This window comes from Microtus pennsylvanicus, chromosome X (assembly GCF_037038515.1).
Source record: "Microtus pennsylvanicus isolate mMicPen1 chromosome X, mMicPen1.hap1, whole genome shotgun sequence".
NCBI classification, from domain to species: Eukaryota; Metazoa; Chordata; class Mammalia; order Rodentia; family Cricetidae; genus Microtus; species Microtus pennsylvanicus.
The window spans coordinates 54,721,310-54,793,398 of NC_134601.1; the positions used below are offsets into that span (position 1 = coordinate 54,721,310).

At 43.4% G+C, this 72,089-nt stretch overlaps 1 protein-coding gene and 1 pseudogene across 1 annotated transcript; one reads left to right on the forward strand and one right to left on the reverse strand.

Moving 5' to 3' along the window:
* Positions 1-11,777: 11,777 nt before the first annotated feature.
* Positions 11,778-24,840, reverse strand: LOC142841578 (SH2B adapter protein 1 pseudogene; annotated as a pseudogene).
* Positions 24,841-39,947: 15,107 nt separating this feature from the next.
* LOC142841738 (retinal homeobox protein Rx-A-like) lies at positions 39,948-43,829 on the forward strand. Its single transcript, XM_075958708.1, has 3 exons — positions 39,948-40,330; positions 42,173-42,218; positions 43,665-43,829. The coding sequence occupies exons 1-3, from the start codon at positions 39,948-39,950 to the stop codon at positions 43,827-43,829; spliced, it is 594 nt and encodes a 197-aa protein (XP_075814823.1).
* The last annotated feature ends 28,260 nt before the right edge of the window (positions 43,830-72,089 follow it).

Sequence of the window (72,089 nt, forward strand, 5' to 3'; positions counted from 1 at the left end):
TCAATAGAAGTGGGTTAAATTAATATGTAATTGTTAGCCAATGAGAAGTTAGAGCTAATGTGCCTAACAGTGATTTAATTAATGCAGTTTTTGTGTGGCTATTTCGGGCTAAGCTAGCTAAGCGGCCAGGAAGAACAAGCATCCCCCCTTACAACAATCGGGCTTGCCAGCAAGTATCTTTACCACGGAATCGTTGCAGAAAAACACCCCCATGGCTTTATTTTTATGTATAAGGAGTGAGGTACAGTCTGGATCCCATAACAGTATGCTTGATCAAAATCTTCAAACAACATTAAGAATACCTTTACCCAGATAAGATGGCACACACCTTTAATACCAGCACTTGAAAGTTAGAGTCAGGTGAATATCTGTGAGTTAAAGGCCAGCCTAGTCTGCAAGAACTAGATCCAGAGCAAGCTCCAACAACTACAGAGAAACCATGTCTCAAAAAACCAAAAACATAATTTTTTTTTGAATATTCAGGTTACTGAATATTGAGCCCGACATACACTATAGAGGTTCGTAAATTATAGCAGTTTCCCCCAAAAATTCTTGACCTAAGTATATCCCATAAAATTCCCCATAAACACCCTATCAGGAGAAAGGGTAGAATATCCACTCTGAAGACAATCCTATCCTTCCTGAAGTTGTATTACCCTTTTTAATATACTATGTGTTTTTAGAAAGATGAGTTCTTTTGTAGATTTGAACCATAAAAATAAAATGCAGAGTCTCTGAGTCTGTATCCTGCTAATGCCAGAAGCTGAGGTCTTCAAGGGTGATGCCTCACACAGAAAAGCCCCTAATATATGCATCGTGTGAGCATCAGGAGTACGGGACACACTCACCTTCCCTTTTCACTCACTGCTAGGAAATCCTTGGATTCTAACCTCTGAGAAGGAAGAGAGGGGAAAAGACAGAAGAATGGGCATAAAAGGAGTGGAAAGGGCAGGCTGCTGTGAAGCAAGGAAATGCTTGACAGTGGGAGGTGGCACATGGTGGCCAGCTCCAAAGCCTGAGCTTTGTGTCTTAGGACCCTAGACGACTGTCTGATTATCAGTTACACTGGCCTTCTGTATTGCAGCTTCACCTACTCCTTTTGCCTCTGGCAACATCTGACTCTCAGCTGCTGTTGTGAAACACACTTTTTCTAAGGAAACAACACACATTTACTACTGCAGAAAGGAATCCTGCCCCAGACAGAAGGAACAATACCAGAGTCCACCTGGAGAATAAATTGCATTTACCAGACTTCCTTACAGGAATATGGGTGAGGGGTTGCTTACAGGAGAGAAATGACGCCAAATCAGCTTTGTCACGAAAGCCTACCAAGGTAGGACTGATGGCTCGCCAAATCTGGAAACCTGAGCCACACTGTGCAGTCCACAGACAGGACAGCAGGCTGCAGTCTTTCCAGACAGATCAGCTCCTCTAAGCCTCTTCCAGGCAGCTCACCTGGTCTCTGCTCCTGCTGAACAGTTCTGCTGGTCCCTTCCAGACTGCTCTGCTGGTCTGAGAATGACTCCCAGCAGTCTCTACTATTTATCTACTCTTGGGAGTACAGAGACTACTGGATCCATTCAGTTTGGGGCTCTTCCTGAAGTTACTCACAATTGGTTAATCCTTCTTACAGAGCTTTTCTGCTGGACTGAATGCTTTAACCCTAGAGGACACTGCTAAGGAACTGCATAACAAGAGACAATGACAGAAATGTGTACTTGAGCCTGTCATGATCCTCATGACATTCTCCCCATGAAGTCACATGATGCTTGGAAATCCATATGGCCTTATACCTTTCATGTACCTGGGGACAGAGCAGAGCAGGCCACAAAGGAACTCCTGTCATCTTCGTTAAACATACATGTTTCTGGCACATTTTGGATATAAGAGAATTTGTTGTTGTTCCCGGGCAACTAATCAGGTCATATTTACAGAACAAGACAGTTGGGGTGCAGAAGAAGGCACAGGGGTAGGGATACACTTCCCCGGGTTCACAAAACGATCCCAGGTCACAGAACACCTAAACTTGTGGAGAGGCCAATGTTGGCCAATGATCCAGAATGTCCCAAGGACTTCATTTGAGGAATTTGCAGGCAGAATTGTTGTAGACATTGACTGCAATGCCACTGAGTCCATCTGAACTGGCACAGAGAGAACAGCTTTCTATATGATTCTAAAGCAGTGGTTCTCAACCTTCCTGATGGTTCAACCCTTTATACAGTTACCCATGTGGTGGTGACCTACAACCATAAAATTGTTTGTTGCTACTTCATGACTATAATTTGTTATTGTTATGAATTATAATGTAAATATCTGACATGCAGGATATCTGAGAAGGAACCCCAAGTGTGTCAAACTTGTTGAGAACCACTATTCTAAGCAAAGGTGTCTTTCATCTGAGTTGTATGTACCTGGTTTTCCTCAAGCGAACCTCAGGGAATTTGGGTGCATCTGGCACCTACGGCACCACAGTCCACTTCAAAGTTCCACATCCCTAATCAAATACATATTTGATGCTGCCTATTTGTGCTCATGGCAACATCACAACAAATTTTAGGAGCCAGAAGTACAATGGTTGTTTCAGAAAAAGCCAGTAGTTTTCTGGGTACTGCCAACAGTCTCCAGTTCAAATATTTTCTAATACCCACCTTGTTAACTACCTTTAAGTTCTCATTGCAAGACACAATGAAAATGTGTACTTGAGAAAAATATAGTTTCCATTCCTTGTTTCTGTGAGATGTCTGAATATTTAATTTATGTAAGGGCTTATTTATTTCTAACCAAATGTAAGTGGAAATGCTTTAAGAGAGTTGGCGCACTCAATAAGTACTCACAGCCACATTTAGGAACTATCTAGTATGTATTATGTATGTGCTACTAAACAAACATGTAACTGGAGAGACAGATTGTATAGTTGGCATTCTAAGTGTTAAATCATACATAAATACAGAAACAAAAGCCAATGCTTCACTAGCACTTCTTTACACACACACACACACACACACACACACACACACAATGAATATCTGTGGAAAACCCTATACAGATTTCCTTAGATGCTAATATGAAATTTTCTGTAGTCTATAGACTGTATATTAGATGAGTGGTATGGGAGATTGTCTGTATTCTGTCAATCATGTTATAAATAAACGCTGATTGGCCATGCAGAAAATATAGGCAGGAAAACCAGACAGAAAGTAGAAATTATGTAATGAGAACAAGAGAATTCTGGGAAGGAGGAAGTTGATTCCTACCACTCCTGCCCAGACCACAGAAGCAGCGGGATGTGATCTGCCCCACTGAAAAAAGGTACTGAGCCACATGGCTAACATAGAACAGAAAAATGGGTCAATCAAGATATGAGAGTTAGCCAGTGAGAAGCTAGAGCTAATGGGCCAATCAGCTTATAACTTACAGAGATCTTTGTGTGATTTTCTTTGGGGCAAACTATTGTGGGGACCCGTGAAGGACAGAAAACCCCAACAAACAGGCCCCTTTCATGTTACAGAATGGCACCCACGTGGATAACTGCACCCACAGAAAGCTTGGAAAAGACTAGAGTAAAGCATTTCTGTTTTCAGCCGTAGCTGGAAAAAAGCTGGCTGTTTTAAAATGCCAGCTTTCTGGGCCTTCCTGGCAGGAAAAACTCTGACTCTTTCAAGCAGTCAGTCCGGAAGGATACACTGTTACAGCTTGCTTCCTGGCAAGGACCTTAAAATGCCATAGAGTTGTGACAAAAAACTTGTCTACATTCCTTAGCAAATTAAAGACCCATGTGGTCACAAAAAGAGAGATATACAGTAAAGAGAGATTCAAAGTGTAAAAAAACCTCTAAATGGTTTACACTATGTTAAAAATATATACAGGCTAAAGATTAAAGTTATCAAAAAACGAAGAAAGAAGGAAAGAAAGAAAGAAGAAAGAAGGAAGGAAGGAAGGAAGGAAGGAAGGAAGGAAGGAAGGAAGGAAGCCTGGGAGGCAGAGACAGACGGATCTCTCTTAGTTCAAGGATAGCCTGGTTTACAGTGGGAATTCCAGAACAAAAATACACAGAGAACCTGTCTCAAAAAGCCAAAATTTAAAAGTAAAAATAAAAGAAATATAGATTAAAATAAAGCCACGTAAAGATGGAAAATACACAGAGAATCTTGATAGTGTATGTTATTATGGTCTCTTTGAATTGTTTAAATGCTGAGGAAGAAGAAACAGTTGCTGAAAGATATTTCCTTATAAACGCTGCATATATCCAAGATAGATATTTTGAAAATACCTTGGTCAAAAGGTATGTTACTTTGGAGAAGAGATTTTGCTTTTGTTTCCACAGAAAATGAGAGGCTGTGGATTTATTCAGAGTTAAGAAAAATCCAGTTTGATAAAGGAAGACCACCTGAGAAGTCTCCCACAGAAATAGATGGCCCAGATGTCTGAGTTCTTCATCCAGAACAGGTTCAAGACTGCTGACTGAGATGATCAAGACTCACAGGATACTTCAGTCAGGACTCGATCATAACTCTGAATTTTCTTTAGGTCCCCATAAGATTATCACCGTCCCCAACCAGCTGGAAGTAGCCTAAAATACTACTCCCACATTCCCAAAAAATGGACTATGAATATTTTCCTTTTTTTTGGTTTTTTTTTCGAGACAGGGTTTCTCTGTGGTTTTGGAGCCTGTCCTGGAACTAGCTCTTGTAGACCAGGCTGGTCTCGAACTCACAGAGATCCACCTGCCTCAACCTCCCGAGTGCTGGGATTAAAGGCGTGTGCCACCACCGCCCGGAGTATTTTCCTTTTTAAAAAAAAAGAGTGGGAAGTGGTACAGGAGAATTGTCTGTATTCTGTCAATCATGTTATAAATAAACGCTGATTGGCCAGGCAGAAAATATAGGCAGGAAAACCAGACAGAAAGTAGAAATGATGTATTGAGAACAAGAGAATTCTGGGAAGGAGGAAGTTGATTCCTACCACTCCTGCCCAGACCACAAAAGCAGCAGGATGTGACCTTCCCCACTGAAAATAGGAACTGAGCCACATGGCTAACCTAGATCAGAAAAGTGGGTTAATCAAGATATGAGAGTTAGCCAGTGAGAAGCTAGATCTAATGGGCCAATCAGCTTATAACTTACAGAGATTTTTGTGTGATTTTCTTTGGGGATAAACAATTGTGGGTTACTGGACAGGACAGAAAACAACAACAAAGAGGCCTGGCCACTGCTCATGTAACAGGTGAGGGATCAAGGCTGTATTTAAATGTCTTCTAAGCCCATCTGAGGGTATGAAATACTCTGTATTTGGACAGTGGGATTTCTTCCATTAGAGGTTCATGCTAGTGCTGTAGACAATATGAATCCCTTTAGAAAAAGAGGGCCTGCATGGCCAGTGACTGTAGACAGCACAGGATCTGATGTGGTAAGGAAATAGTATGGAAGGGTAGGGCATATGGAGAAGGGAAGGCTTTACAAGGAGCATTGACGGGGTCAAGAACGGAAAAGAAATGGATTGAGGATGACCAGCTGGGGAAAGGGGACAGAAACAGAGAACAGAACCTGGTATATCCAATGTGGCGACTTCTGTATCTCAATTTCTGCAATGAATGTTCAAGTTGCCTTCAACAAATCCTGCCAGAAAGTATGCCGTGCCAGTAGGGGCTCAAGAATAGGGTTCCATTTAGATGAGATCTCTCCTACAATGTCATAGAACAAAAATACCCCTTTGTCACCAAAAAGGCTTCCAAGAACAAGGAATCTGGTACTGGTGCCCACACAAGGTAAAGCTACAAGAGGAAAAAGTTTGCACCCAGGAGGAGTCTATCAAAAGAAGCTTAGCATTCTAACCCATCCTCGGAGAGCCAGCCTCCCAGGTGTCTTAAGACTCCAGAGTTAAGTCCACCCTGACCAGCTTCACAGAAGCTGCCTGAAGCAAGGTTTCTGGAATATGATTCATGATCGATGTCAAGTATATAGGTCAGGAGCGAAGGCTCATCGTGGAAGTATGAGTACCTGGGGTCCAGAGGAGAGGCCTAGGACCTCAGGGATGGTGAAGTTCCGACATCACAACTATGAAAGGAAAACATTGACTGAATTCTCCAGCTGTAGAAAGAGAGGCTTTTCCCGGGCGGGGCGGGGGAGGAGGGTCATCCAGACAGAAATAGGAAAAGGAGCTGTGAGCAGGTTCAGGGTGGGACAAAGTCAACACAGCTTGTAGCGAATTGTCCTCTTTGGCCTAAACACTGAGCAACCAGGGCTCTGACCCCAACTGTGGAAAAGAAAAAGAAGTTTAGCTTCTTCTTCTGTTATATCATGCATTTAGGGATATAACTGAGGTCACTGTAACTACAATGAAGCCTGGTTGGGACTAGAGAGATGACACAGTGCTTAACAGTACTTGGTGCTCTTGCAGAAGACCCAGGTTCAGTTACTGTTACCAACATGGTGGGCCACAGCTGTCTAGAGCCCCATTTCCAGGGTATCCACTAACTTCTTCTGAGCTCCACGGACATTAGAAAGGAACATAGTACACATACATACAGTTAGGCAAAACAGTCACACACATAAACTAACAGAAATAGATCTAAGAACAATGGCAACCTGGGAATGTGGGAATTCACAGTTTAAGAGAGGGTTAGAGTAGTGTCTGGAAACTCTATTCACAGAAATACGTTCAATAAGGAAGAATTCGGTTGACTAAAGATAATAAGACTTTGATGAAGTAAGGCCAGGCTGTGCAGACTTCTGCTGGGTGTGCACAAGGATGTGGATGCAGAGCAGACATCGGCAGTGCTAGGCTATGTGGGACGGCTCAACTGACTGACTGTGAGCTTTACTAAACCTGCTCCAGGTAGACACAAATCATAAGTTCAGAGTCCATGCCCAGTCTCAAAGAACTCAGGAGAGTCTGGATGTCAGGCTTCTTTCCTCAATGACCTCAAGATTGATAGCAGTGAGACAAAAGAACACTGGAGTGAAATTGGAGGAACATTCCAGTGAGTCTGAGGTGATAGACATGGCTGCATAAACAGGACTGTGAGGGAGAGCAAAGGGAGCAGGACACATCCTGAGAGAGAGAGAGGAAGTTGAGAATGTTCAGGAGTAGGGTGGAGAAAGGGCTGCACCCTCATGGAGTGAAGGGAGGTAAGGAATGTGTCAGGAGGCAGGGGGAGACAAATATCAAGACTCAGAAGTGTGATGTCAGAAGCATGAAATGAGCCAAGGAGTGGGAAATAAGGTCTGAGCCCAGCCCTTGCTCAGGCCATGAGCACGGTGTTTAACACACAAACATAAGGACTAGGAACATTAGGAATATTAGGGAAAAATTCTCCCAGCTCTGGAATCACAAGCAGAAAGCATCAAGTCCCAGGGCTTTTAGACTGACTCCAGGTTACCTGTGCTCCTGGCCACTTCCTCTTTCCATTATCTTCCACTGCTATAGCTACTATGGTAGGGCTCTCTGTTCCTGACAGGGTTTACACTCATGGTCTCTCCGGTCATCCACGAACAGTTCATCATACAGAAAATGAACACTTTGCCGGGCAGTGGTGGCACACGCATTTAATCCCAGCACTCAGGAGGCAGAGGCAGGCGGATCTCTGTGAGTTCTTGGCCAGTCTGTTCTACAAGACCTAGTTTTATTACAGGTACCAAAAGCTACATAGAAAGCCTGTCTCAAATATCCATAAAAAAGAAAAAAAGAAAGAAAATAAACACACACACACACATACAAACAAACTCAAACGCATAATGGCAGTGGGAGGTATTGAATCTTTGGGTCCCAGAGTGGGTGATGGGAAGCCAAAAGCTGCAGATTTAGAACAGGAAAAGAACACTGAGCTATCCCCAGAGAAATGTAGTATCTGGGAGTTAATTGGGATACTTGCCATCATCCTGGCTCTGACCACAAAGCACCTCCATGTCCTCATTCATGCTCAGATGGACATCCATGTGTCAGCTCTCACTTAACTGTGCAGACTCCATGGCCTGAATGTGGTGAACAAAGCATTTGCCTCCGCAAAGCATGTCCTTTGGTCCTCTGCCATTGTCATGAGGGTCGAGGGGTTTTGTCCTTAGTAGGAGCTGCCCCTCTAGACATGTCTGTTTCTGGTGTCAGCATCTCTGCTACAGGTCCCAAATATATTTACTATCCCTAGATGAAGGGACTGCCTTTCTGTGACGAGGAACTGATGCTTCCATGGGCGAGAAGAAAGCCTTCGTGAACTAACAATGCTGTTCATGAACACGGATGGGGGATCTGGTCTCTGGTCATTCCAACTGTATAAGGAATTTAAATGTAATTCTAATTTTCATATATATTCAGTGTTTCGGTTTCTCAGGAAATTCGGCTTCAACCTACCCCTGGACCCAGCAATACCACTCCTGGGAATATACCCAAGAGATGCCCTATCATATGACAATAGCATTTGTTCAACCATGTTCATAGCAGTATTATTTGTAATAGCCAGAACCTGGAAACAACCTAGATGCCCCTCAATACAAGAATGGATGAAGAAAGTGTGGAATATCTACACATTAGAGTACTACGCTGCGGTAAAAAACAAAGACTTCTCGAATTTTGCATACAAATGGATGGAAATAGAAAACACTATTCTGAGTGAGGTAACCCAGACCCAAAAAGATGAATATGGGATGTACTCACTCATAATTGGTTTCTAGCCATAAATAAGGGTCACGGAGTCTACAGTTGGTGATCCTAAAGAAGCTAAGTAAGAAGGTGAACCCAAGGAAAAACATATAGTTATCCTCTTGGCTATGGAAAGTAGACAACATTGCCGGGGAGAAAATTGGGATCTTGGGGGTGGGGTGGGATCGGTGTAAGGGGAGACAGGGAGAGAAAAGGGAGAAGGAGAGGATGGGAGGAACTAGGGGAAAAAGGATGATTGGGATAAAGGAAGGTTGGATAGGGGAGCACGGAAGCACAATTCTTAGTTAAGGGAGCCGCCTTAGGGTTGGCAAGAGACTTGAACCTAGAGTGGCTCCCAGGAGCCCAAGCCGAGGTCCCCAGTTAGTTCCTTGGGCAACTGAGGATAGGGAACCTGAAATGACCCTAGCCTATAGCAATACTGACAAATATCTTGCATATCATCATAGAACCTTCATCTAGTGATGGATGGAGATGGAGACAGAGGCCCACGCTGGAGCACTGGACTGAACTCCCAAGGTCCCAATGAGGAGTGGAAGGAGGGAGAACATGAGCAAAGGGGTCGGGACCACGAGGGGTGCACCCACCCACTGAGACAGTGGAGCTGATCTACTGGGAGCTCACCAAGGCCAGCTGGACTGTGACTGAAAAAGCATGGGTTAAAACTGGACTCTCTGAACATGGCGAACAATGAGGGCTGATTAGAGGCCAGGGACGATGGCACAGGGTTTTGATCCTATGCAATGTGCTGGCTTTGTGGGAGCCTAGCCGGTTTGGATGTTCACCTTCCTAGATATGGACGGAGGAGGGAGGGCCTGGGACTTGCCACGGGGCAGGGAACCCTAGCTGCTCTTTGGACTGGAGAGGGAGGGGGAGAGGAGTGGGAAGAGGGGGAGAAGGGTGGGAGGAGGGGAAGAAGGTTGGGAGGAGGGGGAGGGAAATGGGAGGCTGGGATGAGGTAGAAACTTGTTTTTTTTTTTCTTCCTTTTCTCAATAAAAAAATAAATAAACAAATTAAAAAAAATAATTTTCTTATATAAACTCAAGTATAATATTTTATACTTCTATTAGAAATAGTCAACAATGTTGGGCATGGTATCACATACCTATAATCCCAGCACTAAGAAAGCGAATGAAACAATACCACCACATATTTGAGGATCTCCTGTTCAATGTAGTAAATTCCAGGTCAGAAAGCAATCCATAATGAGATCTTTTCTCAAACAAAGAGACAGAATTTAAAAATCCTTGTGTAATATAAACGAATACAATACGGATAAACAACAGTCTTGACTGCTGTGTCTGCTAGTTTTATGTCAGCTTGACACAAGCTAAAGTCATTTTGGAAAAGGAAACTTGAACTGAGAGAGTACCCTCACCAGATTGGCCTATAGTACATTATCTTTCCTTTTTAACGAAATAAAATAAAATATGCTAAAATGGTTTATCACATCGAAGTTGGACAAGGCAAACTAACAGAAGGAAAAGAGCACAGGAATCAGAAACTCCTTGCCCTTTTAACTCTTTAATTGTCCCTGTCTTTCTATTTTGTGTCTGGAATGTCAGGGTTAAAAGTGCTACACTGCATAAAGAAAAAATGATCATAACTTGGGACGATCATATTAATAGTGACATCCCTTAATGTTAATTTTTCTGAGATTCTGTGTTGTGTCTAGTCAAACACATTGCCAAATAGTTATATTAGGGTTGAGAGGAGGCATGGAGTGATAGGTATGGAGGAACAACACTTACAACACAGAGATTGATATTGTGCAGGGCAGGATTCTGGAAATCTCGCTGAAGCAGAGATAGTATTCTTCATCCTGATGCTGGAGAACTTTGTGTAACATGAAAGAATATGCCGGTCAGAATTACCATGGGTGGAAGTCCCCACTGAAGTGTTTATACTGAGGGAAAAAGACAAAATCATGGCCCTGTTTGCAGAGGTTGACACACAGCCGGGGCTTGATTTTGAGAGCTGAGTAGTAATTTCCATGTTAGGTGCCTTAAAGTGATGTCTCTCCCTCGGCTCTGGGGGTGGAAGCCAATGCTAAAACAATCTTCTCTCCCTCTGATTTTAGGTGTGGTTCGCCAAACAGAGAGCGAAAGACAGGAAGGAAAAACGCGTACTGATAGAGACAACACCTCCTGTTGAAGACATCATCATGCTGTGGGACACTGAGGAAGATTCTTCCTAGAATGGCATCATCCTTCGTTCAGGAGCCAAATGGCCAATTGGTGACCCCTGTGTCCATTGCCGAGATTTACTAAAATTCAACACTCATGTTAACAATAAACACATAAGCTCCGCATGCTTTCTGGTATTTTGTAGGATAGGATGTACACTTTTCAGGAAATCCCATTTAAACAGAATGACAAAGTCTAGTTACATAGATTAGCATTTTAAGTCATGAGTGTTGCTTGCGTAGATGAATATTCCCAATACATGGTGATTGGGGGAAAGTTGGTCACATGAGCCTTCTTGATTCAGGCTTAGTAGATCCTCTGAGCAAGTGATTCAGAAGGAATCCTGCAAAAAAGATATCTAAGGAGAAGGTGGCAAAGACGATATTGATGGTGATGAAAACTTTTATTTAGGGGATTGTACCAATACTTTTTTTATTCTTAAAGAAATTAGATTTTTGTCATACCTGTTTATGGTTTTCCTTCCTCCCAGGTCCTCCCCACTTCCCCATCTGGATACATTCCCCTTTCTGCCCTTCTTTGAAAACAGCTCAGGTGGGTGGAAGCCGCCCATAGGCCTTCCTGAACCTGCTGTAGACATTCATGGGCAGGAGAAGGTCACTGTGATGAGCAAATGTGTGGTAGAGAAATTGGAGGGAACGTATCAGAATGATTCATGTGCTGTAGGAAGATGCAGAACAGAAGGAGTGAAGGGGATCAGGAGCAGGCTGCTATGGACGACCTGCTAACCACCCAGGGGTGAGGTGGTACCCAGACCCGGCCATTGTGCCATTGTGATATGGGGTACTGAGATGTTGCTGAGGGCCATGTCTGAGAGAGTGGCCAGGCTCTCTGTGTTGATGTCCATGGCTCTTGCTATCATGAAGGCCATGCATATGCCTGGCATCTGGGCTACCACCTGGGGCCATGTTGTTGTCCCTGGGTCATGCTCCTGCTGGAACCATGCCAATCTGAGTACCTGTGCTACCACCTAGGGTCTTGGTGTCTTCCATGAGTGCCTGCTGCCGAGGACCATTCTGGGTCCATGTCAGAACTGCAGCCAGGGTCTGTGTTGAAGTCCATGTCCTGTGTTGTCACCAAAGGCCACAGGGATGCTCAGGGCCTGTGCTGCAATCTGGAACCTTGTTGATGTGCAAGCTTCCAGAGCCATGCTGATCTGAGTAATCTGTGATCCCACCCAGGGCCTTGGTGTCATACACGTCCAAGTAGCTGCTTAGTGCCATGTGTGTGTCTGTGTCCCTATGGCAGGCAGGGTCTGAGTTGATATCCATGGCTCCTGTTACCACCAAGGGCCACGAAGTAGTCTGGGTTCTGGTCCTCCACCTGAGTCCATGATGGTTTCCCAGGGTGAAGCTGCTGCCAGCGACTGATCTGAGTGACCTGTGTCACCACCTGGGGCTCTGGTGATGTCCAGGCCTAAGCTGCAGCCTAGGGATATCTCTGGGTCCGTGGTCCTACAGCAGCCAGGGTCTGAGTCAATGCCCATGGCTTCTGTTGCCAACAAGGGTCGTGATGATGCCTAGGGTCGGTTAGCTACATCAAACCATGTTGGCATTTGAGAGCCATGCTGCTACTGGGACCATACTGATCTGGATGACCTGAGCTGCCACAGGTGCCATGGTGACATCTGAGCCAGAAGACGATGCAGAAGGCCATGTCTGGATCCATGGTTTTACCGCATCTGGGCTCTGTCATGATGTCTTTGGTTTATGTTACCATAGAAGGTCATGCATGATGAAAGCCAAGGGCCATGCTGAGCCAGGCCTGCCCTTCACTAGCCCTGGCAAACTTGACCCTGAAACTTGCTGTGGCAAGAGAGCTGACCCTGACACTCACAGGCGAGCTGGTCCCAGTGGTCCAGACATGGAGGGCTTGTCCCTATACTCAGGAGAGATGGCTCCACCCCTCACCACAGGCATGCAACAGCTGACCCTGATGGAATGGGTGTAGGAGAGCTGGTTCCCCTGATCACCTGAGGGGGCACCTCCAGGTTCCAGGACTAACCAGGTCGCCTACCACCCTGGACCAAATCAGGGCTTTGAGTTGCCCACCCTAGCATCTTGCCATCTAGGACCTGCTGGCACTTGGGAAGGGACTGGTTCTGCAGGATCTCCACGACATGGGGCAGCTGCGGGATATTGGAGAGGAGTTTCAGTGAGGGTCCAGATACCAGAGACCTTTAACCAGACCAATAACTAATCATAATGAACGTTTGGGGTGGTTCTGATTGGACAAAAAGGTTTCCTGCACGACACACCAGGGCTCCCAAGGCCACTAAAACAATTGGAGTGGCAGGAAAGACAGAGGAGTGATGTTGGGTTTTTTGTCTGTTTGTTTCGTTCATTGGTTGGTTTGGTATTTTTTTGATTTTATTTTCCGGTAGGACACCACACAGGTAAAGGGAGGATATAGAGGGACTGGGAAATGAGCAGAATTGGGATGCATGTCGTGAAATTCCCAAAGAATCAATAAAGTATTGCATATATTACATATTATATGTATAATGTATACAAACATGCAGGCATCTAAGGAGTAATAATAAAAGAAAATATAATGAATAAAATAGAAGCTACCATGTTAAAATTGAACAAAATGTTGTGGGTCTGGGATCACTCAGAGATTCACAGTGACCATGAATAAATTTTAATAAGAAGAGGGTTTATCAAATAAATACTAGTGCTGTATGCTCATGACCCCAGGACTACAACTGAGAGCCCTCCCTAGTTGTAGTCCCTGGATAGAGTATCCAAGGCTTATAGAGTCAAACAACAAGATTACAACGTATTCTACTGCATGTAGGCAGGGTCTAATTGTAACTGTATGTCTTGCAGTTGCTCAGTTTCTTTTTTTAAAGCTATCATTCAAAAACATGATAAAATCGACTTTTATAGAATACTCAATAATTCAAAAGTCACATCTTTTAGAGCACACACAAAGTTTCATCAAGATAGAATTTACACCAGTCTAAATAATCTCTCCACCTTGACTGAAATTCTAAATATGGTCTTACCATAAAATAATTAACTAAAATTAAAATAATAAGTACATGAAAATTCACAAATAGTTGAAAATTATGTGACTGAGCAAAGTTCAAACTGAAGAAATAAAAGTCTGAAGTACCATATATTATGTGAAATGCCAAATATGAACCTAGAAAGAAAGTTATAATGTTGACAGATTAATCAGAGTATGAGATCACTGAAAATTTGAAGTTATTCAATGCAGGAGTACAGCTTCTACACTCAGTGGAGTAATGTCATAACTAAAACAAACATCGAATATAATATACAAAATATTAAAGTAGAACTTTACAGTTGTTCAAACAATATACAATTTAGAAAGAATTTTTAAATAAAAATAACAACAGAAAAGATATTGTATAAAATATACTCAAAATACACAAATAAACTGATTGAATCTGTTAAAATATGATCCAAATATATACTATTGATAAAGAACTCACTCAAATATAATAATGTAAATAGGATAAGAACACACCATGGAAACTACTCAGCAACTAAGAAAAAAACAAATTAGTGACGGATATGACAACTTGGATGGATCTCAAGGACTCTTCAGTAAATTTTTTTTTATTGAAAAAAAATTTCCGACCCCTCCCAGCCTCCCATTTCCCTCCCCCTCCCCTCACCCTTCTCCCCCTCCCCCCACTCCTCTCCCCCTCCCTCTCCAGTACGAAGAGCAGTCAGGGTTCCCGGCCCTGTGGAAAGTCCAAGGTCCTCCCCTCTCCATCCAGGTCTAAGAAGGTGAGCATCCAAACTGGCTAGGCTCCCACAAAGCCCAAACATGAAGTAGGATCAAAACCCAGTGCCACTGTCCTTGGCTTCTCATCAGCCCTCATTGTCCACCATGTTCAGAGAGTCCGGTTTTATCCCATGCTTTTTCAGTCCCAGTCCAGCTGGCCTTGGTGAGCTCCCAATAGATCAGCCCCACTGTCTCAGTGGGTGGGTGCACCCCTCGCGGTCCTGACTTCCTTGCTCATGTTCTCCCTCCTTCTGCTCCTCATTTGGACCTTGGGAGCTCAGTCTGGTGCTCCAATGTGGGTCATCTGAGGAATACATCTTTCGTGATAGTTTTACATGGGAAGTTTTACTTTACTGACACAGACTAGCACACAGATATATGCTGTAGTGCTTAGGATGTAAAAGTTGATTGAATGAGTAAGTTGTGGTAGATTAAGCACATGGTTTTTAATGCTTTCAAGACATGTTATTATTGTTATTGTTTTGTTTTGTTTTGTTTTTGTTGAGGCAAGGCTTCTTTGTGTAGCTCTGCCTATACTGGGACTTACGCTGTAGAACAGGCTGGCTTTGAACTCAAAGATCTGCTCAAGGCATATTAGTAAATTTATTTCAAGGCCAATCAAGAAGGTGTTTTCAGAGATGGGTATTGCAATGGTTCATGGGCGGGCCAGCTGAGGACGCATGGAACCCTGGGCTCAAGAACCAGGTTTCTTTATAACAGCTCTCCATCCTGCCTGAGTGTGACTTTTATGCACACCACCTATTAATTGGTGAGTTCCCCATCTGTTCATCTTAACCATTTCTCCAAACGTGAGGAATTATCATTTAGCTTCCAGAAATATTCTAGTGTTTCTAGGAACAGGGGGACAGCCCCCAACCACGGTCTTTATGGCCACAGTTGAGCCCTTTGCTGACATTCATCTCTGGTTGCTTCCCTTAGCTAAATGGTGTTTTGATGACCTGGGACCAGTCCTCCTGCGACTGGAAGCCCGGGATCCCTCAGATTTTTCCCTTTCTTCCCCCACTGTAAAATGCTGCTCAGAGAGGCCTCTGAGCCAGCCAGGCTTTAGCACTCCACCTGTAGGCAGAGGATGGTCTGCTACAGGCCTTGCAGTGTTCGCCACCTAATTCACACCCTGCCTATAGAGGAGAGATGTCTTTGTATAGGCCTTGTGGTGTTGCTGTTTACATAGCTTCAGCTATGGGTAGCAAGCCATCCATTCTGTCAATCCAGCCTCCCCCTGGGATGGACGTCTTTTAGGGGCCCTTAAACCCCAGGCCTTAATGCCCTACTTGGTCAGCTCTGCCCTCATGCTGCTCGTGTCCTTAGGGCTCCATGTTTGTGGGAGCTTTCTAACTACTGTCAGTGTACAGGCCAATGGAAGGCGTTTCCTCAAACTCTCCTTGCCACTGCTTCTGCTGCCATCAAGATTGATCGGATTCACAAGGCGGCTATTTTAAATTCTAGCCTTTTGCTCTCTGCTATGGCTTGTGGTATGATGGCTCAGCGACAGGGCGGATCACACCTCTAGGTCTCTGTTATTATTAAACATAAAATCCCTGCAGCTCAAAAATCATGGCTTTTTCATACAACATGAGACTGCTGCCATTTTGACTGTGGTCAGGTGACCTTACCATTATTTTAACTGAGGTCAGGTGACTTCACAGCCATCTTAACTGAGTGACTTTTCCATACAACATGTGACCGCTGCCATTTTGACTGAGGTCAGGTGATCGTTCCACCATCTTAATTGAGGTCAGGTGACTTCATCACCATCTTAACTGAGAGCCAGGTCAGATGACTGTGGTATTCTCTGTTTGGTCCCCCAGTGCTGACTCTGTTTCATGTGTGTTTTGCACAGTAGCATGCCTTTGGTAGGGCCCACCAAGAGCATTCACTTCACCCAATTCCTGTTCACTCTGTATGTGCATGTTCATACACATAACTTAAATGCACCTATCTTTACTGTTAGATGTTATAATTGTCTGTGCATTGCATCTCATTTCAGACTACAAAATAATTAGACTCATGTTTTAAACTGGTATGTAGGTTTTTTTTAATTTACTTATTATTATTTATTAAGGATTTCTGCCTCCTCCCCGTCACTGCCTCCCATTTCCCTCCCCCTCCCCCATCAAGTCCCCCTCCCTCGTCAGCCCAAAGAGCAATCAGGGTTCCCTGACCTGTGGGAAGTCCAAGGACCACCTACCTCCATCCAGGTCTAGTAAGGTGAGCATGCAAACTGCCTAGGCTCCCACAAAGCCAGTATGTGCAGTAGGATCAAAACCCATTGCCATTGTTCTTGACTTCTCAGTAGTCCTCATTGTCTGCTATGTTCAGCAAGTCCGGTTTTATCCCATGCTTTTTCAGACCCAGGCCAGCTGGCCTTGGTGAGTTCCTGATAGAACATCCCCATTGTCTCAATGTATGGGTGTACCCCTCGCGGTCCTGAGTTCCTTGCTCATGCTCCCTCTCCTTCTGCTTCTGATTTGGACCTTGAGATTTCTGTCTGGTGCTCCAATGTGGGTCTCTGTCTTTGTCTCCTTTCATCACCTGATGAAGGTTAATATTCAGGAGGATGCCTATGGGTTTGTCTTTGGATTCACCCTCTTATTTAGCTTCTCTAGGATCACGAATTATAAGCTCAATGTCCTTTATTTATGGCTAGAAACCAAATATGAGTGAGTACATCCCATGTTCCTCTTTTTGGGTCTGGCTTACCTCACTCAGGATAGTGTTTTCTATTTCCATCCATTTGTATGCAAAATTTGAGAAGTCATTGTTTTTTACCACTGAGTAGTACTCTAATGTGTTTATATTCCACACTTTCTTCATCCATTCTTCCATTGAAGGGCATCTAGGTTGTTTCCAGGTTCTGGCTATTACAAACAATGCTGCTATGAACATAATAGAGCATATACTTTTGTTGTATGATAGGGCATCTCTTGGGTATATTCCCAAGAGTGGTATTGCTGGGTCCAGGGGTAGGTTGATCCCGAGTTTCCTGAGAAACCGCCATACTGCTTTCCAAAGTGGTTGCACCAGTTTGCATTCCCACCAGCAATGGATGAATGTACCCCTTTCTCCACAACCTCTCCAGCAAAGGCTATCATTGGTGTTTTTGATTTTAGCCATTCTGACAGGTGTAAGATGGTATCTTAAATTTGTCTTGATTTGCATTTCCCTGATCACTAAGGAAGTTGAGCATGACCTTAAGTGTCTTTTGGCCATTTGAAGTTCTTCTGTTGAGAATTCTCTGTTCAGCTCAGTGCCCCATTTTATAATTGGGTCTAGTTTCTTGAGTTCTTTATATATTTGGGAGATCAGACCTTTGTCAGTTGCGGGATTGGTGAAGATCTTCGGTATATACTTTTAAGTCTCTTACAAAAATATTTCATATTTAATCTAGCCTTCATTTAAAATATATTAATATGTTCTTTACTATTGTCAGTTCTGCCATTAACCTTCTATTGCAAGCAGCTTTTTACTCTTTCTCTCTTCCTATGAGTATAAATCAAGTAAAATTTTATCCTTCTCAAAGATCTCTGATGCACTTTGACAGCTGAGAGGTTTGTCAGTTTAAAAGCACAACCTCACCAAACAAATTTCAGTAAAATACAAATACAAGATCTGCAAGTTATAAAGGTGTGAGGACAAATACAAATTATCAAACTTCTCTCTCATGCTGCCTTCCATAGTCTTCAAAATACTTTTCGTTGTGCAAAAATATCTGTCATATGTTTTGACTCAAAACTAACATCAAACATATTAAAGATGGAAATTTTACTCATAATCCACAAGCTTTACCTATCTTCTAGAATATCATCATTTCTCCACATGTATAATTTTCGGGTGTTAATTCCTCAACCTTGTGTGCACTTTATGAAGTGAATCAATATATCTTAATATAATAAAAGCAATATACAGCAAGCTGACAGCTAACATCAAATCAAATGGAGAGAAACTCAAAGCAATTCCACTAAACCCCTCTCCAGTCTCTGTCCTTATTGTTCTTACATCATCTGGCACAATGGGAAAACGGGCAATGGAAAAGATAGGTGGTTGCTTTTAACTGTTAAATGAACTGTTGGAAATTCTTGGCCCCAAACTACATGTTTGCTGTGTGTTTAACTCCATCATGCTTGTGACTTTGCTCTGGATTTTGACATATTATCAAAAGTCCCCTTACTATCTCTCAATGTGATTAAAATAAGATTACACATAATTGAAAAAAATATCTGTCATAGTCTTTCTGACATAAATATGCTACTTCTTTATACAATGTATATGTCTAAAACTTCTGTTTACACAAACCCAAAAAATTCTTGTGAGTTCCAGGGAGCTGAACTGAAGGATCCACCTTAAACAGGTCAGATACACCCCCCTCAATTTCCTGGTCCTATTTTTTTTCTAAACTTAATTTTGTCCTCTGTTCTGCCAATATCTTAAACATGTGTAAGAGACACCAGACATTTCCACATCACAAACACTATCTATGCCAGGATGTGACCAGCACCCAACTTTCTTTGGTTCCCCACACACAAGATGACACCCACAAATAAGTAGGAAGCAGTCCTGAGAATCCACTGACCAGATTCCTTTAACCTGTTGTGCCTAAACTCCTGCCTTTTTACTATAAAAATCAGGTGGGAATGTAATGGTCTGTCCTGCACATTAAAGATAAAAGCCATGCCCGTTCCCTCTTTTGTCCACCGAGACAACCTAATCTTCAGCTTACAGCCTGAGTCCCTTCCTTTTCTGTCTCTTTCTCAAAGAGGCAAAGAGGCATATTCTGTCTCTCCCTTTTCCCCACTTCTTGCCTTCCCCCTTCTTTCTCCCTCTCTCCCTTCTTCCCTCCCTCTCTCTCTCTGCCTGTCTCTCTCTTCTTTCCCCCTTCTCCCCTTTCCCTTCCATAATCCACTAAATAAATATCCAACCTCACTTTGCATGGTGTGCCTATCTGTCTGACTCCCTGCCTAGGACCAGCCACCTTCAGAGACCTGCAGCGTGGTCTCATGGCGTGCCCATCTGTCTGTCTCTCCTCATGGGACTGGCTACCCCATCAAGGTCTCTCACCAACCACACAGCTCCATAGCTGGGATTCACAGCCCCTTATGCCCCACTGCAGCCACTTGGGGAACTGTACTCTCCCTGCCTGGAACTAGCTGCTCTAAGGACCCACAGCCCACTGCTTGAGGCCACTTTGGGGACCTGAAGCATGGTCTCCAGACCTGCTGACCACTGCAGCCACTCAGGGACCTGCTGCATTTTTACTTTTACCATAACAGGTATTATCAGAATTCCCATGAAATATGTCTATGTAGGGGGTCACTGGTAAAGTACTAGTTCCGGCATGACAGAGCAAAGTCAAGCAGTGTCACATCATTCTTCAAAGGTGACAGAGTACAGCAAGCAAGAATCAGAAAAAAAATGAATGACCCTTCCTGCTTTTTTAAAAAAAGTAATATTTAATCCTGAAAACCATTTGGGAAAGTTTAGCAAGAGGCATCCACGCTCTTCTTTGAGCATTTGAAGTTGGGAAGAAAGCTGTAGAAATGTCTCAACCAGCCTACCTCTACCATCCTGACACTCCCAGACCAGGGATGTTACTGCATCCCTGAGGATAGGAAAGGACTGACATGCCGTGAAAGTGATGAGGACGCCTTCTTGATTCTCCCCCAAAACACATGACAACAGTTTCAAGAGCATGTAACTAAACTCTTAAGTACTTCTTGACCAATATGGGTTTATTCTTATGATTTCACAGTGTTATTTTGAATATAATTGTTATGCTTAAAGTCCAGATCCCCAAAATACCACCATGATACCAAATCTGATGCAAAAACAAGAAGTCCTTACTATGAGTTAACCCAGGCTTCCCTGTCTTTCTAAAGCAGCAACAGCATCAGCAACAACAGTGCAGGAGAGACCTGGAGTTGCTCTAGGGTGGGGATTGGGGGAAGGCTGTTATTTAGCTCAGGCAGGAGGGAGGGGTCTTTGGGAATTCCAAACCTGTATAACTACAGACTTGGGGTTGGCTGGAGCCCTCCAAAATGGCATGGTTGCAGACTTGGGATTCATTCAAGCCGAATCTTGGGTATCTGGTATGAGTTGATTTGCTGCCTTGTATCTGGGGGAGCTGCTACATTGTTGTCTGAGCCAGAGGACACCTGGAGTTGCTTAATCTTTTCTGATTGGTCTCTCCCTGTGGACTGAGGTGTTGCCCATTCCTGGTTGGGCTCTCTCAGGAGGGTGATGTGCTGCCCACTTCTGATTGGCCATCCTGCATGGGTTAGGGTCAGGGGAAGGTCGGGGCAGTTATGTCACTCCTTGCCTGGCTGACTGGAAGAAGCTGCCTCTGCTAAGGACAGGGAAAGGTCAAGCCTCTAGACTAGACGGAGCAACTTCCCTGCTCAGGGATTGGTTGGTTTTGTGTTTCAGTTAGTCAGGGTAGAGATGGATCTGATTTTGGGGCCAAAGTCTGTTTCTTTCTCTAGTTCTTTTTTAAATGAGCTGCACAAACACAATACCTTAATCAAGAGCATATATATATATATAACAAAATTGACTTAAAATTCGTATCAATAGTCCAAGATTCATACCAATGCAAATTACTATAGCATATCTCTCTTTAAATGTAAATAAACATTTATTGAACAATCATTTAGGGAATTTGGGCATAGTTCTCTCCAAGCTGCTTCCTGCTTTTTGTTGGGGCAAGTAATTTTTGGGGTTGTTCACAGAGACCTTTCAGGGGTTGTTGGTCCTGTCTGATATGCCCTTGTCTGGTTGTGTTACCTATCAGTAAAATGATAGGGCTTTTTCTATATTTACTTTAGCATAATGAAAACCATGTATATAGAGTACCAGTATAATGGGGATAGAATTAGAAGTGACATGTGGTTTGCAGGTGATTGAAACCAGGAGATTCCTCTTCTGTTTCCCCATGGTTGTGTATGGTTGCTAGCTTACAGTAAGGCTTTAACAGTCTTGTTGGGGTCATGAGAGTACCTGTAAGGGAAAGCGCAGATGCAAATCCCTCAGGCCACAATTAACACAGACAGTGGTTTATATAAAACCATGAATTTTGATAAAAAATATTTCTTATGATCTTTTTCTCTAGGTGTGAAGGGGGGAAATTGAATGAGCAATTAAAAAAATTAATTATAAGTTACTTTGGCAAGTTGCTCCTGATCAGCCAATCTCACACACACCTCCTATTTTCCTTGTTTATTTGATTTTAAGACTGGGAAACTTAGTGTCTCATTGTGATGCATGGGGTTGGGTTACTCACCATGCTGGTTGAACATCTGCTTTATTGGAAGTGCGCCTGTAAGTCTGAGGAAGCTGCTGGAGTGGGAGCCTTGATCTCTCACTATGGTTGACCACTGGTATGACCCAAGCTGAGCCTATGGTTTTGAAGAGGGTAAAGCTAGGTGGGGATATTTGACAATCACCAGGCTGGCCTGGTACTCAGGCTTATGATCCCAGCTATGTCTGTGAGTCTACAGAAAGTGAAAGCAGATGTGGATCTTGGGGACTCATTAGGATGTGCTGATGGGAAAACTGCTCACCACTGCTAGGCCAGAAAGTTTCAGGATTATTAGAGAGAAGAGAGTATTGATCACTGATTGAGCTGGGCTAGTGCCCAGGATGCTTGACCACAAGTTCTGGGATTATTAGAATAGCTGAAGAAAGCCTGATCTTGATGGTTATCAGGCAGTTGGATCCCAGTATTTCTGGGACTGTGGGTGTCTCAATGGAGGGCAAAGATCTGGATCACTCACAGGACAGGCATATTCAGGATTTCTGATCAGAGATAGTGCAGGAAGTATACTAACAGTGGGAAGCTAGAGTGATTCTGGGTAGTTCATCAATGTGTCTGAAACTGTGGGATCACTACTTAGAGTCTCGGTCAATAAGCAGGCTTGGCTAGTTGGCAAGCTGCTTGATCCAAGCTATGCTTAGAATATGAGAATTTGCATCAGAGAGGGTATTGGGTTGTTTGGTATACATGTTGCTTCATCCAAGGACTGGGACTGTGTAGATGTCTTCAGAGGGCAAGAGTCCAGGTAACTCACCAGGATGGCATGGAGTACAGATCTCACATACCAAGCTGGGCCTGGGGGGTCTTATTACAACAGTGACAGAGGAAGATAGGCTGGCACCCAGGGTGTGCAAGCCAATCAGACACGGGAGTATTAACGTAATAATAGCAGGATAGGATATTGAGCTCTCACCAGCCTGGGATGGGGAGCTTCAGACTGACCCAGCTAAGCCAGGGAGAATGAGGATGGCCAGGGCTGACAGGTTCTTGGGAACTCACCATGCTGGGCTGGTGTGCAGCCTGCTTCACCAACGCCAGGCAGATACTCTGAGGATAATCACGGACAAGGACAACATTGCTGGGGCCTCCAGACTCCACAGGAATGGGATGCACTCAGAAGCACTCAAGCTTATCGAAAATGGACTAGAACCACAGATATTGGATCTGGCACTGACCCTCCTCATTCATTCATATTGTAACAAACACAGGTGCTTGGCCTTGCCCTGGGCGTTGAAAGTGAGGACATATTCATCACATCTTGTCTCACTGTGACATATTAGGAAGACACCAAGGGAGCCAGTGCCTCCTTCCAGCACCACTTGGGCAGCCTTGAGTCGAGAGAGCATGCCATGGAACCAAGGATATCCTGAGAGGGGCTGATCCCCCTCAGCACCTTCTGATTCCCCCTGGAACAGTAATGACCCTGTAGCTACTTCTGGAGTATCCAGGGGAGGGGAGGGGAGGGGATTGAGAGGGGATAAACTGTCCCTGCTGGGGTCTCCTTCTCAATGGGAATGTGAGGGGGCAATTTCGGAGGAAGCAGTTCCATTGAGTCAAAGTGGGAAGCAGCCATGGAGGCAGAACTGGGGGGGGGATGCTGATGACTGGTTGGAAAGGCCCCTATAAGCTCCCTGCTACAAGCGTTTGTTACTCTTGCTGGGTCCCAGCAGCAGATCCTAGCTGGGCAGACTCTCTGAATGATTCAGCCAGGCTGTCTGTGTTATCCTTTGTGAGGGAGGAGGTCCCAGGGACCACAGGAAGAGTCATAGAATGGGGTTGATAGCAAGGCAGAGTCCTGAGCTTAGGCACTCCTGGATGTCAGATACTCAGGCCTTTACATGAAGTACATCAGTTAGTTGTCTCCAGAATATACTCTGAAGGGCCTTCTACCTTAATCACAAGCATGTTCTCCCTGTTAGGCATCTCTATGGCAGTGGCTGTGCAGATATCAGTGACAGTAGAACAGGGAATGCTGAGTCATGGCTGGGATGCCTTGAGTGGTATAAAGAACTCCAAGCAACTTCTTCCTTCTTCATTTCCTTCACTTCTGAGCATTAGGTGACACTTCTGTCACTGAGGATGCCCTCTTCCCCCTGAGGTCAGCCCAGCCGCCTTTTCTCCATGACCCACGCTTGCTGGGTCAGGGGCAGCTTCTTCAGCCCCCATAAAACTGAGCAGCTCTTCTCTCTGTACTGTTCCTGCTCCATCTTTCAAGGCTCCCCCTCAATGACTCAGTCCATCTCTCCCAGAGGATGTGCCATCACTAGCCAGTCCCCAACTGTCCCAGCACGACCAAGGAGTGGGAGCTGCTGTTTTCACCTAGGACTGGAGGGCCTGATGTGGTCTCCAAGGCCTAATTGGGGAGGAAGAGTCAGTGACTCCTTGCAACTGCAGGGTGCTTGATACAGAACCTCTGACTGAGTGACCCACTGAATGGAGAGAAAAGCATTTCTTGAGCTTTGACTTTGAGGACATTGTAGAGGACGAAGAGACTGAGGAAGGAGGGGGACCAGCTAAGTCCTCAGAAGATAGAGATGGGCCCAACACAGCCAAGGACCCTCCTACCCTGCAGCTGTCAAGGGACAAGTCATGTGGTGCAATCGCCACACCAGGGCTCAATGGGGCCAAGACAGGTAGGGAGAGTGAGCCCGAGGCCCAGGCCACCTCAGCTTTGAACTGTAGGAATAGCTCAGCAAAATGGCCAGAAAAGGCAGCTTCTGCTCCAGGCTCTGCATATTGTGTGTGGGAGACCAGGTAGAGGCAAAAAGAGTAGGCAAGATCCAGGGCAGCAGCCCTCACATGGAACTCACAGATCTCTTACCAACTTGGGGGAGGGGGTGGTGGCAACACTGGTGGAGAAGGAAGACCCCATCCTCTGGGGACAGGCCACCAATCATGATGGACCCCAGGAGGAGCCTGTGAGGAGGGGCAGCAAAGAAGAAAATGACCAGAATACACAGGGTGAGCAGGAACAACTGCATCTCAGCCAAACTAGTGGAAGTAGCAGCCATCAATTCCAATCCCAGAACGTTCCAATCCCAGAAGGGAAAGGGGATTCAACCACAGTCGAACATCCAAAGCCTTTCCGTGAATTAAGAGACTGGCCACCGCCCTGATGGCTCTTAACTGGTGGTCACATAACCGGATGTTATGGGAGAGAAGTGGATAGAAAAGGTCCAAAAGTCCACACTCTGAAGAGCAGTCGGGACTCCCCATTAAAGCAAGAAAACCTTCAGATAATCCCAGAGAATGGCCCTGGGCAAAAGTCATCAGTTGCTCTCAGTCCTCGAGGGAGGGAGTCCGCATGAAGACAAGGACAAGGACAGATGGGAAGGGGAAAGTAGTGTTTGCAGACCCGACGGAGAGTGCTGCTTGTGATGAGGGACTTGTGTGATTTGTTAAGCCACAACCATACACTCACACAATGTCTCCAGGCAAAAGGACCAGTTGGAGGGTCCTTTATTGGTTCTACCTCCTGGGTGATCAGCACTTTTGTGGAGGTACCAGGATCAACCCTGTCACGATGGAGAGTTCCTAACCAGGAAGACAAACAGGGGAAAGCAAGGAAATGGAAAGCAAAAGAAGGGTTCAACTCACTGAAAACAGCCAAAGGGGGTAAACTCAAGACCCTGGCTGGTGGAGAGTCACTCTGGGAACGGCAGTGAGGGCAGCAAACAAGAAAGAAAATGCCCAAAAAGAGTATTAGGAGAACCCAAAAGGCAAGCAAAAGGAAAAGGTTCATCTACGCTGGGTGCCAGTTGTTGCTGCCGGTTGTGTGACCCCCAGTTCCTGTGGGGCAGGGGGGGTAAGGAGACACGGAGACAACAACACAGACTCTGGAGAATTAGCCAATAAGAGGCTACAGATATGGGCCAGATAGTGTTTAAAAGAATGGAGTTTCCGTGTAATTATTTCAGGAAAAGCTAGCCGAGTGGCGGGAAGCAGCCCCGCCGCTCCTACTACACTTCCCCCAAAATGAGTCTCCTCTAACTGTAGCGTGTCCCCCAAGAAACATGCAATCTGTTCCTTCAGCTCCTGTCCTAGCAGGATGACATAATCAGACACAATAAAGCACTAAATGTGAGGCTGAGGAAACATAAGAAACTCAGTAGTCAAGAATCTAGTCTGGAATTGGGGACCTTAAAAGCTGCCAGAAATACTGTCTCCGCAGAACACTTAAGAAGCCACTACCTAAATAGGAAATGGTAAGCCAATAGCTACTCAATGCGATCAATGTCCTTCAAAGGCAGATCATGAGACAAAGATGCCTGTATCCTAGCTTGCCCGATCCTGATGGTGATCTTATTTCTCAAGAGTCAGGGAGTTTACATATTGTTCAGCACACAGCAACAAAGCCTCCACAGAACTTCAAACTGCCAAGAGCAGCAGCAGAGGAAGAAATCTCCCTAGCCTCAGGGAAGACAGCAAAGAATTGAAATGACTAAGGTAATGAACACCTGCCTGTTCTGACTCTAGTTTGTCTACTTAGACAGTTTTTGGCCCTCTACTTCCTTTCCCACAATGGTCATATCTGTCTTGCCAACACATTTGAGATTTCCATGGCTTTAACCACAGTTCTGGTGTTATTAACCAAAATTGGCAAATTATGTCCAAAATAACTTATGCTCTGCTGGAATGAACATTTCAAGGCTACTCTAGCCTCAGTTAACTTTGATGTATATTATGATCTTTGTGGTTTCTGCCTTTTAAAATGCTGTATCCTGGGGCTGGAGAGATAGCTCAGTAGTTCAGAGCACTGGTTGCTCTTCCAGAGGTCCTGAGTTCAGTTCCCAACAACCACATGGTGGCTCACGACCATCGATAATGAGATCTTGTGCCCTCTTCTGGCATATAGACAGAACACTGCATACATAATAAATCTTTTCAAAAAATGCTGCATCCCTGAGCTTGGATAACAAGAGAATTTTCAGAGGTACAAGCCCATTCTTGGTCTGGCCATCAATAGCAAGGACTTAAAAAAAGTTTTTTTTTTTTTGTTTTGTTTTCTGAGACAGGGTTCCTCTGTGTAGCTTTGGAGCCTGTCCTGGAACTCACTCTGTAGACCAGGATGGCCTTGAACTCACAGAGATTTGTCTGCCTCTGCCTCCTGAGTGCTGGGATAAAAGGCGTGCACTGCCACCACCTGGCTCATATTATTATCACAACCAGTTTTTTAAGATTTAGTTTTATTTTGGACTTAAAACTTTTAACTGGCTTAGTCAGCATGGCCATCAATAACTGTCTCACATGTATCATTACAAGAATAAACTTTTAAAAACATATATTCGTAACAGTGATGTCCATGTTCACAGGTATCAGGCATGTTCCTAGCTGTCTTACCTTCTAAAGGAATTCACCTTAATGTCACATATTATTAAAAGCACACTTTATTAGACTATTTCTCAGTATTTGGGGGATGCCTATGCATCAATGTGATAGACTATTGACCCAAGTTCTGTTTTATTCTTTTTTAGTTTACTGAAACAGTGCCAACAGTTTGATGCTATCTGTATGCCCAAATTTTCACCTAATAGTTAAGTTCTCTCAGCAGGGGGTTTCATAGCAGATACCCTGATGGTTTCAAGCCAGGACTGTGTACATAACACAGAGACAGAAATGTTGGTGCAGACACTAACTTGTACCTGATCTGTACTTCATGTTGGCATACCCATCCTTGAAATGGAAGGTTTGTGAGGCGGAGTCAGAGAGAAGCCATGGCACCACTGCCAGAGTTCTGACTTTAGTACCTAAACTTTAGCCAGTAAGCCACAGCCTCGTGGCAATACACAGATTACTAGAAATGGGTTAAACTAAGATGTAAGAGTTAGCCAATAACAAGTTAGAGCTTATAGGCAAAACAGTTGAAAGACCCCCGAGGTGGGCAGCCTTTCAGACTGGGGAGACCCTCCCAAGGAACAGCGAGACCACTCTTCGGATGCAAACAGCAAGAGGCTTTATTCAGTACACAGGTACCTGGGGCGACTTAGTCTCTCGAAGGACTAGCGCGCCTTCAAGCAGGGGTAGTGGGTTTTTATAGGGTAGGGGAGCGAGAAGCACGGCTACAGAAGCGAGACGCATAGTTACAGGGGTTTAATTGGTCAGTTCATATAAGGCCAGGTTCATCGAGGACAATTTGAGGTTTTACCTAGTAATCAGATAAACTGTCTACTCTGGCTCCATCTAGGGCATGAGCTGCTTCCCCTTGCTTAGTTCCTCATTGCTCCGGGCCCGGTGGCTGACCGCAGACGTCCTGCCTAGCCCCTCCGCCCTTGTCTTCTAAGTTGAACTTCCCTGCCCTAGCTTTTGTGTATATTTTGCTCAAAAGTTCAAGCCTTGCAAGAATGGCGTTACTGCTGCTAGCTGCTGTTTATATTGAGTGGGGGTCTTTCACAGTGATTTAATTAATATAGTTTCTGTGTGATTATCTTGGGGCTGAACAGCCAGGAACCAACAAGCAGCTTCCTCCCAGCATTCAGCTTAGATTTCCACAGGCCCCAAGTTCTCAGAAGAAATAATAGTAGGATTGCATCACCTCCTGCTGATTACATCAATTTCACACACTTCCCACATACCTTTTAAAAACTCTTTTTCTCACTGGGCTGTGGTGGCACATGCCTTTAATCCTACCAGCACTAGGGAGGTGGCCTACAAGAGTTAGTTCCAGGACAGGCCCCAAAGTGACAGAGAAATCCTGTCTCAAGAAACCAAAATCCAAAACAAACAAAAACAAAACAAACAAAAAACTTTGCCATGCCAGCACCGCAACTGTAGTTCTTCTGAGCAAGGGACATTGGGATTAACACACAGCACTACTTCAGGTTCTGCAGACAAGCCTTTAATCCACTTTCTCACACAGTATATACAGCCCTCGGCAGGGGAGGCTGAGCCAGCAAAAACAGGAAGCTCATCACTGGAACTCACATAGCTTAGGGGTAAATATCCTTAGAAACATTGCTGAAAACAACAGATTGTTCCTGTTTTTGTTCCTGTTTTCAGAACAACCAACCACAAGAGTGCAAAACAAATCAAGTGGGGGTGCGAAGGCCTGTCCTCGAGGAACCCCCCAAAACCCCCAAAAGACAAAAAAAGCAATTCCTCCACAAACCCTCTTTTTCTCTTTGAGGTTGAATTGCAAAACTATTAAACCTTCTGTATCTCAAGGATGGGGATGCCAACATGAAGTCCAGATCAGGTACAAGTTTGTGACTACACTAACGTTTTTGTCTCAGAGCTGTGTGCTTTCTCATTCTATGTCCATGGATATTAGGAATGAGGAATCTTTTATTTACATGTAGATTTCTTTCTAAATTTTTAAAATAATAAACTGCTAAAAAGAATTATGGGTAGCATTACTATAAAAATAATTACTATAAAAAGGTTTCCAAAGGCTCAGTATTCAGGCAACCCACCCTCTAGCCAAGTTGACCCTTAACGAGGTGACTTCTACACCAGGTGGATGTCCTGACCCAATTTTCGGAGACAAGCACAGAATCCCCTTTCAACTAAAGCCCTCATCACTTTAATGGGGTTAACCAAAAGAAGCAACATCCTCATTTGACAGACTGCAGAATGTGGAGATATCTTGTTTGCACAAATAAAGCTTGCCTGAAGAACAGAAGGCAGAGCTAGCCTCTAGCTAACCATAGAGATCTAGAGCTCTGTACAGACAGACAGGACGTTATATGGCTGGTCTGAGAGAGGAAGTGATAACGTGGGAGGAAATGGGAACTCAGTTTCTTTCTGGCTGGGAAGTGGAATAGGTAAGGTGGCTGTGCTTTTCTCCTTAGTCTCTCTGATCTCAGCATTTTCCCTAATATCTGACTCCGGACTTTTATTATTAAGACCTATTAGAACTCATGTTACACCAGAGTGTCATCATATCCTGCCCTTCTGACCCCAGACCGAACAGAAATAATCTCAGAGATTAAAATTGGTCCTATCTAGGCAAAAAGAACCTCTTGATTTCTTATGTTCATACATAGATTACACTCTCAAAATCAGATCCTGCCAGGCAAGTGCATTCCAGTTCTGCCTGGCCCTTTCTGTTCTCCATATTCACTTGGTGCTGAGTGCCTTCAGCTATAGGGAAAGGTGGCAGAAGAGGCCCATAGGCCACATATGCAGGCTTCCTTGGCCTCACCCCAGCTAGTTCCAGAGGACAGGTCACCATCAGGTAGATGACCTCAGGACAAGCTGTGTTGCTTCTGTATTTTCAGTCATAACCACCACCATGTCTCTCTGCAAGACATATGAGGAACTAATTTAAAATTCAGACTTTTAACCAGTCTTAAATATACAACATTCTCCACAGCACACAACTGACCTCTCTGTGCCTCTTTGTGGGGTGATGGTAGTGCCTGTGTGTTTTCAGCTGTCTCAGTATTTCTCAGGGATGGGGCACAATTCTCCAAGTTAAATAAAGCAAAAGATAATACTGCTTTGTAGAAGCTTTAATAATACTGCTTTGATTCAGGAAATAACCAGTCTAGCTTAAAGATAAACAATTACATTTTTATTTATTATAAGGGGGAAAAGTCATGAAACCAGAACGAGAAGTCCAAGCTCATCTGTGTGGCGAGGGAACCACAGACAGAGCGCACCTGGGCCATGAACCTGTTTTTCTCCAGGTCCCAGAAAGCCACACCCTGACTTGGTCCCACCTCTTAAAGATAGTTGGTTAGCAAGGCTTCCCCATCACTGCGTCAGTGTGGCTGCTTCTATTTGACATCCTCCCTCCTAGAAAGACAGTTTAGTTTTATACTGGACTTCCCCAGTTATCTGAACAGATGCATAGGACAGCCTGTAAAACATGTACTGAAACTAAGAGAGTAGTGACCCTGCTCTGCAGACACGTAGACCACCCTTCCTCCAAGCCACACCGGCCACCCAGCTCCTGTCTTTCCTGATATGTCTTCAGAAGAACCTGGCCCCCATACCATACCCAAGCGGAAATGGAGGAGAGGGACTCCAATCTTCCTGCGGCTGCTATGGAACTGGTACACACTTGCGCTCCTCCCAATCCCTGCAGCTCCCTCTAGGTTCAGTAAATGCTTCTTTAGCACTTACAGGTCACTGAAACATACAAGTCCACATGCCTCAGCAGCAATTCTCATCACCCCAAGAATCTTCTCCAGGATTCCAGTCACTTCAGGAGTGCATTCACATGTATCTTTGTTACTCAGCGTGTATTAGAATCGTACCTGAGCATTGCAGGTTGTAGAACATGGTCCAGTCCTCTGGGTTTTGTGTCAGTCCTTGGAGGTAGATTGAGAAAGGTTGGTTTTTATAAACATGCATTCAACTAGATATGATTCAGAATAGATTAATACTCCCTTTTAATCTTTACAGTTAGCTAAAAAAAAAAAAAGATTTGTCAGACAGTCCACAAGGCAGAATTTGTTTTAAGACCAACCCATGGCATTAGTTGGAGACTATTGGGCTGGGGGACCTGCTGGGCTGGGACACAGTTGGGTTTAGATCCAAGCATTGAGCAGAAGGTTCTGGCTGGAGGCACAAGGCCTGCAGCACCAGTTGGGGCCTGGAATGTGGGGGGCAGTGATTGATGAGGGGCAATAGGAGTTGTACAACGAGCACTGTGCTGGCAAGGCCACTGTGGTTGCAGCAGCCATGCCCATGTGTGACCCTCTTGGGTCTAGGATGACAGATGGGAGCAGGGTAAAATGCAGCTGGCATGCCATTAGGTTGTCCCACCGTAGTGTGGTGGGTAGCATGAGGGGTGCTGCGTACAGCAATTGGGTATGCTATGTCCTTTGCAGGGCATGAGGGCTCTGCTGGGGGTGGATACTGCTCACTGGGTACTGGGCCATCTGGTAGAGGCTGGGGGACTGAGAGTATGGCAGAGCAGCCCCTCTGTTAGGAGAAGAGACACATTGCAAGGGGTGGAAACAGTGTAGCCTGGATGACCAATTCCTTTGGCATTTGCAGAAGAAACTCCAGAAGAACCAGGCCTATAAACCGAATTAATGATTTCAAGAATACGACCTGACCAGTGCATGCCTGTCAGAATCAGCACTGCCTCTGACACTGAGTTTTTATTTAAAAATATCACTACATAATCTTTGACCTGGAGTTAAGATAGATTGGAAGGGTGACAGGCTCACAAGGCCTTACCCATTTCTTTGTTTAAGGTTGTGAGGGAGGGGAAATAAGCATTTTTTCTTTAAATAGCCACTGTCAAATTGTCTATGTACCCATAATCGATCAACCATGCAAACGTAAGTAATCCTACTTAACTCACTGACACATACCACAAAATGCATGAATGTGGAGGGAGACTAGCTGGGAAGAGGAATGGACCAGTTAAGACAGAACAAGAAGTGGTAACTGGGCAATGAGTATGATCAAAATACATTTTTATCTATGAAATTGTCATAATGAAATCCATGATTGTGTGTAATAATTGTATGCTAATTTGAAAAGTCAAAAATGAGCTAGTGCTTTCCAACATACAACAAATTCATGTAAGGAAGTTTAAGAAATTATCTTAAAAAGTTTTAACTGAAATAAGGATAATTTATAGTTATGGTGTTTGGAGAACTATGAAGTATTGGTATACTTAATGAGAATATTTGTGTGGACATTTAAATTTCATGATTTATCACGAGACTTTAAAATATTATTGACACATGATATTAAATTATATTTAAATAACAGTCTAAAATGTTTCTGAAAATCTATAAGCCTATACATTTTTCTGCCTTTTTGAAGTACAAATTTATATAAAGCAACATGTTCAGCATGGACAATTATAACATTAAATATTGATTAACTATTCAAAAACGCTGAAGATGCTGAGCCTGGAGAGATGGTTCCAGTTTGAAAGCACTTGCTGCTCTTATAGAGGTCTTGGATTCAGTTCCCCTGCACACATATGTCAGCACAGAACTGTCTGTAACTTCAGAAGGACCACAAAAATCTGGTGCCCTCTTCTGGCCTCTATGGACACTGTATACATGGGCAATGCCTACAGGTATGATGAACATACATGTAGACAAAATACTCATGCGCGTTCTTTAAAGGAAACAATAAGGCACCGAAGGTGTTCTAGATCCCACGGTATCAAACAATCATACATTGTTTAATGAAAAAAATTAAAAGTTCAGGTTTAGTTTGCCAAGAAGCCTTCTAGAAGCTTTCTCATTCCCTTCAGCATTTGATGGGTGCCCAAAGAAGTTCAGGTCCCATGCCCAAGGTCTCCAAGGCCAACAAACTTGCAGGACTCATGGTGAATCTGCCGTGTCTGACATTCTTGTTCCTGGTCTTGGGACTGGAACATTCTTTTTCAGTCCTTGGCTCTCTTCAGCCAATCGCTCTGAAGCCAAGCAGCCATTGCTACCTGTGCCTGCTCTTTGAACTATGGCCCTAAGCACCTCTTCACCCAACTGTTAGGGTTTTTCTTATGTTATGCCCCTATGTGAGTCTTTAAGTACGTAACCTCTCCTGCAAGGACAAGAGCACCTGCAGCAGTGTCAAAGAGCTTCTGATCCTGTAGAATCCCTGACATTGAAATGCTGACGCTTCCCATTTGTCTCCCTCTGCCTCCTGCCTCTTTCCTTACCTCCCTTCACTCCATCAGGGTGCAGCCCTTTCTCCACCCTACTCCTGAACATTCTCAGCATATTCTCTCTCTCTCTCTCTCTCTCTCTCTCTCTCTCTCTCTCTCTCTCTCTCTCTCTCTCTCCCTCTCTCACATGACGTGTCCCGCTCCCCCTGCTCTCCCTCACAGCCCCGTCTAAGCAGCCATGAGTATCACCTCAGACTCACTGGAACTTTCTTCCATTTTTATCACATGATGTGTTTTTATTTCCCTCCTTTCCTGAAGTCATGGAGTGGGGAACCTGCTTCCAGACACCCAGAATTCTCAGTGCCTACAGGCATCTTGACAGATGACCAAGCTCTCTACCATCTTTCCTGAGTTCTCTGAGACTGGGCCAGGACTCTGCACTTCTGATTTTGTGTCTGCCTGGTCCAAATATAGCAAAGCTCACACATGGTCTGTTCAGATGTCCCACATAGCTGAACACTCTCCATGTCTGCTGTGCATCCTCATCCTTGCAAGCCTTGGACTGATCACTTTGGATTGACTTGGGCAAAGTATCTTTACTCAGCCATCCACAGCCCCCAGCACTACTTGTCGACTATGAATTCTTACTTTTCTAGTTTATACTACAGTGAATGTCAATCCCAGCACCCACTTAGTCACCTTAAGTTACATATCTGGTAAACCAATGGGTCTCAGATAGCCTCTGATTTGATCTTGACCCAACTTTGACCTTGGGCTCAGCATTTCTCTTTGTACCTATTTTGATAGCTCTCCTGGAATCCAGCCTTCCTGTCCTCATTTCAGAAATAGGTGGCAAATTTTCATTTTATGCTTATGTTTCTATAGCTGAGACACAACCAGTTGCATATCTGCACACCTTTCATGATCATCTTTACTCCTGACCCATTGGCTTGCTGTCCGTGAATGAATAACACTCCTGAATTGTGGCTCCTGGCAGCTTCTGTGAACGTTTGTAAGGGCAGATTTGGCCTCTGGGGATGACCTCTTCTCTCTGAGGCTAGGGTAGAACTCCACATGTCTTTTGAAAGTCTCTTCCTAGGCTCAAATGCTTTCATTTTTGATTATGCCTTGTGAGAGCATTATTCCCAGGTGTATTGAACCGGAAATGTTTTCATTGTTCTTGATGAGAAAGTCCTTTTAGTCTGTGTAATCCAGTTTTTCCCATGATCCAGCTGTTGGTGAGTCCAGAAGAATCTGTCCTGATGTGGTCTCAGGTAAAGACGGAAGTGTAGAGCTGTTCGTGATTCTCCATGGAGGCTTATTCTGGGTACCAGGCTTATTCTGGGTACCAGGTGGCACAAACTTAAGCACAATGGCTTCTGGTTTTCCTTATACTTGGTGCTCCTTGTCTTCAACCAATCCTACAAACAGACATAGAAAGGTTTGGTCAATAAATTAGACAGTATTCTAATGTCAAAACAAATCACATAACAATATTTAAGGAGAATTTTATGGAGGAGATTTTTATTGCCAATGGGGATTGGATAAAAGGCCTTGCCCAGTCTTCAGAAGTGCACTACCTTTCAACTCAACTAATGAGATTTAAAAACCTGTTTCCTGAAGCTGGAGAGATGACACAGAAGGACCTCTTCCAGAGGACCATGGTTCAAGTTCCAGGACCCACATTGTTAGTATTCAGACATCTGGCTTGCCCTTGGGGTCCTGACAGGGTACGTCCTTAGCTGCAGCCACTAAGAGCACCCCTTGTGCAGATTCACTACATTCCCTTTTAAAAGGTGGGCCTTTCCCACTTCCTCTCTCTCTCTCTCTCTCTCTCTCTCTCTCTCTCTCTCTTTCTCTCCTCTATTTCTCTGCCTCTCTTTCTTCCTTTTCTGCCACTCTTGTATCCAGGGACCGGTCTCTGCCAACCTCTCTGCCCCCCTCTCTGGCCCCTTTTCTGGCCCTTCTCTCTCCTCCCATGTGAGCCCTGTTGCATGGTGTGACTTCTCTTTGTGGCGGTTTAAAATAAATTACACTAGACATGACAGCTCACAACTATCTGTAATTAGCTCCAGGTTGTCTGACGCCCTATTGTGGCCTCTCCAGGTACCAGGCACATATATTGTACAAAGGCATACATGCAGGCAAGACATCCATACTCATAAAATTAAAGTTTAAAATAACCTGTTTTATAAATGCTCCTATATAGCAGACAGCTGTTTGTGTACCTCGGGAGTGATGCTTCTCCAGAATAAGGAACTGGGTCCCATCACCACTAGGGCAAAAAGAAATCCCTGGAGAACCCCTTTACAGATAACACAGCACCTTGCCCTTCAGCAAACCCACTGTGATCAACTACTTCATGCTAAGCTTTGAGAAAGTGGAGGCCTGGTTCTCTAGCCTCATTCAGGATTGGCCATGAGTCTTTTCCATTCTATTTCCTCTTTGTTACAAATTTCCAAGCACATATGAACGTGCTTGCACGCGCGCGCACACACACACACACACACACACACACCCATTCATTAGCAACTCATTAGTAATAAAAAAAAACTACAAGGCAAGACTCAGTCAGATTAACTGGTGACTGACAACAGCTGGGGGTTGTAAAAGTTCTATTTACCTCTTGAAGGGATCCAGTTATAAAGGGATCCAGTTATAAACTAAACCAGTGAGAGATCTAAGGCAGAGGCAAAGAATATGTGTACTATTACATTTCTTATGTGTGGTTAGTAATATCTGGACATGATTTTGCAGTAAACAGCCTTTTCTTATCACCTGAATCTTAGGACCTAAACAAAAACTTAATCTACTGAATCTAAAATTTTGTATCAAAGATTGGTACGAAGTGTTAATTGCTGTTTTGAGTTAGAGCAAACTTTACCTTCTTGGTGAAGGAAGCTTAGGGCAGCACAGGTGCTATTGATCTCTTGAAGGACTATGATATCACAAGGCCAGACACCTGAAATATTGCTCTGTGAAAGTTTCTCCTGTGATCTCTCCATAAGGACATTCCATCTTGCCAATTTACCAAAACAATTTATGACTGTCCTTCAAAATTCCTGCTTTACAGAAAAGCCTGTCAGATATTCTAGGCCTGAACATTTCAGTATAACCTTGAGGTGACCGTCTAGGCAACCAGATATCTCTGTCATTTCTATAGTTTTGGAAATTGCTTTCACTGTACTTCCTGTTTACTCAAGTAATATTTTATCCTTCTTGGTCTCTGATGGGGATTAAAGACTGGACAGTTAAAGTTTTGAAGTTTTCCTTGTTACCAAATTCAGAAAAGAAACTTACCTAAGAGATATAAAGTTTATAAGGTTGAAAAACATAAAAGCTTAGATTGTTTATCTAGCAAGGTATTTTAAGATTTAAAAAGATATTTTAGGATAGTAATACAAGTTATGACAAAAAATGACTTAGGAATAAAACTTTGGACTAAGATGGGACAATCATGGAGTATTTTCTCTAAATTTGCCAAATAAAAATGAACTGGACATTGTGAATATAATTCTTTCCTGAAAATTGTTCTAATTGTGTATAGTTTTACTGTATTACATTTACAATCTGTAACACAGTAAAAGGGGAAATGTTGTGGAATATTCCCTTACACTGTATGAAGATGTGTCATTGTGATTTTTTTTAAAATAGAAACCTAAATTGCCAATAGTTAAGCAGAAAGTATAGCAGGGACTTCTGGGGACAGAGAAAGCCCTTAGAAGAAGATGCTCACCTTACTAGACCTGGATGGAGGTGGGTGGTCCTTGGACTTCCCACAGGGCAGGGAACCCTGACTGCTCTTCAGGCTGATGGGGGAGGGGTTGATCGGGGGAGGGGGAGGGAAATGGGAGGCGGTGGTGGGGAGGAGGCAGAAATCTTTAATAAATAAAATTTAAAAAAAATAAATAAAAATAAAAAAGAAGAAAGATGGAGCCATCAGTCTGATGGAGAGGAAGCAAAATGGGCAATACAGAGTAAAGTTAACTAAGACACATAAAAGAACATAGATTTTAAAATATTGGTTAATTTAAGTTTTAACAACTAGTTAGGAGCAAGCCTAAGTTAAATATGAGCTTTTATAATTAATAATAAATCTCTATGTCATTTTCTTGTGAGCTGGTGGCCCAAAGAAAAATCTGTCAGCAGTACATCTTAAAATTTGCATTTTGGGAACTTGCTATTTTACGTGAAGTCAGTTTACCACATTGGAGCGCCATTCTGTAACATTAGGGTCTGCTTGTTGGGGTTTCTGTCCTGCCCAGTTCCCACAGCCAGCAAGTCCCAAAGAAAATACACAGAAGTCTACATTAATCATAAACTGATTGGCCCGTTAGCTCAGGCTTTTTATTAGCTGTTATAACATATATTAGCCAATTATTCTTATATATGTTAGTCACATGGCTCAGTATTTTTTTCAGGTGGGCAGGTCACATCCTGCTTCTTCCGTGATCTGGGCAGAACTGGGGAGGAATGAGCTTCCTTCTTCCCAGCATTCTCCTGTTCTCATTGGCCCCCCCTTACTTCCTGTCTGGTTGTCCCACCTATATTTCCTGCCTGGTACTGGCCAATCAGTGTTTATTTAAGATACAATTGACAGAATATAGAATTGTTTCACACGATATGAGGCAAAGACTTCTAGCAATGGGGGATGTGGAGCCTCAGTTGGTCATGTCCTGTAACCAGGCAAGACTTCCAGTGGGTAAATTGGGACCCAAAAACAAGCCACAAAGCCTTCAACCTGCAACATGTCCTACCTACATGAAGTGCAGGGGTAAAAGTGGCACAGAACTTGTGGGAGTGGCCAAACAGTCCAGCTTGAGACTCATGCCACAAAAGAGAGCTCACCCCTGACACTGCCCAGAACACTGGGATCCAGAGGCTAGAGAGTCCAGAGACCTAGGATAGAACCAAACATGACTGACAAAAAAAATCAATGAATTGATTCCTAACGCTATTCAGCTATACTCATAGATCAGTATCTAGTTCAATTATCACCACAGAGGCTTCATGCAGCACCTGAAGGAAACAGATGGAGACCCAAAGGAAAACATTAGACCAAGCTCAGAAAATCCTGGTGAAAAGAGAAAGGACTGTAGGAACCAGAAGGGTCAAGGACATCACAAGAAAACCCACAGAATCATCTAACCTGGGCTCATAGGAACTCATAGAGACAACAACCAGAGAGCCTGCATGGGACTGACCTAAGCCTTCTGCATATATGTGACAGTTGTATCTTCTTGTGAACTCCTAACAGTGGGAACTGGGGCTGTCTTTGGCTCTTTTGCCAGCTTTCAGGACCCTATTCCTCATACTGGGTTGCTTGCACAGCTTTAATATGAATGGAGATGCTTTGTCTTGCTGCAACTTGATATATGCCAGGCTTAGTTGGTATCAATGGGAGGCCTACCCTCTTCTGTAAAGAAACAGAGGAGGAAGGGCCAGAGGGGAGGTGACGGGAGGAGAGAAGGGAAGCAAACTGTGGTCAGGATATAAGAAACTATTCATTTTTTAAAACAAAGAAAATAATTGCCTAGTGTATGTGTTTATTTAACCTCTGTATAAAGTATTCTAGAGAAATGTTCAAATGCTCTCTCAATTTGAAGTTTTAATATTCCCTGCAACACAAAGAGGGCAAGACCCTCATAATATATCATCATTTTTGTCTGAGATCATCCCTAGATGGGGTATTATGTGTAAATTCTGACAGATATTCTATTTTAAAAATCTAACATCGATTTTTCTCACAGTGATCATTGTGTGTGTATGTGTGTGTGGGGGGGGGGTTCTTTGGTACTGGATCTTACCAAGGAAAATGCTTTAATTTCTACTCCTGTGCCTAGATGGACCAAGCCAACTCTGCATTCACTGTCTTCAAAGAAATACAGAGAAGAGCCCCCTAATTTTCACTGCCAACTTCATTCCCAGCGGGGAAAACACAGACTTGTGACATTGGAAGGTTGGGTCATGAGATATTGTCCAAGTTTGACACAGAGTTCTCCTGAATTTCTGTACCTATCCTATTCTGCCAAATAACCTTAAAATCTTTTGTTAGTCCTCGTTGGGGAGCCTCTCTGAAACCCAGGTCCAAGTCGGGTCCTCGTTCTTGGAGAAATCTTTTTTTTTTTTTTCGAGACAGGGTTTCTCTGTGGCTTTGGAGCCTGTCCTGGAACTAGCTCTGTAGACCAGGCTGGTCTCGAACTCACAGAGATCCGCCTGCCTCTGCCTCCCGAGTGCTGGGATTAAAGGCGTAAAGGCAGTATTTTACTTCAAGTAGCCCTTTTGCCATGCCTCCTAGTTGCAACTGTCTTCTCCTGTGGGGTGGACCCAGCTTTTTACGCCCACACATACCCCCCCACTTCCGGGCCCATACTAGCCACACCCAGGAGTACTGTGGAACATGCGCAGCCTGATGTAACAATTTTCGCCCGTGGAATTGGGAGGTGCTTCTCAGTGGTTTCTGTTTGCAACGCTCTGATGATGGAGAGCAAGTACATCTACTTCGACTTCGACTATTATGGGGTGGGCTTCTATGAGGAAGAAATAATGACCGAATCTCAGCAGAGGCTAGCTGCAGCAGCAGCCCGTAGATGCTACGGAAGAGGTGTACGAGTTCTGCATGAGCTAGGTGATACAGACTACGTGAACCGTGAATATGAACATCACTATTACCATGAAAGAAACAAAGCGCGGGCCATCCCCAGTGAGCCTGGACGGGGAAAGCTTGGTGAGCCTGGGAAAGCCGCTGGAGCAGTTTCTCAACCCTCCAACAAGCGACGTGTAAAACACAAGTTCACCTACAGGCAACTTTGCGAACTGGACAGGGTTTTCCGAGAAACCCAGTATCCTAATGCACTCCAAAGGTATGTACATGCCTTTTAAAGAATCCACTCTGTTTTCCAGTACTTTGAGCTCCTTTGCCTTCTCCTAACCTCTTTTCTTCATTAAAAAAAAATACTGGCCAGACAGTGGTGACACAAGCCTTTAATCCCGGCACTCAAGAGGCAGAGGCAGGAGGATCTCTGTGAGTTCAAGATCAGCTTGGTCTACAAGAGCTAGTTCCAGGACAACCAGAACACAGAGAAACACTGGCTCAACCTCCTCAGTAGCTGAGATTAGTTTGGTCCCTGGGTTGGGCCTCCTTCTATTCTTGGCCCTGAAACTGCAAAATCTTCAGCTGAATTTATGGTGGGGGTGAGAAAGGTGGCCGCTGAGGTTAAAGGTCAAACTCTCCCATGCATTTTGGAAAAAGAAAAAGAAGCCTAATGCTCCTGGTGGGGATTTCTTTCATTTTACAGTTGTTTTTTAAAAAGAAACCGAACTAAGACGAAAGTGCAGAGCTAGCAGTGTTTTCAAAACTGTTTTGGGGAACAAGACCCTTGCACTTTGCAATCATCCCTGACCCCCTCTCTAGCCTACTGCACCATTTTGTCTTTTCATCCAGAGTCTGACTGCTTTGGCTGGCACACAAAAGGAAATCATGGATTGTGCTTTGCGTCTATGGAGATATATTATCTCTTTACCTCTGGGTTTAAAGTCCTTGGTGGTATATACCAAGAAACTGAAATTCTGGCTACATTAATTCTATGTTTACTGCTTTGAACAGTTAGCAACTCTGTTCTCATGAGATTAAACAAATACAAAATACCATCCACAAGAAATCCTAGTTCTGGGGAGGTGAGGACATGACTGGTTCTGGGGGCCACAGTGAATATAAGACCAGGGACAGATAGTGTATCCAATAAAGTTGGAGCTGAAGAGATGGCTCATGGGGTAAAAGTGCTTAAAACAAGCCTGAAGATCGGTTTGTACTTGCAACCCAATTAGAAAGCCCCAGAGGTACTGATGGGCACCTAAATCCCATCAGTCCTACAGGCAGATGGGAGACAGGCACAAGAAAACCACCACAACATGGTGAGCCAGGTAGACCTAGTAGGCAGCATAGCCTCGGAACAACAAGAAAAACCCAACCTCAACAAGGTCAAAGGGAAGAAGAGGCTTCAAAATTTATCACCCAAGCTCTAATAGATTTGACCTTTGGAGCACTTGTGTGTCCCCCTCGTGTGTGTGTGTGTGTGTGTGTGTGTGTGTGTGCGTGTGTATAATATTATAGAATATTATATATATATATATATGATGACAAATAATTTTTATAGCAAAATGACTGCCATTCAAGCAAGTCTTCCTGAATTTATACTCATACCCAATATCCACACAAAACAAGCATAGCTGCACAGAAAAAAATTGGACACTGCTGTAAGCAAATACATACAATATAGTCAAAACCCAGCCTGTTTCTCAACTCCAATTTCTTATTAGAACCGTACTTACTTTAACTATGTGTGTGAGTATGACATACCTGAATATGTGGATGAAGAGGGAAATCTGGGAGTCTGTTCTCTCCTTCCCTAGTGTGAGGAACAGGGGTTGGAATCTCATCTTCAGGAGTACCATCGGGTCCCTTTACCCACCGAGTGATCTCCCTTGGCTATGCTATGGAGTTCTTAAAGCAATATTTAGTGTTTTGACAAGATGAAGTCACTTTTAAAGAGTCCTATCTGCAAAAAAAAAACCCTGATTAAATGAGAAGTTATTGAGCTGGGGTCGGGGATAACAAGATAAAAATGCAGAGAGGCCATATATGTGCACTCTCCTTCCCTCTCCCCATGTGGCAGTGGCTAACCTCTGTCCCTTTCTCTCCACAGAAAAGCACTTGCAGAGCTCATTGATGTGGACGAATGCAAGGTGAAGGTCAGTAGAGGCTCATCTCTGTGGTAGAGGAGAGGGGGACATGCTTGATCGTCCAGGCTGCCTGGTTTGCTTAGCCCTGAAATAACCACACAGAAACTGTATTAATTAAATCACTGCTTGGCCCATTATCCCTAGTCTTTTATTGGCTAACTCTCACATATTAGTTTAACCCATTTCTATTAATCTGTATATCGCCATGTGGCAGTGGCTTAACAGGAAAGATTCTAACCATTTTCCATCTCAGGCAGAGGATCCATGGCGCCTCTCTGACTCTGCTTTCTTCTTCCCAGCATTCATTTCTGTCTTCTCCACCTACCTAAGTTCTGCCCTTTCAGGCCAAGCAGTTTCTTTATTGATTAACCAATACAAGCAACACATAGAAAGAAGGATCTCCTGCACATCTCAGATCTGCTTCAGGACAGGCCTGGCCTTGTCTTCTACACCTGGAGTTCCTGGGTCTTTTTTGAATGTTTTGTGCGGGCATACAAGAGTTGGACTAATGTGCTCTTTGGAAGTAGAAAGTGTTTGCAAAAGTAAACTCCAGCTAGTGTTTCTTCCCTGTTTCTAGAAGTAAAGGAATAGGTTTCCCCCAAAGGAAAGCAAAACCAAGAAACCGTGTCTCCCATTTTCTGTGTGAGAGGAATTATGTTTATGTCTGTCTAAATATAGCAGATCGAGGTATAATTATAATGTATGCATGTCATACACACCTGCATGTCCCCTAATTAATGGTGAACTATGTGTGACAAAAAGATCTTCTGCATAATATTTCTGCCTGGAGTCATGTTGGCACTCAGGATTGCCATGGAAATACTTACGTGATGGCAGGAATAAGAGTTAGTTGTTACTAACTGCTCAAAGAATGAGTGAGTAAATATGGAGCAGGGATGGCTTGCCTTTCTACGAGGAAAATTTTTTAAGCAAGGTGAAAAGGATGTGGAACAAGAGCTGAAAAGCCCTTGTGGCTGGTTCTTCTGATTTTCTTTTGTAAGGTTTTAGTAAGATGGCTCAGACAAATGCAGCTCTGAATTTTAAACTCCCCAGCTTGGTATCTTGTGTCAACTCTGAGATAGTGCTCCAAATCTTTCATTATGAAGAAGGCAATGACTGACAGGTTTGAAAGTCTGTCTAAAGAATGAGCCCGATAGAGTTCAGGCGTTGGCGGATAGCTTGTTTTTCCAAAGGCTTCTGCAGAAGAGTGGGTCTGTTGCTATGTGTGCTGAGTCTGTGTGTGGACAGTCTCTAGTGGTGGAAAGCAAGATTTCGTGGGCTATGACCACATCCTCCACCCTGGGTAATACTTGCAGTCTTGAGGTTTGCGAGGAATGGGAAACTCTGTTCTGTGGAGGGGAGAATGCCAGTCCCCTATAAAGTTGCGTGTGTTTTACCACCATAACATTAGTTATTCAGCATGATAACCCGGCCTCCATCTTGGTCTTATTTCAGGCTTGGTTTAAGAATAGGAGGTCTAAATACAGGAACATGCAGATGGAATTCCAACTCAGCAGTAACACATCTGATCCCTTGAACAACTTTCCACCCAAGAAGGATAAAGATCCCGAGAGTGCCTCTGTTGCTAAGGCATCACAACAGTTCCTCTTGTGCCAGTAATATCTTGGGCAATCCTGTTGGCCATGAAAACACTGTCTTGTCACATACAATAAAAATAAATACTAAGATTTACCAAAGCACTAGTTGCATTTGTCATTCCATTTACATAGAATGAGACATTTTGTTCTGCTAATGGAAGCCAAAAGAGAAGTCCAAAGCTTGGAGAAATGACCTCTCTTCTACAGCAGCATAGGGGGATATGGTGACCATATTCCTTTTATGTGCAGAATGGGTTTCTATCTTCATTCTGCTGCAGTTTCCTAGGTAACTGTCACCATCCTACCTTGCACTTTGGGGATCAATGATGTAGCCTACTTGGGCATAGCATCTTTTCCTCGTGAAGAATATCTTGGAAAGCAGGGATGTAGATAGAACTTGTAGTAATAAGGGCTATGGCGGGGCTGCGTCCCCAACACCCCAGCCACCTGCTCGGCTAGCTTATGCCCGAAATAACAACACACAAACTGTATTCATTTAAACACTGCTTGGCCCTTTAGCTCTGGCCCTTACTGGCTAATTCTGATATACCGATCAACCCATCTCTAATAATCTGTGAGCACCCGTCTTACCGGGAAGATTCTAGGTGGCGTCTCTCTCTGAGGCGTCTGCTCCTGAAAGGAGAGCTGTCGAGTCTGAGCTCACTTCCTCTTCCTCCCAGCATTTTGTTCTGTTTACTCCTCCCACCTATCTTCTAACCAATGAAATGGGCCAAGGCAGTTCCTTTATTAGCCAATGACCTTCCTCCATCATTTCCCCTTTTTCGGTTTAAACAAAAAAAAAGGAAGGCTTTAACTTTAACATAGCAAAATTACATATAACAAAACAGTTATCAAGTAAAAGTTACAATAATCTTTATCATAACTAAGGAAAACTATAACTATAACTAACTATTCTTAACTCCATCAAAGACTCCAGAAAGATACAATACTACCTAAGCAAACAAGAAAAAAGCAACTTTTAAAACTCTAGAAATGACAGAGACATCTCGCTGCCTGGACAGTCACCCAAAGTTCCTCTGTACCGTTGGGGCATCCATCTTCAGCCTTCAGGACCATAGTTTGCAGCAGACATTTCCACAAAGCAGGAAATTTCAAAGGCAGTCACTATCTGCTTGTCCTAAAGAATGTCTTGCAGACTCTTTCATGAATCAGGAACCCCGAAAGATCATCTCACCTTAGGCAAGTTCAGTAGTCCTCTCTCTGTGGGTTCTCTGTGTCCAGTTTATGCAATAGTCCAGGCAAGAGCAGTTTCTTGCCCAAATGGCTATCAAACTCCATAAGGATCCTCTTCGATGCCCATCTTCTTCTTGAAGTAGATTGGTGCTGCCAGGAGCAGAGTGTCTCATTGTCATGAAAAGTCCTCAGTTATTAAAACATTAAATGTGCTATTCTGTAATCTTTGAAAGACATGAAGAATGTCTATCTAAAATATATCTCTATATATCTAGAAAATCTAACTAATATGACTACAAGCTTTACTATTATCGATGATTATCCATTAACAACCTATATTTCTTAATTATACAGTACATATTTAAATGAACTACACAATCACAATACCTTAATCAATATCAGAAATACATATAACAAAATTGACCTTAAATCTCTATCAATAAAGCAAAATCTATACTAATACAAATAATTCATATCTATATCATATCCCCCTTTAAATGTAAAAGAACTTTTATAAACCATATTTGGGAACATGGGCGCAGTTTTTTCTCTCCAAACTGCTTCCTGCTGAATGGGGGCGTCGTTAATTAGGTCTTTCATGGTATAACCTATGTGCTAGTTTCATCTCAGTTGGCAGTTGAGCGAGGCAATTTTTTGAGGGTGTTCACATCAACCTTTCAGGAGGGTGTGGTCTATCATACCAAATCAGAATAGAAGAAATCCAAAGGGTCTCATCCTCTGTGAAAACAAAAGAAGACTCTCTCCAAAGCATCATATCCTTAGACCCAAATTCTGAAGTCATACCCTCATGATATCCGTTCTGGTTCCACTTGGCAGCCCATATAATGAAATGTCTCTCTGTACTTAGCTCCTTCACAGTCAAAAAATTTAAAGAAAACACAATGTACATAATCCAGACTCTGTGAATTTTCCATTTTTACGTGACTTATTTTTATTTCTCTTAATCTATAACTATCTGTACTTTGTCTCTTTAAAGACTTTATCTTTTTTTTAACCATTAATTTTATTTTCTATATTCTTTTTCTTCTCTCTCCCAAGCATATGTATATTCATCCAACAGTGTGACTCATTTAGTGGTCTGAATCTGTCCTATTGTGAATCTGCAATTTTTTACTATCCAGGAGCACTTTTGATTTGCGCCTTTAAATCACTAGGTGCTTAAGAATCTAAGCTGTGACATTCCTAGGTTAACTTTTTGCTTTTTGAGCGTATATATCTTTGACCAGGCTGTCTTTGTACTCTCAGAGATCCTCCTGTCTCTGCCTCCCAGGCATTGGGATTAAAGGTGTTTGCTACTACACCTTGAACTCACAGAGATCTGTTTGTCTCTGCCTTTTAGGCACTGGATTAAAGGTGTGTGCTACCACACCCAACTACTCTCTTCCTTATTTTTGTTTTTACTTTAAGAACTTGAACTTTTAGTCTGCATATATTTTCAACACACTGTAAACCATTTAGAAATTTTCATTGTCTTTGAATCTCTCTTTACTGTATATCTCTCTGTTTTTTGACCACATGAGTCTTTAATTTACCAAGCAATCTCAGTAGGACTAAAGGTGTGGCTTTGCTGGCTAGATGTAGCCCATTCCTTAGCTTTCCAGCCTCATGGTGTTTCAAGGTCCCTGCCAGCAAGCGAGCTTCAGCAGCCTATGCTTGCAAACCGCATGAACCGCCTGCGTAAAAGAGTCAGAGTTTGCCCTGGCAGGACAGCCCAGAAAGCCGGCATTTTTAAACGGCACAGCTTTTTTCCTGCTACGGCTTAAAACCGAAAAGCATGTGTTCAGCTTTTCGTCAACACCATTTAAGTGTTTCGTGGCAGGACCTCTTAATGAGCTGCAGGGTTTTGCAGCTGAAGCTGAGTCAGGAAGCCTCTCTTAGATGAGAGCGCTTGTAGCAAGCAGAGCAGACCCAAGAAATTGCCACAAGAAACATGCTTTACTCTATTCTTTTCCAAGCTTTCTCAGGCTTTCTGTGGACTCAGTTAGCCACACAACTGGGTGTCAAGAACTAAGAAGCCATGAGGTCGAACTTGACACTGGCAGCCATAGTAAAAGCAAGTGTTTTAAAGATAAGACTTTGAATCCAAAATTATGCAACTGTTCAGAGTTAGCTGAGAGGAGATGGAAAGGTGATACTCACAATGTGAAGGAAATGAGAGACGCCAGAGAGGTGCAGGGAAACCTGGTTACTAGTGCCCAGGAAAGAGAAGGATCACAGAGTAGAAGTAGGAAGGTGGGCATCCGTTTTATTTCCTGAAGCGTGTCAACAACTACATGGTCTACAATGGGAATCAAATTTCTATTTATATTTTTTTAAATGAACAATAATTTGCTTTATTATGAAATTCATTCAAAGCATACATCAAACATGCAGGTGGTGTTACAGAGTCCAAGACAACCAGGAAAAAAACACCATACAAAACTTCTTTTAATTTTAAACATAAAAAGTGGTCACTTGTGGTGAATTCAGGAACTTGAAAATTCACATTCCTACATCCTACCCAAAAATTCCTTGAAACCCAAGAAATCCATGCCTATTATGAAAATGTCCTGGCTCCCATGTGATACATGCATGAACATTACTCTTCTCTGGTTTTTCTTTGTTGTGGATTCCTGTTGTGAAGCCATGCCTGAAATAAATGAGGGAAAGGAACTGGTTTAACATAAGGGCTAGTTAATGTGATTATGGAAAAAAAATGAGCAAGCAATTCCGGTGCCACTGAGACCAGAATTTATGTAGAGTCAGTATAGGTGATGTTTTCTGATTACTCAATCATACTATGGGGCTACTAGGATTGTTCAGGGATATACATTTTCCTATGGTGTGTGAGGGTGGGTTCCATTCAGAAAGCCATAGGCAAATAGAACACACTTTATGCATTTCACCCATAGGAAGCAGCAACTGTGTGTCATGGCAGACGATCAGCTGAATCCAATGTCTCTTCTCCAAACTTGTTATTTTTGAGGGCTTCTTCCAGGATTGGATGGCATGACAACTTAGGAGCAGTTCCAAGTCCTTAATGCCATCTCTGTGTGTTCTCAGGATGAACTAAAGTCTGCATTCTGACATCTGACAGTGAGCTGTGCATCTGCCCCTTGCAACTCCTCTCTAATCATACATTATTCTTGTTCAGGAGACTGCAAAGGTCTCAAATGTGGTGTTAAAGATACGGGGGAAAGGTTCTCCTGCAAAGCCCACCTTCAGTATAAAGTCAATCATGACTAAGAAGGAGCCCGTAAGCTGTTTAGGCAGCAGGTTGACTTCAAGTTGCCTACAAGGTTGCTTAAGGGTACCTTAACCAGCCACCACTGATAGCATACCAGACTCCCACCCCTGCTTCCACTAGGCCATTTTTCTTCCCCGGGTCAGTAGTAATAAACAGGTAGCCCTTCCCATCCCCCAAGGTTTCATTTCCTTATTTTTCTCAGGACAGATATGTTTTTTTTCTGAATGTTTACTTCTTAGGCAAACACAACTGTTGTTGCCAGTGTTCAATGCTTGTGTTCAAGGCCTCCTGATTCTGCTCACATCCCCTTCCCTCAATGACTGACCTGCCTCAGTTCCTCGGTAGCTGAGATGATTTTTGTGCACCATCAGGCGTTCTTTCTTTTTTTTCTCTTAAAACTCAGCCTGAGTGTCTCCACCATGCCGGGGACAGTGACAATGTCTTGTAGGGATCAAGATGAAATATTTCATGAAGTTTCCATATGAAAGTAAGTTATAAAAGTGCTGGCTGGCCACATGCTTTGTTTTCATTTTAGAATTGTCTGAAGACACAGAAACAAAACTATCTGTCTACACCACTTTTCAAGTGCATAATTCAACAGCCTGTACTATTGTCAAGTTGTTTGTGGACAGGTTTCTGTTGTGGGGTGTTCACCAGAGCAGACTGCTTAGACATGAGTTTAAGCTAGTAGAAAGGCAACTACACTGGATGTTCAGAGTCCTAGTGTAGTCCCGAGCCTTTCTCTGGGTGAGCTTGTAAGCACAAAAAAACATGTCCTGGGTTGACACACTTTGGTGAACAAGAACAGTTAGCCAGAAGCAGAACTTCAGGAGCCAAAAAGCAAGGTTAGTACATTTAGATACTTTCCCAGAACTATGGATTCTGATGACTTAGGTTTTTGCTTTAGTTTTGTCAGATGGTACTGGTGACACACCGAGTTTTACAACCTGAATGATACTTCCATCACTGAGTCAGTTATACTAAGGTCTGAGGAACTATTATGGTCTGGGGGCCTGTTACTTTCCACCCTATTAATAAATGAGTCATACCATGGATTCATCCTACTCTAAAGAAAGAGGTGTAGTTGATTCTAAGGACCATTAATTTTATTGAATTGATTCATAATTGGCCATATAGTTTATGATAATAGCCCCTCTGTTAATCCAATTAGAATGAGAAGTAAAGATCCAGCCAGTGCTGATCTCAGAGTAGTTAGCCAGGGGGACCAAAGAAACAGAGACCTGTACCAATTATCTAATCCCCCACCTTGTTAGTTTATGGTCTATATTATATAAAGTATCAGAACAAATATATTTAGTCAAACCATTAATACATGGCCACAAAGTAGTTTCATATGCTCAGTAATATTGCTGTTGTCTGGATGAGTTAACCCACAAGGCAAGAGCAGCAGGTATCAGAAGAAAGGGAAGTGCCTAGGTTAAAGGTTTTGTATAGCAGACAAGTTTCAATCCCTTGAAAGTCCTCAAACATTAATTTCAGCCGCCCTCAGTAACAGCGAGTTTTGTAAGTCAATAGGCTAACAGTCTGGTTAGTTCCTACCCCTGTGTAGTACATGGGCTGTAGATCAAGCAGTCCTGCATGATTGTTGGCTAGGAATGATTAACTAAGTGGTGGATCTTGTCAAGAGTTGGAAATAATGATGAGAAACCCTCAGCTTCCTGGATGTTGGGAGGTGGAATTCTGGCCCCAAATGTGTTAAGTCTTTTGAGGGGATAGTTGGTTGGGGCTTTGGCAGGGGTAGATCTTTTAGGACCCAAATGTTTAGAAACCTGGGTGGTGTTGTAATATGAGTGGCGGGCTTCATCCCCAGCACCCTGGCCACCTGCTAGCTTATGCCTCGAAATAATTACACACAAATTGTATTCTTTTAAACACTGCTTGGCCCATTATATCTAGCCTCTTCTCGGCTAACTCTCGCACCTGGACTAGTCCATTTCTAATAATCTGTATAGCCCACGAGGTGGCTTACCAGGGAGATTCTAGCCTACATCCATCCTGTGTCGGAGCTTCATCGCATGTGCCTGGGAGAGGGGAGCATGGCATCTGCTCCAGAGAGCAGAGCTGTCGAGTCTGAGCTCACTTCCTCTTCCTCCCAGCATTCTGTTCTGTTTACTCCACCAACCTATGTTTTAACCTATGAGAGCCAAGCAGTTTCTTTATTATAATTAACCAATGACCTTCCTCCATCAGGGTGGGTAGTTTTAATCTATTCCTAGGATCGTTTCCTGGGATATTGTGGTGGTTTAAATAGGTATGGCCCCACAGGCTCTTGTGTTTGAATGCTTGGTCCAGAGGGAGTTTCACTATAAAGGGTGTGGCTTTGTTGGAGTAGGTGTGGCCTTGTTGGAGGGAAGTGTGTCACTGTGGAAGTGGATTTTCAGTCTCACATGCTCAAGCTATGCCTGGTGTGGGACACAGTCTCTCCTGCTGTTTTTGAATCAAGATGTAGGACTCTCAGCTCCTTCTCCAGCACCATGTCTGCCTGCATGCCACCATGTTCTACCATGATGAGGGACTTAACCTCTGAAACTGTAAGCCAGCCCCAATTAAGTGTTTTGCTTTATAAGATTTGCCTTGGTCATGCTGTCTCTTCACAGCAATAGAAACCCAAACTAAGAGAGGTGGAAAGTCTGATTCCCCAGGTTGTCCCTATTTCCCAAAGACCAGAATCTTTTTTAAAGGAGTTTTAAAGGAAACCTCAGTTTTACAATTCCAGTTTTTGCAATGAAAACTTCATGGCAACGAGGGGCCTCTGCTGCTGGGCGTGCATACAATTGTAAACTCTGTATTCCTAGTCCAACACGTAAACTCCCACATCTTTTTTCCCAATAAACCAGACATTTAAAGTGGGCATCAGTGAGCAAAGGTCAAAATGAATATGGGTTACTGGTCTGCAGTCATATTGGCTAATACCTTCCCTGTATCTGTCTTCCTCGGTTCCCAAGATCCAATCCTGCGGGTGGTATGGGTTGGACCATGACCCTGTATTTATACTAAACATAAGACTCAGGCTAACAGAATCACTATGTAGGGCCCTTTTAAAATAGGTTTCAGCACCCAGTTGGTTATCCATTGGTTACCAGATGGTGTCACTATGCGAAATAATGGGAAACTGGTGGTGGATTCTGAGGTCAGCTGGGTCTCTTGAATCCTCTGATGAAAGGAGGACTGGAGGGCCTCTAGTGGCTTGAGAGAGAAATAGTTTGAGACTTCTGCCAACTGATGCTCTCTGAGCCAGGGAAGCAAGGTCTTCCAAACATAATCTCACATAAATCTCTCACTCCCTATGTGGAGTGCAGCACACCTAAATAAACAAACAAACAAACAAATAAATAAATAAATAAAGTCTATTCACCCTTCACTGGACTCTAATGTGAGTTTGTGGTTTGTTTGTTTTTTAAATGCCTTGTTATTTTTTTTTACCCTTCTTAGAACTTTGAGGTTAATATGCACAATAAAGCTTTCAATCTATTTCTAGAGTTTTTACTATTGCATATTTTACAATTACTTTTAACAGTAAAAGCTGTAAAGAGTTCATAGAGGTTTTGGCTATGAAAGGTGGGACATTGTTGACACCAGTTGCTAGAGAGAGGCCAAGTCAGGCAACCGGTTCCTGGAGGAGCTTTTTAGCTACTGATTGAGCAGTTTCAGCCCATATCGGGGAACACTGAAACCCACTCATAAAGGGTAGCTATAAAAAGTAGCAAGTGCTTTTATCCTCCTCTGACAGGCTGGATCTCAGTGAAATCAGTTCCCTGGGTATTGGCCTCTCATTTGGTCCCTTTCTGAGTAAGGCTCTCTGTTTTGGATTTACTTGAGCTCAAAACTCGCATCTAGATGCTAATGTAAATCCATAATGTCATGACAGAAGGTTTGCAAACCAAACTACTCATTTAATTTTAAAAATTAATCTGCATGTATATATTCATGTATAGTTAATCACAAAATAAAACATTTTAATGAACATTTTCATATTGCATTTAAAAATTCATTGAATAAAATTACATATGTCAGACAAAAAAAAAGAAAAATCCTGAGCCAGTCTGTCTAGTCTAGGCATACCATAATTCTTGGGACAAACTGGTCCAGGTATGTTGTGCATTGTAACCTCCGTCTGTGTCTGTCCGTTTAAAAGCAAAGATCGATCGACTCACCTCTGCCAGGCACTGGCAGGCTGAAAAAATGCATCTTTTAGGTCTAAGACAGTGCACACCTGTTTCTCTGGAGGAATCAGACTAATAAGAATCAGAGGTCCTAGGTTTCTTCACAAACAGGGGAGGCATGTTTCAGGGTGTGGCAGGGCACCAAGGATGCCTGTGTCTCCAACCCAGGCAGCATGGAGGAACTTGATGTTAGGCCAGACTTGGGGAGTTGGTTTCTTCCCACAACCCTGGGGACTTTGATGTATCTTTTGATTGGGAGGCAGGACTTTCAGTGAGATTTTCTTCTGACAGAGGGTAACACATCAATGTTTTGCGGTTTCTGTGAGTCTGTTTCATCATTAGCAAAGATGACAGTGGATTGTCTCCCAACCAGTTCTCTGTAGTTAAAGCATCATTTTTAGCTGCCTCTAGCAACTAGTACCTGCTGATATCTTTATTTTTTTTAACTTTATAACCTTTGTTAATGTCTGGGGCCAACTGGGGTAAGAAAGGAAATGGTTTTCACAGCAGTCTTTAATACTTTTGAGAAGGACCTAGCAAAAAATTGTTTAAAGTCTCCTTGGTCAGTGTCTGGTAGAAGGGAAAATCCAATCTGTCCAGGCTACATTGTCCAGCAGTGATCCCCCTGCCCAGTCTCCATAAGCAGTTTTTCTACTTTTTGGAGAGAATGATGGGTTTTGAATTTTCCAATTATACTGACAATTGGTTGAAAATGTCATGAATCATGAAAGAGGAATGATGTACTTCCTCTTTTCCCTTTTCCTGGGGGTGCTTAGAGCAGGTGCAGAAGCTGAGGGGCTGCACACCTTGGGGAATTATTTTCTGCCCCCTATGTGCATTCTGCATAGAAGTCATGGAGCCCTGGATGAGAGTCTTGGCCCCTCCCAGCCTCAACATGGGGACCAATAGGGGCAGAGTGTGAGACAGAGTCATAGATAAAATAAGCTAGAACTCTGTGAAGGGGACAGGCAGAGGTTTGGGGGAGTTCTTTGGGCAAGAGTGAAAAGGATTTGGGCCTCCAACAAGAGGTATAGTTATTAATTCATGGGCGATCTCACAGCAGAGAAAGCCACTGGTTAATATAGAGAGGCAGAACTGATAGAAACACGTAAAAAGACACACACACACACACACACACACACACACACACACACAGAGACAACCAGGAACAGCTACCACACATTGATACACCTGAACAAACATTAGCAATCTAATGATATCTCAAATGGATCCAGGACACTGGATCAGCGCTGCCTCTAACCACTCCAAAAATAAGGCACCTCAATCAGACTTAGCTCTAGAGGTGACACACTAGGCAATTGGTGGCGGTGTCAGACTCCTACTCCTCCAAATTGTTAAGCAACAATTGATCAACTTGAGTCCAGGAGCCCTGTAATGTCTCAGTTTGCATACCCCTGGGACTCTTCTGTTCACCCACTCTTCCCAGCTCAGAGGGGACTCTGAGATCTCGGTGTCTTGAGTTCTAGTCTTTGGGATCTCAGTGGGACCTCCAGAAATGTTGTGGGGTATCCACTACAGAAGACTGCTTGGACATGAGTTTAAGCAATAAGGAGTCTTTATAAGCCAGCCAGCAACTAGAGTAGGTATTCAGGATCCCAGTGTTCAGCTTGTGTCAGCATGGTCCTGGCAAAAACCCAAGCCATGTGCACTTTCTCTCTCTCTCTCCCTCCCTCCCTCCCTCCCTCCCTCCCTCCCTCCCTCCCTCCCTCCCTCCCTCCCTCCCTCTCTCTCTCTCTCTCTCTCTCTCTCTCTCTCTCTCTCTCTCTCTCTCTCCATGCATGTGTGTTATAGAGATGCTCGTGTGGCTGTGTGCTAGTGTGTGTATGTACATGTGGAGGATAGAGGTTTAATGGTGGAGGTTTGTGGTGTGAGTGGCAGGAAGGATCTTAGCTCTACCATACTCTTACAGCTATATGACTACAACAAGCATGGTGTTCCAGCACCCACCTCCATGCTGAGAGCTGGATAGCATTAGGATCAGCTTGCTTTTGATATGGAGAGATGACTCCAGAAATCTACTTTTCTCTTTTTATGAACTCCCTTTGACAGAAATCAGAATCCTATACAAAACAAGCTATTAAGTCACTCCTGGGGGTGGACACTTATAACAACAGGACTTGTGGGTGCATAAACAGGAGGATAGTGAGTTCAAGGATGCCTGAGTCAACCTGGGCAATGCAGTGAGACCTTGTCTCAAAAGAACAACGGCAGCAGCACCAACAACAGGAACCCCAAAATCGATCATTGCAGACTATGAAGATCAGTGAACTAAAAGTTAGTAGTATAATTTGACAAAGATGACATTCTAGAAAATGGGATCATCACTGATGTAAAAACAAAATTATCAATATAAGTCATGAAACTCTGATTCAAACCAGGCCACTAAGCTTTAAGAAATCAATTTCATTGCAGCTGGAGAGATGGCTTGGCAGTTAAGAATTCTGGCTGCTGCTCTTGCAGAGGTCCTGAATTCAGTTCCTAGCACATGGATGATGGGTCACTGCCATCTCTATATAACTCCAGTTCCAGGGAATCTGGTGACCTCTCCTGGAATCCCCGGGCTCCAGGCACACATGAGGAGCACATCCATACATGCAGACAAGACGCTTGTACACATAAAATAAAAAGCCAGACATTTAAATGTTTACTTGTATTATTGAAATTAACTAAACTTTTATTCGTGTTTGAAGGAGAGTCTAGGCTGGCTTGAAACTGACCGTGTAGCCTAGAATAGCCTCAAACAATTACCTTGTCCCCAGCTACTGCTAATTTTTAAAAATATAAATAAAACTTAAGAATTAACTTGGCAGCTGTGATTTCTAATAGTTATTTCAATAACTTTCTTTTGTTTGTTTTACTTTTGACATTATAATATAATTACAATATTCCCCCTTCACTCTCCTCCCTCCAAATCCTCCTATACGTTTCTCTCCATTTTCCTTCAAATTCAGTCTCTTTTTTCATTAATTGCATTATATGCATATGTGTGTATGTACATACATGTATATTCTTAAATATAACCTGCTTGGTCTGTATAATATTATTTCTATGTATGTTTGCAGGGATGACCATTTGGTGTTGTATAATCAGTTGCTGTGCTCTTCCTTGGGGGAGACTATTTCTCTTGCTCCAGATTTCTTCAGTTGCCTATAGTATTTTGGGTAAGGCTGAGGCCTGTGAACTTTCTCCTGCCCATGCTTGCTGTTGTTCTTATTCAGATAGTGTTCAGGCTGTCATATTGCTGAGACCGTATGGGTGTAGCTTCTTTTTTTTTTTACTACTAACCTGCATTTCTTAATTATACGTTGCATTTTTAATTGAGCTGCATAAGCACACTACATTTAACAAGAGTAGAAACATACATTTAGTATAACAAAAATAACCTTAAATTTGTATCAATATACAAAATAAATTCAAAGTAGTGTAAAATATTTGAGACTAGTGGTTGTTGAAAAGTAGGTTCAACAATCCACCCTTTTATCCCATCATTTCTATACTATATTCCCCTCTTTTTCCCTTCAGGAAGATATCCCTGAATCTAGTTTCCTTTGTTTAGCTTTCTCCCTGACCATGACTGGTAAGAATTTGTAACCAACAATTTCTAACCAATTTTGGTTGTGAAAAACATCTTTAACCCAACAAATGACTAAAAACTACCCACCCCACCTCTTGGGAATGTGGGTCTTGTGTTCTCTAGACTGTTTCCTGTTGTTTGGGGGTACTGGAATCTTTGGAGGACCCTGAGAAAATTAGGATAATGGTCAAGTCCTGGCTAGAATAGTCTGTGATGCTGGACCATCTCAGCCAGAAGCCTTGAAGCTGTTGTGGATACAAAACTCTGAGGAAACTGTAACAGATGCACTCTGAGATGCTGGATCACCTGGGCCACACATTTTCATTGTTGTTTGTTTCCCTTGTTCTGAAAACACATAAACTTTCAAAGATAACATACACATCTGCATTAATGCAAGTATGAACTGTTAGCATAAATATTCAGAATGGAGAGATGAATCTGCACTCTGAGTTTTAGTCTGTTGTTTTTGCTGTTGTTACTTTATTTTCAAAGTTTGTTGCCTTTTATAATCCAAAGGAACAGAAACAAGAAACCGGTGATACGTAAAGAACAGTTAGCAAAGCTTAAAGAATTTTCTGCCCAAGAGTGTACACTAGAGATGCACAACCCTCAGCAGAGACATAAAGTGGCTCATGTGTGAGGGAACATGGCAGAATTGGGCCCTAGGAAAATTTGTTTCAGTAAGTTGATCATTCCGGTTTGGTGTGCTACAATTAACAACAACAATAACAACAATTTTTTTCTAGTTTGATAAAAATGGTGTATGACAATAGTGATGTATTTCAGTAGCATGTCCAAGGCTCCAGCACAATATAAAAATAAAGTTTGAGAGGCCAGATCAAGCTTGAGACAGCAAACTCGACAGGAGGAGGTCTGAGGGAGTAGGCCTGAGGGAATGGGCAGGAACCAGAGACCTTTAAGGGATCAGATTCAAGCCAGGGGCCTCCACAGGAGTGAGCCAGCCCAGACAAGGGACAGTTACAGAAGCAGATCTGAGCCAGGGACCTCGGCTAGAACAGGCGCGAGACAGCGAACTCCACAAGAGCAGGTACAAGGGAGCAAAAACTGAGGAAGTAGGCCAGAACCAGAGACCTCTGCGATCCTGGTACGGGTCTGGGACATTCTAAAGAGTAGACCACAACCAGAGACCTCTTCGGGTCTGGCCATGAGTCTGGGACAACCGAGGTCTGAGCCAGGGCCTCTACCAGAGCAGGACCAAGGCAGCAACCTCAGTAAAAAGAGCCCCAAGCAAGCAATCTCCTTGGTATCAGGTCTTAATGACCCCTGGTATGGCAGAAGGAACCTCACAAGCACTGAGCGACTCCCAGGAACAAGGAGAGATCAACTGGGTGACTGGAACCTTGGCCCTGACTGCACCAGAAGGAGCAACCATCTGAGCCTTGGATCTGCTGTCACCTGAAAGATTGATCACCAGAGTCACAGACAGACCCAACTACACCAATTAGAGGAAAAGATGGGTAGACAAGGTAAGAACACACACACCACCACAAAGAGCAACATGACACCAGTAAAAATTAGTGGCCCTACAACAGCAAGACTTGAACAACCAAATATAGATGAAGCAGAAGAAAATTACCTAAAAATAACTTTAGGAGAATGCTTGAGGCCCTTAAAGAGGAAATGAAAAAAACTCCCCCAAAGAAATGGAGGAAAAGACAAACAAGAAATTGGAAGACATCAACAAATCCCTTAAAAAAAAAAGCAAGAAAAAAAATCAATCAAACATGAAAAAAACTATTCAAGACTTGAAACCTGAAATAGGGAAAACAAAGAAAACACAAGCTGAGGGAATTATAGAAACAAAAAGCACAAGAAAATGATCAGAAACCACAAATGCAAGCATAAACAGCATACAAGAGATTGAAGAGAGAATCTCAAGCACTGAAGATACAATAGAGGAAACAGACTCATCAGTTAAAAAAAAAACATTAAATCTAGCAAAAGCTTGACACAAAATATCCAGAAAATATGGGACACCATGAAAAGACTAAACGTAAGAATAATAGGTGCAGAAGAAGGAGAAGTTTGACTCAAAAGCACAGAAAATATACTTAACAAACTCATAGAAGATAACTTTCCCAACCTAAAGAATGATATGCCTATGATGATAAAAGAAGCTTACAGAACACCAAATAGACCAGATCGAAAATAAGGTCCCCTTGCCACATAATAACAAAAGCAGTAAACATCCAGAGTAAAGAAAGAATATTAAGAGCTGTGAAGGAAAAAGGTCAAGTAACTTACAAAGGCAGACCTATCAGAATTACACCTGATTTCTCATTGGAAACAATGAAAGCCACAAGGTCCTGGTCAAGCGTTATGCAGACAATAAGAGACCACAGTTGCCAGCCCAGACTACCATACCCAGGAAAACTTTCAATCACTATAGAAAGACAAAACAAGATACTCCATGACAGAACCAGATTTAACCAATACCTAGACAGAAAACCCACCACTACAAAAAGTACTAGAAGGAAAACTACAGCCCAAAGAAATTGGCCACATCATCAAAAACACAGACAATAGATGATCTCACATCAGCAAATCCCAAAAAAGGGAAAACACACAAAAAAGTAACATCACCAACAATGAAAACTAAAATAATAGGAGATAGCAATTACTGATCATTAATATCCCTTAATATAAATGGACTCAACTCACCTATAAAGAGACAGAGGCTAACAGACTGTCTACAAAAACAAAACCCATCCTTCTGCTGCATACAAGAAACAGACCTCAGCCTTAAAGACATACATCTCCTCAGAGTAAAGGGTTGGGAAAATTTTCTTTAATCAAATGGACCTAAGAAACAAGCTGGTGTAGCTATCCTAATATCTAACAAAATAGACTTCAAACTAAAATCAGTCAAAGAGACAAAGAAGGACATTTCATATTAGTCACAGGAAAAACCCATCAAGAGGAAATCTCAATACTGAACATCTGTGCTCCAAACACAAGGGCACCCTCATATGTAAAAGAAACATTTCTAAAGCTTAAATCACACATTAAACCCCACACACTAATAGTAGGAGACTTCAACACTCCACTCTCACCATTGAATGGGTCTGTCAGACAAAAATTAATAGAGAAATAAGGGAACTAACAGTTCTTATGACTCAAATAGACTTAACAGACATTTATAAAACATTCTATACAAATATAAAAGAATATACCTTCTTCTCAACACCTCATGGAGCCCTCTCAAAAATTGACCACATACTATGTAACAAAACAAACCTCAAAAGATACAAAATAATTAGAATGACCCCATGTATCTAATCAGATCACCATGGCTTAAAATGAGAATTCAATAGCAAAACTAATTCCAGAAGATTGGATAAGGAAAATGTGGTACATTTGCACAATGGAATACTACAAGGCAGAAAAAAATGACATCTTGAAATTTGCAGGCAAATGGATGGATCTAGAAAACATCATATTGAGTGAGGTAACTCAAACCCAGAAAGACAAATATTATATGTACTCACTCATAAGTAGCTTTTAGACATAAAGGAAAGAAAACCAGCATACAATTCACAACCTCAGAGAACCTAGACAACAATGAGGACCCTAATAGAGTCATACATGGATCTATTCTACATGGGAAGTAGAAATAGACAAGATCTTCTGAGTAAATTAGGAGCATGGGGACCATGGGAGAGAATAGAAGAGATGGGGAGAGGAAGGGAAGAGGAGCAGAGAAAAATGTATAGCTCAATAAAATCAATTTTAAAAAGGAAAAAATAAAGTTTGAAGTATAGATACACTAGGAATCATATTGAAAGTAACTTGAACAAGTAAGCATTGTCCCTATCTACCTTCTAAAATCCAAGGGACAGTAGTCTGGGGGTGAAAACCAGTCTGAGTTTCCAGTGTTTGTATTTTAACTCTACATTTTCCCTGTTAAATTCCCTACTAAACACTTTGGTCAGATCGAGGTGTTAAATGACAATCTGTGTTCTAAAGAGGGCACATCTACAAAAAGAACTGTCTGTCACCAACTTTAATTTGCTCATATCAAAGTGAATGGGCCAAAAGACATATTTGATTTTGTTTTGTAATATGTTGACCACACAGAAAATCATGCTTGCAAATTCCATACTCTTTCCCATGTGTCTGGCTCTATTTCCTGTGGGTGGCTTCTATAGTTTTGGGGAGTAGACTCAGGGCTGATTTGCATAATCATAAAAGGGTGCTGTAGACAAAGAACAGCTTGAAACCCTTTCCACTGTATTTTCTCTGAAAAGAAGCAATCTAAAGTTGGCGGATCACCTAGCCCCTGAATGTTTCCAGGTATGTGTTGCTCTGGCCAGCTCATCTGATCCTGTAGCCCCACTCCCGCCCCAGGGCAATTTCTTAGACCCTGGCCATTCTGTCCAGGTGTTCTTCCTGGAGGAAGTAGGGAAGCCTGATGACTTCTTATCCTTACTCTGTGGAACTGTAAGCACCAGTAGGGATATCCAGTAAGAGGGGTGTCTAGAGCATTCTGGGACTGAATGGTGCAAGTGACTCCTGGGCATTTGGCTTTGGAGTGTGTCTCCGTTTATGTCTGGGCTGTAGTCTGGGCTCCTGACTAACACTAGAATGAGGCACCAAGATAGGGAAAATTTGCGCCTGGAAAACTCAGTGGTCATGTAGTAAATTGAAAGGAAAACCAAAAGTCTTGACAATGGGCTGCAAAACCCAAGTAAATTTGAGCCCCCTTTTACCAACCAATTCTAATTTTGAAGCCGTTATCTACTACTTACTTCCTTTTTGTTCACCTTTCTTCAGCCACGCTGCTTGTTTCTCAACCAGAGATATGTTCCTATCCTGACCTTGGGGTCTTTGAACTTGTTCCCTTTCCCCTGAGCCCTCTCACCTGAGTATTCCCATGGTTCATCTTAAAAATAAGACATTTTATTCATTCTTTGTGAATTTCACATCATGCATCCGGATCTGACTTATCTCTCTGCCCCTTGGCGTCTGCCCTTTGCCCTTGCAACCTCTCTCACAAAACAAAACCAAATTTAAAAGAAAAACTAAACCGAATAAGTAGCAAAAAGCAAAAAAGGAGAAAGAGAAGATTAATCACCATGTCATTGTGGAAACTGTGGTGTGGTCCAGTGAATCACAGTTTTCCCTTAGTCCATACAGCATTACTGAAAGTGTTCGCTGCTATGAGTCATTGGTCTGGCCTCTGGCTTCTGCTATACTATAGGTAATGGTCCCTCGGGGGGACTCCTTTCGGATAGCCTCCTGTGTTGTGGAGATCCTGCAACTTTGGCTCTGCAGGTTCACCCCTCCACATGCTCCAACAGATCAGAGATAAGATGGATCCTGGCGTGGGCCAACTCATAGGCCTAGTTCTGGGCCTGGGTGGAGCTGGTTGGTCAGCCTGCCAGCTTTCCCTCGCTGTCACTACCATGTGAGTTTGCTATCATTTCTTAGGCTAGCTCACGCAGTGCAGCCTGCAGCCAGGGGCGGGGCTCGTTCTCCTGCTCCCAGACACTGCTCACCCACACTCACACCACCAGGGTGGGTTCTCAGTTTTGCCCACTAGAGGAGCAGGGCCCACTCTCCAGATTGCTAGGTAGGGGGCATGCGAGAGCAGTGGGTGAGGTCATATCTCCTGTCAGGCCCTCAGGCGGTTCTCTTGTGCCCTTGCCATCAGGGTTAGCTGTAGTGTGCAGCCCAGGTGAGGGCGGGGCCTCCTCTACCCAGTGCTGTAGCTGGTGAGGGGCAGTACCAGCTCTCTCATTCTCAAGAATGTGTCAGGGCCAGCTCTCCCAGATGCCATAGGTAGTGAGGGTCAAGGAAGCAGGGAGGTCTTCTCTTCTTTACCCACTCCACCATATGGCAGATGAGGGTGGGACCAGGTTTCCCATGCAAGTTCGTGGGGCCAGATCACTTGCGCCCCCATCAATAGGCTCAGCTATACTATTTTGCCCAGTGGCAGTGTGACCCCTGAACAACAACATGGCCCCTGGTGGCAGCCCAGATCCTGATGTGGTCAGCAGGACCATCCAGTGAGATTTCAGCTGATAGAGCAGAAGGCTGACCCACCAGAATGAATGTGTTCTGATGGAGATAAACCAGTTCACAAGGCCCTGGGCCTACACCACCTTTTGTATATCAGCTGATTCTTACAGTAGATCTCTTGTGAATCCATAAGCACTCTCCCTTGACACAAGATTCAGCAGAGTATGGATTATTGGGCACGATTCTTCCCCATGTACTGGTATATTGATTGGGTCATTCTTCCCCAACTCTGTGGGACACTAGTGGGAAATTATTCACACAGGCAATAACCTTGGTTCCCACAGTCTAATCTCTGCTTCTTTCCCTGAGATCCCTTAGAAGCCACCTCCCCGCAACTCTCTTCCATTTGACAGGACATGCAGTCAGGAAAGGAGTCTTTCATACAGATTACATTAGGGACCTTCAAAGATAAAGGGACGTCGAAGCTTGTTTTGTGTGTATATAAATTGGAAACTTTACAGAATAGAACAGCCGGAGAAGAATAAAGAAACTGATCAGAAAAGTATGTAGTGGAGACTTCATTCTGCCCTCAAATCTAAGTCCCATGCCTGTTGTAAATCTTCTTCTGAGCTTTGAAGGGGACACCGAGGCTGGCACTCAGAAGTCCCCGATAAGATCCCAGGCATCTGCTCAGTCTTCCATGGTAACAAGAGTCGTGGATATCAACACAGACCCTGACTGCAGTAGGGTCATGGACCGAGACATAACCCTCGGCTCAGTTCAGTCCAGACAACTCCTGGACCCAGGGTGACAACACAGGTCACCCAGCTTTATATGGCCCAAGCTGTACCCTGACCCTCAAATACCAACATGACCTCAGGTATTGGCCCAGACTACAGCCTCTGCACGGCCCTTGGTGGCAACAGGAGCCACAGACATCAACACAGTCCCCTACAGCTATGTTAGGGCCTTGACCAAGATATTGGCCCTGGAAACAGCCCAAGCCCAGACAAACATTGCCTTGGACCCGGGAGGCAAGGGCCATTCAGGTCAGCCCGTTCGTCACTGCCCTTGACTCTTCAGATCCACCTTATCCTTTTCCTTGAACCATTCTGCCTTGCCCTTGTCCATTTCCCCACCCTGTACTTGCTCACCATACTGGTGTCTGAGCACACAGCACCAGAGGTGCAGGGTTGATTTCTGCCTACATAAGCTGAGAGGAGCTGTGGCTGTCCTCTTCACACACTCCTGGCCTCTGCTCAGTTTTCTGCATCTCGTCCTCTCTGCTGCTGAAGTTGCTTCTGATCTACTTATGACTCCACTGCTCTTCTTCCCTACTTTCCCTGTTCCTTCCGCACTCACCACTTAGTAACTTCCTCCCCATGGCTTGCAAAACTTGCTTTTTCTACACCCAAGTCCTGCCTGCTCAGGGGTGGCACCACCCACAGTGACCCGGGCACTTTGTGACAATCAATACTTAAGAAAATGCTCCACGCTTACCTATAAGTCAGTCTTATGGGGGCATTTTCTCTATTATGGTTCCCTCTTCCCAGGTGACTCTAGCTTCTGTTGACATGAAAATAGGCAGCAGAACTCCCTTTAGCTGTGGTTGTCAGACAGACTGGACAGACCTTGTGTGACGAGTTCCCTCTCGTTTTGTTTGTTTTGTATAAGTCCTTATTTCTCTGGCATATCTGAAGAACAACCTTGTTGAGCATTGTGTTCTCAGATAGCCAGGTCATTTAAACAAGGGCATTAAAGGTACATGTGTCAGTTACATTTTTTTATGCTGTGACAAAATACCATGACCAAGGCTACTTATAGAAGAATGAATTCATTTGAGCTTATGTTTCGAGAGGGATAAGAGTCCTTCATGTCAAGAGGCATTGCAGCAGGGGCAGGACGCTGAGGATTCTTGATCCATACGGAAGCAACAGAGAGCATACATTGGGAATGGTGTGCTGTTATGCAGCTTCAAAGCCTGTCCACAGTGACATATTTCCTTCAATGGGGCCACCCCTCACTAAGTCTCCCCAAGTAGCTCCTTCAGTTGAAGAGCCTGTGTAGGCTTAACCAGGCTAGCTAAGCAAAAACAATTATATTTCATTTATTATAAGGGGAAAACTCACAAAACAGGAAATGAGAAATCCAAGCACAGCAATGTCTCGTGAGAAAAGGAGTAGAGAGAGAGCACAGGGAGGTGCACACCTTTTACCCTGGGTCCCAGCGAGGCCACATCTTAACTAACACTCACCTTATAGATGGTTGGCTAACAAGATTCCCCATCATCTCCCCCTTTTGTATGAACAAGAGTGATCCAAACCCAATTCAAAACTATATACAATAGGAACAGATATCAAGTATAAAATTACAAACAACATAAGCAACATTAAGCAAAGTATACATGACAAATGTTTCAATAAAATTCTATTTCAAAGAGTCTAAATTTTGCATCCAGAAGAAGCTTGGCTAAATCATAAGAGGAAGGTAACTACAACTATCTAATCTTCAACCCCATCAAAGGCCTGAGAAAGGAGATAATATTACTTGAGCAGACATGAAGTGCAATCAAGCAGCTTCCAAAGTGAGCAATATATGACAGAGACAACTAGCTACCTGAGCAACCACCTAAAGTCTCATTTGTAACACTGAAAGAAACCAACATTGGCTAAGGTCTAGTGTAACTGACAGACTATTTTGAGGCAGGAAAAATTTTAGAACCATCTTACCCTGTCTTGGCATGATTTGACAGTCTTGGTAACAGAGAAGGTAGAGGAATTCCAGATTGTAGAGGGCCCATAGGTTGAATAACCTTGTTGATAGCTCCATGATATGTTGCGCCTTAACTAAGACCCACCTCTTAATGATGGTTGGCTAACAGGGTTCCCCATGAAGCCTGAGACTGTGGGGGTGTCTCATTCAAACCACCGAATCATTTTATAATCCATGCTACATAATGTAAGCTGACCATCATCTGAGTGAAGAGGTATGCATTTTCTACATCAATTGCTACATGCTAAATTTCCTTCCCTTGAGCAATGGCCTCTGGCAGAACAAATATCGTGTACTGTTAGTGCCAAAATCAACAGTAAGCTTGCAAATTCCTATTGTCTTGTTGCATGGGCAATATAGAACCAAGGTGTGGAGAAATAGTTTCATAGAGCACATTTTCTTCCTTTTATATTATCTGTCTTTCTGTCTGTCCGTCCATCCAACCATCCATCCATCCATCTATACATCCATCTATCTATCATTGCTTTTTCGATACGAGGTTTCTGTATCCTTTTAGCCCTAACTGTCTTCAAACTCTCTCTCTAGACAGGGCTGGCCTCAAATTCACCGAGATTCTTTTAGCTCTGCCTCCCAAGTTCTAGGATTAAAGGTGTGTGTCACCATTGCCTGGCACACATTATCTTCCTTAACTACAGCCATACTGGTGATATTTTATGCCCCAAGAAGCCAACATGAAATGGCTCTCTGTATTCGTCATCAGAAGAATTCATTACACTTCCTATCATGCTTAGAGACACAAGCAAGTGGGGAGCATATAAACAGCATAGTGATAGCAGCATTTCATTCCACACAGAGAACCGTAACAATGAAACTAATATGTTTCCTAAATCAGGGAAAGTCATGTATTTTCCAGCTATCTTGATGACAGGGGTAAGGGCATTATAGTCATCTGTGTTGTGGCATATAAAAGGTCCAAGAAATGCAATTTCCTCCCACTATCCCATTTATCTATGCAATCCAACTGGTCTGGGTAAAAGTCCAATGTATCTCCAAGCTCACCAGGTGATACAGAGGCCGCATCACCATGCAGATGCACAATGGGACACCTATTAAAACTCCATCCCCTGTAGGAGTGCATCAATCTCCTTCGAAGTACTGTTTGTTACAAAGTCATCAGATCCAGAAGAGGGCGCCCAATGATTATTTTACACTATTTTGAAGGTCATCTCATATATATACATATATTCTCATTAACCTTCTTTTTTCTCTCAGGAATTTTTTTCATTTATGATCCAGATTGTATCCTGGACTGACAGACCTGATTTTAAGTGATTTGATGAGATGCAATCAACAACAGAAGCACCATTACACAAAGAGTCCTTTAAATCTGACTCTTGATCACAACTTCAACATGGACTGTTCTTCCTCCTTCATTGTTATACTAATAGACCACTGGTAGGCTAAATAACTCAATACCCTCTCTCAGGGTGGCACAGGCATGTTTCCCAGTGACATCTCAATGGAGCCAACTAGATCCCCACCACCAGGGATATGAATAGAGAAAGTGTGCCACCACTACTAGAAGCCTTGTTTTCTAAATCAAAGATCCTTCATTTTGACTTTTGATGGCTTCTTGGAGATCTGCTCAAGGGCTGAGCTTTGTTTCTTTCCCTCCAGGCTGGTGTTAGGTTCTCCAGAGCAGGCGTCTTGTGAGAGGTTTTACAGACGCATGTTGCCCATATCTACCGGAGACAGGCAAGGAATTCAGTAGATAGGGACAATAGCAAACAGACCCCAAAGCCTGGGAAAGAAAAAGGTGAGGAGGCAGTTCCCCGGGAATTGAGGATTTGGAAAAATGGAATGCTATATGCATGTTCAGGACATGTGCACAGAAAACACACTAGAGGGACCCGAGGTTTCTACCCCTGTCAGGCAGTGAGCTATGTCTAAACATGAAGTGAGAGACTTGGCCAATAGATTTGAGTAAGCAGGACAAAACAATGTTCTGCTGAAGGGAGAGGGGACTCAGATGTCAAAGGAGATATATATTGCAAATAGAATGAAGAAAAAATGTCCTGTGCATTTACTTCCTGACGTGGAACAAAAGATGTCCTAGATTCAGGGAAGTATGTAAGTCACAGATATTGTAAGAGAGAAAGACATTACAATTGATTAAAGTGAAGACTAGTTTATAAGGTACATGCATCACATGAACTGCCCCACCTTTCCCCTGGCCACGTGAAAATCCACTCTAAACACTCAGGAAAGAGGAAAAGATAAACCTCTTTAATAGAACACTTCTGGTTCTTCCTAATGCCCAAAGAGAAACAAGCCTTCACCAGAATAAAAATTTCAGTTTAAAAGGAAGCCTTAGTCTCAGAGCATTTCATATATGTTGTCACCTTTAAAATCTCTTTCAGGTCACACTTCAAACACTTTAAACAGATACAGGAGACCTTTTGGACAAAATAGAGAGACTTGCACAGCGAAAATATTGTTGAGATTATGTTTTTAAAAAATTTTAATTGAGGGCTGGAGAGATGACTCAGAGGTTAAGAGCACTGGCTGCTCTTCCAGAGGTCCTGAGTTCAATTCCCAGCAACCACATGGTGGGTCACAACCATCTGTAATGAGATCTGGCGCCCTCCTCTGGCGTGCGGGCATACATAGAGGCAGAATGTTGTATACATAATAAATAAGTAAATCTTTAAAAAAAATTTTTAATTGATTCTTTGTGTATTTCACATCATGCATCCCGATACCATTAAATCTTCCTTCCCCTTTGTCTCTGTCCTCTGCCCTTGCAACCTCCCTGCCCTCTAATCTCCTCATGGAAGCTGCAGTGTGACAGTGAGTCACACAGTATACCCTTTAGTCCACACATCTTGACTTGTTCATTGCAATGAATCATTTGTCTGGTTTGAGGCCTCTGGTTTGTGCTCCACCATTGATGATGGGACCTCACTGGGACTCCTATTGGATATCCTGTCATTGTCCTGTGTTGTGGAGATCCTGCAGCTTTGGGATCTGCAGGTCTGACCCCTTTACACGCTCCAGCAGATCGTAGAGAGGGTAGATGATGGGGTGGACCAACTCTTGGCGAAGGCTGAGAAGGAAGAAGAGCACCTTTTCCTTGTCCACTCCACCACATGGCAGATGGGGAGTGGACAAGTGCTCAGCTATCATTTGTGACCTCAGGGCCAGCTCACCTGCACCTGGCTCCAGAAGGTCAGCTCTACTGTACTGCCCAGGTGACATACAGGGCAAACATTCCCAAATGCTGCACTTAGAGAGGGGCAGGGCCAGGTGTCTCAGTCTCAGGACCCCAGTGCCAGCACCCTCGCCTGTACAACGTAGTGAGAAACAAGGGGCAAGGGGGCATCTCTCCTTCTCTCCTGTGCTACATGACAGGGGAGTAGAACCCGCTCTCCCACACTCATGCCCTCGGGGCTGGCTCACCCATGTTTCCCCCTCCCCACCAACAGGTCTCTTTGATGGAGGAAGGTCATTGGCTAATAAAGGAACTGCCTTGGCCTTTTTTATTGGTTAGGACATAGGTAGGTAGAGTAAAAAGAACAGAATGCCAGGAGGAAGAGGAAGTGAGGTCAGACTCGACAGCTCTCCTCTCGGGAGCAGACGCCTCAGCAGAGACGCCATGCCCAGCTCCCGGGCAGACACACGCGATGAAGCTCCAACCTAGAATCTTCCCGGCAAGACCAGTGCTCACAGATTATTAGAGATGGGTTGTTCGGGATATCAAAATTAGCCAGTAAGGGCTGTAGCTAAAGGGCCAAGCAGTGATTAAAAGAATACAGTGTCCGTGTAATTATTTCGGGGCATAAGCTAGCTAAGCAGGCGGCTGGGGTGTTGGGGACGCAGCCCCGCCGCCGCGTCCCCATATTACTACAAATGGCGCCTAGACGTGTGGCTAACTGAGTCCACAGAAAGCCTGAGAAAGCTTGGAAAAGAATAAAGCATGTTTCTTGTGGCAATTTCTCGGGTCTACTCTGCTTGCCAGAGGCAAGCAAGCGCCTCATATAAGAGAGGCTTCCTGACTCAGCTTCAGCTGCAAAACCCTGCAGCTCATTAAGAGGTCCTGCCACGAAACACTTAAACAGTGTTGACGAAAAGCTGAACACATGCTTTTCGGTTTTCAGCCGTAGCAGGAAAAAAGGTGCGCCATTTAAAAATGCCAGCTTTCTGGGCCATCCTGCCAGGGCAAACTCTGACTGTTTGAGGCAGGAGGGCCGGCTACCGAGAGAGAACTTGAGTGTTGTCTGTTGTAGCTCGCTGGCTGGCAGGGACCTTGAAATGCCAGTTGTGGCTATAAACATGGCTACAGCCAGTAAGTACCTCAGCCATGAGGCTGGAAAGCTAAGGATCCAGCCGTCAAAGCCACGGCTTTAGTCCTACTGATATTGCTTGGTACATTAAAGACTCATGTGGTCAGAAAAACAGAGATACAGTAAAGAGAACGTCAAAGACAAAGAAAAATTTTTAATGATTTACAGTGTTAAAATATATGCAGACTAAAAGTTAAAATTCTTAAAGTAAACCTCTGTGACTTCAAGGTGTGGTAGCACACACCTTTAATCCCAGTGCCTAAAAGGCAGAGACAAACAGATCTCTGTGAGTTCAAGGTGTAGTAGCAAACACCTTTAATCCCAATGCCTGGGAGGCAGAGACAGGAGGATCTCTGAGAGTTCAAAGAGAGCCTGGTCTACAGGGTTATTCCAGGTCAAAGATATATGCTCAAAAAGCAAAAAGTTAACCTAGGAATGTCACAGCTTAGATTCTTAAGTGCCTAGTGATTTAAAGGTGCAAATCAAAAGTGCTCCTGGATAGTAAAAAATTGCAGATTCACAATAGGACAGATTCAGACCACTAAATGAGTCACACTGTTGGATGAATGTACATAGGCTTGGGAGAGAGAAGAAAAAGAATATAGAGAATAAAGTTAATGGTTAAAAAAAGGTAAAGTCTTTAAAGAGACAGAGTACAGATAGTTAAGAGATTAAAAGAAATAAAGAAAAATAAGCCACGTAAAAATGGAAAATTCACAGAGAGTCTGGATTATGTACATTGTGTTTTCTTTAAATTTTTTGACTGTGAATGAGCTAAGTACAGAGAGACATTTCATTACATGGGCTGCCAAGCTAAACCAGAATGGATATAAGGGTATTACGATTTCAGAATTTGGGTCTAAGTATATGATGCTTTGGAGAGGGTCTTCTTTTGTTTTCACAGAGGACCAGACCCTTTGGATTTCTTCTATCCTGATTTGGTATGATAGACCACGACCTCCCGAAAAGTTCCTGTGAACACCCTCAAAAAATTACTTTGCTCAACTGCCAACTGAGATGACCCTGGCACACAGGTTATACCATGAAAGACCTAATTAACGACGCCCCCATTCAGCAGGAAGCAGTTTGGAGAGAAAAAACTGCACCCATGTTCCCAAATATGGTTTATAAATGTTATTTTACATTTAAAGGGGGAAATGATATAGGTATGAATAATCTGCATTGGTGTGGATTTTAAGGTCAAATTTGTTATATGTGTAAGTGTTTCTGATTTTGATTAAAGTATTGTGATTGTGTAGTTAATTTAAATATGTACTGTATAATTAAGAAATATAGGTTGTTAATGGATAATCATCAGTAATAGTCAAGCTTGTAGTCATGTTAGTTAGATTTTCTAGATATATAGAGAGATATTTTAGATAGACATTCTTCGTGTCTTTCAAAGATTACAGAATAGGACATTTAATGTTTTAATAACTGAGGACTTTTCATGACAATGAGACACTCTGCTCCTGGCAGCACCAATCTACTTCAAGAGGAAGATGGGCATCAAAGAGGCACCTTATGGAGTTTGATAGCCATTTGGGCAAGAAACTGCTCTTGCCTGGACTATTGCATAAACTGGACACAGAGAACCCACAGAGAGAGGACTACTGAACTTGCCTAAGGTGAGATGATCTTTCGGAGTTCCTGATTCATGAAAGAGTCTGCGAGACATTCTGCAGGACACAACAGATAGTGACTGAACTGACTTTGAATTTTCCTGCTTTATGGAAAATGTCTGCTGGATACCATGACCCTGAAGGCTGAAGATGGATGCCCCAACGGTACAGAGGAACTTTGGGTGACTGTCCAGGCAGCGAGATGTCTCTGTCATTTCTAGAGTTTTAAAAGTTGCTTTTTTCTTGTTTGCTTAGGTAGTATTGTATCTTTCTGGAGTCTTTGATGGAGTTAAGAATAGTTAGTTATAGTTATAGTTTTCCTTAGTTATGATAAAGATTATTGTAACTTTTACTTGATAACTGTTTCGTTATATGTAATTTTGCTATGTTAAAGTTAAAGCCTTTTTTTTTTTTGTTTAAACCGAAAAAGGGGAAATGATACAGGAAGGTCATTGGCTAATAAAGGAACTGCCTTGGCTCTTTTTTATTGGTTAGGACATAGGTAGGTAGAGTAAACAGAACAGAATGCCGGGAGGAAGAAGAAGTGAGGTCAGACTCGACAGCCCTCCTCTCGGGAGCAGACGCCTCAGCAGAGACGCCATGCCCAGCTCCCGGGCAGACACACGCGATGAAGCTCCAACCTAGAATCTTCCCGGCAAGACCAGTGCTCACAGATTATTAGAGATGGGTTGATCGGGATATCAAAATTAGCCAGTAAGGGCTGTAGCTAAAGGGCCAAGCAGTGATTAAAAGAATACAGTGTCCGTGTAATTATTTCGGGGCATAAGCTAGCCGAGCAGGCGGCTGGGGAGTTGGGGACGCAGCCCCGCCTCCGCGTCCTTATTACTACATCTCTTAAGGACTTTGTAAGCACAGCTGCTGTTCTCTTCAAATACTAGTCCCCAGGGTCATCATGCACACCTAGTAGAAGTATGTCCTTCTGAGAAGAGAACCAGGACCTGATTGATGACAGACTAGGACTTACTGTTACCTGCTGCCACCACCTTAAAGTTGCCGTGCACAGGCATGCTATTTTGAAGGTTGTCCCTATTATTTTTGATCAAGAGACCAGAAATACAGTCTGGATCTTCAACAAATGGTGTTGGTCAAATTGGATGTCTGCATGTAGGGAAATCAAAATAGAAAACCAGTGGTCCACAGCAGTGGTAGATTGACTACTAGGTGCCTGCAGAAGTGAGGCACTTTGGGGGAACCCAGGGCCTACCTGGTGATGGGGGAGATGAAGGGCGGATCCAGCAAGGGAGGACTATCACAGAGGCTACTGCCACAGCGGATGCTGCCCCACTTGCCTGCCGTGGCTGCTTTGATATTTGATAACCAGGTCTCTCCCTGGATACTTGATTCCATTTTACAGGGATGTA

Bases quoted from the DNA above. Each gene is read 5' to 3' on its own strand.
- LOC142841738 (XM_075958708.1), top strand. From the start codon at position 39,948: ATGGAGAGCAAGTACATCTACTTCGACTTCGACTATTATGGGGTGGGC. The intron at 40,331-42,172 runs GTATGTACATGC...TTCTCTCCACAG, and splicing joins TATCCTAATGCACTCCAAAG to AAAAGCACTTGCAGAGCTCA. The intron at 42,219-43,664 runs GTCAGTAGAGGC...GTCTTATTTCAG, and splicing joins TGGACGAATGCAAGGTGAAG to GCTTGGTTTAAGAATAGGAG.